The sequence below is a fragment of the Eleutherodactylus coqui genome, chromosome 2 (assembly GCF_035609145.1).
Source record: "Eleutherodactylus coqui strain aEleCoq1 chromosome 2, aEleCoq1.hap1, whole genome shotgun sequence".
Classification (NCBI taxonomy): Eukaryota; Metazoa; Chordata; class Amphibia; order Anura; family Eleutherodactylidae; genus Eleutherodactylus; species Eleutherodactylus coqui.
The window spans coordinates 64884123-64956211 of NC_089838.1; positions in this window are offsets into that span (position 1 = coordinate 64884123).

The window sequence follows — 72089 nt, forward strand, 5'->3', positions numbered from 1 at the left end:
CTTATACCTTGACTTAAACATTCTGGTACTTCATGATCTGATTAGATGTCTTCTCCACATTACCATAGACTTCTACTGCAGGAACAAAGGTTTGGTTGCATTTAACCTGGATCAACATTCATCTTGTACTGAGGAGGGTCATTAAGTAACAAAGAAAAACACACTAAGTTTGATCTTTAAATAGATGACAGAGACAAATATTGGAAAGCCTCTCCTATAAATTTCACATCTGACTATATAACTTGGATGCATACATATTATTTTCCCACACATTCCCTTCCATAAGATAGACATCCTCTTCTAGAATAATGTTGAACATTTCTTTGTCTCCTGATTTAGCTTTGATTTTCCTGTTCAAATATTGTAAAGGACAACTTCAAGCATCCCATGATTTATGCTTCAAGCCTTATTGGATAAAATATAACTATTTGATCTGCTTCACGCCTACCTGAACTCTCATAAGCACATCTCAGGAAACATCAAGTTGCATTTGGCTATGAGTTTTACTTTACAACACATCAGATGACAGCATACTTATCAGGCACAGTACATAAGGCAAAGCTAAGGATGAATTTCAAATAGTGGGAGGTGTGTATTTTGTATACTTTTCATTTACCGGTTGTAAAAAAAGAATGCTCTGGAAAAGAATGTTAGGAAATTTTCCACCATGGTGGTATTATCGATCACAGACAACGAATGTAGAAGGATTGGGAATATCTTTTTTGACATAATTGTGCAGTTTACCTCACTTTTATAACTAGGTGAATATACACGATTATGGTGACTGTGATTGTGTACCACATTTTTTTATTTTTTGAGCTAGCATTCTGCCTCCCTTAATCAGGGATATGAGTAGGTGGATTTTCCTTGAAATCTGTGTTAAATTTCTTAAAGGGACCTACATTATATATACAAATGTAAGGTGGTTTCACACGAGCTTGTGCGTACATAGGTGCGTATATATGTGCGCACCCCTGTACGTGCAAAAACACATGTGTATGTAGGTCCGCGCATTGTCTTCAATGGAGCCGCGGCTGCTGCCGGCGGCTCTGTTGAAGGCAATGGTCTGCCAGCACCCTGTAATTGTTTTTCAGGGAAGAGCTTTAAATTTAAGCTCTTCATTGAAAAACAAACATTTTAGTGTAAAAAAAAAATAAAAATATACTTAACTGTCGGCCGCTGCCATGTCCTGGTGGGAAAAAAGATTTCCCTGATCCACCTGCCAGATCTGTGACAGATGCAGCAAAGGAATTCTAAATCCCTGCAGGGAATAAAGAATTCCCTACCACAGCTGTCACAGATGACAGCTGCGATAGGGAATCCAGCTGCCAGCACCCAGTAATTGTTTTTCAGGGAAGGGCTTTAGGTATAAGCCCTACCCTGAAAAACAAGGCAAAGTAGTGTAAAAATTCCCCGCCTGCTCAGAGAACTGCATTACAGAGCCGAGGACAGCGCAAAGAAGACGTGGCTGAGCCCCGGCAGTTGAAGGTGAGTATGTGGTGTTTATTATTTTTTACACTACTTTGCCTTGTTTTTAAGGGAAGGGCTTATACCTAAAGCCCTTCCCTGAAAAACAATTACTGGGTCCTGGCAGCTGGATAGGCTATCGCAGCTGTCATCTGTGACAGCTGTGGTAGGGAATTCTTTATTCTCCGCAGGGACTTAGTTTTCATGTCCATGGGCAAATTATGATTTTAAATCTGCAGCGGATCACCTGCATGCAGATCCGCATCCCATAGGGATGCATTGACCACCCGTGGGTAAATAAATACCCGCAGATGGTCAATAAAAGTGAATAAAAAAAAAATGGAGCATGAAAAAAAACGTGACATGCTCCATTTTCGTGCGGGTCTCCCGTGGGGACGGCTCCCGCATGCTTCTATTGAAGCCTATGGAAGCCGTCCGGGAGACCTAAAATAAGAATAACTTAACCGCGCGGACCGGGCAGGTCTTCTCTTCTTCACGGCCGGATCTTCTTTCTTCGACCCCGCGGATGTGCCCCGCGCATGCACGCGGCACGCTGCCGGCATGCCGAGTACATCCGCCGGCCGAAGAAAGAAGATCCGGCCGTGAAGAAGAGAAGACCTGCCCGGTCCGCTGCGGGTAAGTTCATTCTTATTTTCAGCGCTCATGTCCGCTGGGCAGGAGGGACCCGCTACGGATTCTCCATGGAGAATCCGTAGCGGGCCTGATTTTCCCTGTGGACATGAGGCCTTAGAATTCCTTTGCCGCATCTGTCACAGATGTGACATGTGCAGCAGGGAATTCTTTTTCCCCGCAGGGATGAAGAAAACATCTGCCACATGCAGCAGATGTGTTCTTCATTCCCATGGGGACACGGCGCATGCCTTTAAAACACGGACATGTGAACACACCATAGGCAGTGCATTGCTTGTAATAGATGCGTGTTTTTGTGCGCAAGTATGCATGCACAAAAACATGCTTGTGTGAAGCCACCCGTAGTGTTAATGTACTTCTGAGATATTGAGGCTTAGTGTGGCTACTTTATTTGTTTTTCACTGAAACAGAGGGGTCACAAACTAACTCACATTAGCCCTGTCACAGATGGTAATGAACCCTAAAATCAAATTTTATTAGGATCATTTAAGATAATGGGCTACATAAGACAGACAGACATAAAGGACTAACAGATACAAAATAGAGTCTGATCCTCAAGCGAAAAAGGACTAACTCTACCCTGCTCAAATATTGGACACTCGAGTAGGGTCAAGCATGGGTTCCAGTCCCCACTCTGAGTCAAATTGATAAATCCTATTATAGAGCACAACAACCATTCAACCTGCTCATGTCCCTGATTAAGGGAGGCAGAATGATAGCTCAAAGAATGTTCTCCTGATAGAATAGTTCATGTCTAACTCAATGTTCAATCTTCTAGGAGTCAATGCATCAATTTATGTAAATGTATTCAGTTTCCAACTGTGATGAGAACCTATCTGTAGCGCCACTGATTATATTACCATTTTCTGTCTCATACTTCCATTCACTCAGATGGGCTATACTTAGGTCCATCTCTGGAGCTGTCAATGTGTTAAGTAAGCAGCTTCCACTGTTCACTGTCAATAAGTGATGTGTGACTTGATTGACAGTCTAACATCACTCATTGACAACGAGTGGTGGGGATTGCCCATTTGACACATTGTGAATGCCAGGAGCTTAGAAGAGCATATCTGGGAAAACAGAGGTGAGTAAGAAAAAAAGCGGGGTTAGAGTCAGCAGGGCCAAAGTTGCCTTTACACCATGACAGGTCCTCTTTATAACAAGCACTAGTAATTATTAGGAATTTATAGTAGCAGTGTTTCTGGTGGCACATTACAACACAGTAGCTTGATTACCACACAGGACAAACACAGCTTGGCTCCTCCCACAGCAGTGACATCACCACAGGTTCTTCAGCTCACGGGATCTCTGTGGTTGTAGTATGTCAGTGTGTTCTGTGAGGAGTGCTGAGTTGTGTCTGACATAATAGCTGTTTAGTTGTATTCTCATTTTATTTGTGTCCTCCCCTTTTCAAGAGCCCTAACTGTGCTGTTCTTCTGTCGGTCAGACTCTGTGTTTTATATATGTTGTAGGACCTTCAATGATGTCACCAGGGGGCAAAGCAATGACATCACCAGGGGTGGAGCATAAGAATCACTCACACACATACATACGACAAGTGGTAACCGGCCATGGGATATTTATATATGGATACTAATACAGTAGATCTTCTCAAACTTGCCCAGATACAGCATCATACTGGTCTGCAATATATTTACTATTGCAGTTTTACTTGAATGGGTCTGAGTTGCATTACCACATATATCCTAGGAGAGGCACAGCTTTTTTTTAATCTTTTCCAACAAATTTCTTACTATTCTGTGACATTCATAATGTATTTTTGCCCCTCAGCCAACCAAAAAAGAAATTTTCCCGTATCCAGATCCAGTCCAGTGGAGTTATTTTCCTAATGGTCTTTTTCTAGCTGTATCACTCACTTCTTATTACATTTGCAATGAATAAAATAAATTACATTTAAGGAACACAATTCAAATGTAACGTTATCAAATTAACAAGTTATCTCAAGCTATCTCACATTCTAGTTGTAACATGAAAGCATTCCTTTTGCTAATGAGATCTCAGTATTCATAGGGATTTGTTGAAAAGAAACAAACATATCATTATGTGCTGTATTACTTGTAATATTTGAAGAAAATAGACAACATAATAAGTGTTTTAGAATAAAAGAAAAAAATATTACAATTTCCTTTTATCGCTAAAGTTTTACCTGTTCCAAATGCACAATATTCAGAAACTCTATTGTTCAGGCTGAGATAGGATTGTGTCGAGCGGCTGGTGAAATGGACAGCCTTGGTTGTCTAGCTCTAGCCCCACCAGATAGACCAACAGGGTTATGCATTAATTACAATAGCAATCATATAACATTTTTGTGTTAACTGTGGTGCCCCAAATCTTCAACATGAACCTGTCATAGGACAATTTGTAGATTTGTTACAAGCAGAACTGAAGGAAATTATTTGCTACTGTTCATGTAACATTTCCGCTCTATTCATACCACTTCTGATGGACTTTCCTTTGTATTTACCTTTTTTAGACTTTTTTTTTACAAGATGCTTTTATATTGGATAATCTTATCAATTATGCTACAGTATAGTGATGTAAACTCCAATGGTGTATACCAAAAGGACATTCTTTAGGCATATGTTCTGTCTATAGAAGTCTGTAGATACATTTGACTTGTATGCCGGTAACAGTGTCAGCATAGCCCTACGTATAGCAATAGCTGAGTATCGCCCCTATTCTTAATACAACTTTAGGAAAATGCAACACAAACATACTGTATATCATGTAATCCAACCCAGGTATAAAGTTGTGGAGATATTCACCAGCCACTTGGACTTGCTAGTGGGAGTAGTTGGGTACAGTAGGTCAAGAGAGTTTTTCTTAGGGCTCTTTCACACGATTGCTGTGGGTGCGCTGGTTAGCAGTGCACAGAAAGTGCATCTATAGGAAACAATTGCTTCCTATAGAAGCGTTCAGATGCAGGAATTGTAGCTGCGCAAAGCACTCGCATGTCTCAGAGATAGGACATGCGAGTGCTATGCCCACACCCGCAGCTCACACGACGGATCGTGTAAGCAGGCTACTTTAAGCAACTTGAATGAACCCATTCTTACAATCTTTAAAGCAGTGTAGTCGCGAGCTATGCACACGGCTACACTGAGGGCTGACCTCACCTGTGTGAAAGAGCCCTTACATAGTATTTGAATACTGAGACATGCAGATAAAAGACTTTAATACACTATTTTATGAACTATTTTTCAATGAATAAAAGAGCAGTGTAGGGCCGGGTTCACATGAGTCCGACACGAGTTTGAAGCGGCTTTGCCGCCTGTATTCTGCTGCAGGGATCTCTCCCCATAGAGAGGAGAGAGCCCACAGCGTAAACTGCGAAACATTTGACATACCATGGCTTTGAATTCTATGCGGCATGTCAGTTTCAGCGCGGCTTGGCTGCAGCGGACTGTCCGCAGTGTTTGGATGACATTTTTGGAAATCTCGTCCACTTTGCTGCTTAGTCTTGGGCTTTAGATTGCAGGCGACAATTCCGCCCTGTGTGAACCCAGCCTAAGAGAAAGTACATGTTCTAAAAGTTAAGTTTAAAAATAAACATATATGTATGTATGTATGTAGTATGCAAATTCAACACAAATCGGTACCACAAATGCACATCTTTAATGGCAGCAAAAGCTACTACACAGACAGCTATGTGCTGTAACCTGGAAGCAGAAACCGCAGGTGCGACAAAGGAAACAAAGTTTTTGACAATAGGAAAGGACAATTAACTTTTATGCATTCTACAATGAAATCTGCAGCAATTCTGTGGCAAATTAATGACAAAACCAACATGAAAGACATGCGGATAGCGGTGCATATTTTCTGTGATGGACTTATAAGAAGCAGTTCTGAGTACTACAGGCTTGTCCTATTCACTTCAATCGGACAAATCAGTAGTACTCAGAATACTGTTATCAATAATGCTGCATTCTGCAGTACAAGCACAGTCATGCTCAGATGAAAACATTGAAGAGGCCACAGCCTTTGTGCAACCGCCAGCTGATTAGCGGGAATCCTGAGAGCCCGAAACCCTCCACTGATCAGTTATAGATGGCTTATCCTGGAAATATGTAGTGGCCCAGAGTTTGGGGTCCCTCCAGCACTTTATAATGCATGCTTTGTGTATGTCTTGTGTCATTATCATGAGTGTTGTATGAGTCAATGTTATGTGTATTATTGACTTCAGGCCTGAAAGGGTTAATGTCTAGTAATGTTTGTTGATGTCTGCAAAATGTATCAGTTTTGTCTAGTTATGGATTGAGTTCTGGGTCAGGTGTCAGGAGAGGAGGTTGTGAGCTGGAGTTTGAGGAGAGAGGATGTCTATTGATATAGATGTAGGAGAGATGGGCTGCTGCTCCTGCCGGAGCTCAGCCATGTTGGAGTCTCTCCTTATAAGACACTTGTCCTTTCGGGGTTTTGGAACCCAGGACATGCTGAGAACGCATGGCTGTCAGAGTGCAAGAACCGCATGTTCCTATAACAGAACTGCAAGTAGTGCGAGAGCAGTGAGTAAGCACCTGATGATAGCCACAAGTGTGAAAGTGTTTTGGAGTCTGTCCAGTTGAGAGAGTTTCATCCAAGAGAGAGAGAGCCAACAGATAACTGTGACTGTGGCTACCTGTGCCTTTGGAAACCCGAAGTGCACAAGAGTAAGAAAAAAGGCGAGAGATGGAAGCCTACTAATAATAATCTACTACTGTTAAAGTGACTATGTATTAGTTGTTTTCTTGTTATATAAAAAGGAGAAGTTGAAGTGAAAGAACCAGAGCACACGTTCCCGATTCTTGTTGAAAAAGTACTTTCTGTGTGTGGACTACTCTTTATTCAAGCTGGGTAATCCGCCGCTGATTAAGGAACGTTGATATCACGGTGACAAAACAGGAACTTAAGGTAAACCAGGTTACTAAATGTGATCTCCCCCGGTTACTAACAAGGTCAGGTCATTAGCCAGCCTTTTGGAGGAGACAGGTTGCTATTTTTTTTACCCTGCTGTCTCCTCGTTGAGGGTCTGCTCTTCGGATGCTACAGATAGGCCATCAATTTTTAAGGGTGGAAAAACCCTTTAAGTGCTCTGTAAGGAGACTGGAACTATTAGGCGTCATTCACACGGGCGACGCGTTTATACACCCACTGCATTGTGACCAAAAAACACATGAACGGCAAATAGCCGTGATCAAGCTGGAGACAAAATTTGCATTTTTGCCCACTCATGTGGGTGGCATATATGCACTGATTTCTTGTCGGCATAAATCCTCAGAATTACTTCTAATGCCTAAATAGAGGCACCTGTCATGTTTTCGCAGCTTTAGCCACTGCGAAATTCCCTCCCCTTCCTTTTTTTTCGTCAGCCTCCGCAGAAGCCTGTGGGAGCTGCCAGCGTATATAGGCTGAAACATAGGGCAAGACCTATCTTTTCCAGCTGTGTATAAAATTGGCCGCCGTATTTGGTCGCCAATGTTCTATCTTTTCAGCCACAATGTTTTTACTCGGCTAAAAACCAGTCATCTGAATGAATGCATTGGAATCCAATGCTTCAGATGGTCGCATTTTTTATGGGGGGTTAAACGGTCATGTGAATGAGGCCTTAGTCAAACGGGCGTTTTTAGCCGCGATTTGCGCATGCGCATGCGTCCGGTGATTTTATAAAACCATTGCTTTGCAATGGTATCGGACACATGAGCGCTTTTTATGCGCTCGTCCGATAAATTATAGAACAAAAAATCGCAGATCGCACCTATCTGCGATTCCTGTTCTCTTCTGTATATGCGCTCAATGGGGCCGGCGGCAGCAGCGCCGACCCCATTGAGAACATATAGAAGACAAATCATTCTTCTCTGCCACAGCTGTAACAGCTGTGGCAGAGAAGAACGATGTTTGCCCATTGAATTCAATGGAGCGGCAATACAGCCGCTCCATTGAAAGCAATGGGCTGCCGGCGTGCGCGGGGTGAATTGTCTAGAAGGGGTTAAATATATAAGCCCTTCCCTGCAATTCATCCTAAAATGTGTTAAAATAAAAAAAAATTGTATGCTCACCTTTCCGCTGCAGCCGGAGTCCAGCCGCGGCCGCTGTCAGTTCTCCTGAACTGCTTCTGGGCACTATTCAGCCGGCGGGGCTTTAAAATCCCCGCCTGCTGAATGATCTGCCTCTGATTGGTCACAGCCCTGACCAATCAGAGGCCGGTTTCACTCACACACCCATTCATGAATTCATGAATGGGTGAGTGACTGCTGCCTCTCAGCGCTGAGCCAATCAGGGGCAGGTCTGACTCACATCCATTCATGAATTCATGAATGGGTGTGAGTGAGGCATGCCTCTGATTGGCTCAGCGCTGAGCCAATCAGGGGGCAGGTCTGACTCACACCCCCTTCACACCCACTGCAGGACGGCCGCGTGAAGCTCCGGCTGCCGGGAGAAGGTGAGTATACAATTTTTTTTTATTTTAACACATTTTAGGATGAATTGCAGGGAGGGCTTATATATTTAAGCCCTTCCTGACAATTCATCCCGGGCTCGCCCGCAGCGCATTGCTTTAAATGGAGACGGCTCTATTGCCGTCTCCATTGAATGCAATGCGCTGGACAGCTCCGGCCCGTTTCTAATGAAACGCGGCTAGGAGCAGATTTTCGGGCGATTTGCGGGCGACTTGTGCGCACCGGTCACGCGATTTGTGGATGCGCATCCGTCATGCGATCCACAAATTGCGCGAAAAAACGCCCGTCTGACTAAGGCCTTAAGCTGTGTCCTTTGCGAAAGACTGTCACTTGTTATTTGCAGCCACCAAGCTAAGAGACCTAATAGAGAAACTGTAACCACCAAGTAGTGTTCTATTTCTAGAACCGCCAAGCTCTGTGCCCCGTATTTACTCTACAACCAACAATCTTGTACCCATTGTTTCTTTGTGCCTCCTATGGAGGAAAGTATTTTTATGTTTACCACTGTTATCCACCCAACTTTGCCATCTTCAAATGGAGTCTCACAAATGAGTCATGGGCCACACATAGAACTGAATTTCTTATAAACACACTTGTGACTTTTAAAGGGGTTGTCCCGCGCCGAAACGGGTTTTTTTTTTTTTTCAACCCCCCCCCCCGTTCGGCGCGAGACAACCCCGATGCAGGGACGTAAAAAAAAAAACCGCTCAGCGCTTACCTTAATCCCCGCGCTCCGGTGACTTCTATACTTACCGGTGTAGATGGCCGCCGGGATCCTCTTCCTCCGTGGACCGCAGCTCTTCTGTGCGGTCCATTGCCGATTCCAGCCTCCTGATTGGCTGGAATCGGCACGTGACGGGGCGGAGCTACACGGAGCTACACGGAGCCCCATTGAAGAAAGCAGAAGACCCGGACTGCGCAAGCGCGTCTAATTTGGCCATTCGACCATTTTAGACGGCGAAAATTAGGCGGGCTCCATGGAGACGAGGACGCCAGCAGCGGAGCAGGTAAGTAAAAAACTTTTTATAACTTCTGTATGGCTCATAATTAATGCACAATGTACATTACAAAGTGCATTATTATGGCCATACAGAAGTGTATAGACCCACTTGCTGCCGCGGGACAACCCCTTTAAGTTAAAGGCCTTTATTATGGTGTGTACTTTATATATAATTCCACCATACACTATCATTGCTGTGTTTAAAATGTTTCTGCCCCTTGCATGGGTAGACTTTTGCAATGTTATGTAGTATGTCCAACTAAAAGTGGTCAAAGAGGAATCTATAGGCAATTATCATAACTTCTTAATTTCCTCACTTGTTGCTGATTAAAGTGTATTATTGGCTTCCTATTCCAGGCTTTGCTATGGGAACCCAATGACATTCTAGTCCTGATGGGCACAACAAACGGATGAACAGTAAAAGTAAAGAAAACCGGTAGAAAGAAAGTAGATAATAGTAAAGAAACCGGATTAGATTTTTCACTATACCAGTGAACGACTGAACGATCGTGTTTAAACTGAATGATTAGCGAATGAGCCAACAATGATTTTCATGCTTGCATGAAATGAACGATAAGCAAATGAATTATTCCTCATTGTTCAATCTTTGGTTGTTTTTACACTGAACAATTATAGCTCAATCTTGAACGATCCAAAGATTTCTTTTAAACGATAATTCAATGTAAAAGCACCTTTATTGTTACTTTTTTTTATTGTATCGCTTTTGTTGCTGTCCGGCTATATATATATATATATATTTTTTTTTTTACTCACTTCAACCCCTTTAACTACATGAGTTATAGTGCAATTGTCAAATACATTATATAGCAATAAATTAAGTTTTATCATGTAATTAGAGGCTCCGGTGACATTTTTAATTTATGACAGCTTCTGAATTTTTTTCCATAAGCAACTGACTTATTCCAGTCACAATAACTATTAAGAGTAATGGTGCAGAAGAAGGTTGGCAAAGAATTAAAACACCATATGTCTTTATAGCAGTTGTATTATTGTCCTAGTCAGCATAATGTGGTTAATGTCCTGCTCTTGATTTACTTCTGTACGATAATTTGATGTATAATGTAGACGAATGAGCACACTGATATGATCAAAAAATATCATTTCTATGAAATAAATATTAGGAATCAGTGGTATGTGTAGATGGCATTGTAAATATTCTCTGAACACATCAGAGGGATTTAACTCCCAATTGGAAGAAACTTGAAATTTGGATTCTTCTGTACACAAGCAGAGACAGACTGGCCTACCACAATACCATGAATCCTTTGGTGGGCCCAAACTATGACATAAAACTGGACCTGGAAAGTTCATCAGAAGACATGCCCATTTGGATCTGACATGTGTCACTTTAAGGCTACCTTTAATTTATTGCCAGCGTGCGTTTTCACGCTGATCGAGGCGTTTTTCTGTCAAAAATTCCTCCCATCACCTCGGTACAGGTGCGATCTTCTGGCGCGGCTGTCAGCCGTGTTGGAGAATCAGCAAGTGTTTTCCATTGTTCTCAATGGAAAACCCTGGATTGCGGTCACGTGTATGTTGCATGGTGTGAGATGATTTTTACTGCCCGATTGAAAACAATGGCCGATGCATTCCGAGGAACACACAAAAAAAGAACATGCAGTGATTTTTACATTGCTCGTTCATATGTTCAAAAAAATGGGGCTCATATTCATGCAAGATTTGTTCATCTCGCTTGAGTCTCTCGAACGTGTTAAAGTGGCCTAACAGAGAATAGCTCTGTAAAGGTTTTAAACCCTTAAAGCTACAGGAGATACAGTCGTGTTCTGTGCATTCAGTTTATGTATGGAGGGGAATAAGAGGTCAATGCAAGTGCCAGCTGTTTTTTATAGCCAACACACATCTGCAACAGCTCTGATCAGCTGTGCAACTGATCGGAGCTGTTAACCCTTTAAATGCCACCATCAATTCTGACAGCAGCATTCAATTGGGGTTCTCGAATGGCTGCCCACGGTGAGGTCTGTGCTTAAAGTAACCTGGATTTGTCACTGAAGACAACCTGGTTACACTCTGTATCAGTCTAGTTTCATTGTTCCCAATGCCATTGCAAACGAAGGTGACTGTGGTTGGGTGTGGATGGCAGTACACACAGTGGGTGCCGTGGGACCAAATGCACTTAAGCCAAGAGCCTCTAGATTGTTCTGACAGACACAGGGGCCTATAATGATGGTGCCACATGTCTCTAGATGGCAGACAATGAAACAATTGGAGCTGTTCATGCTTGTCTCAAGATCAGACAATTCACTCTACTGGTGGTTTGTCAAGTATGTCCTAGTCGGGGCTCCCATGTGTGCGTGCCCTCATGGATCTACTGGTCCCAACACCTTCTAAGAGTCTGATTGAAATTGCTCAGATGGTGGGCAATTTGTTGATACAATGAACTGTAGTGGCCTGAAGTCTATATTTCTGGCCCCTCCATAAATGTGATACACGTCATGTCTTTTATGTGGATGAACTGTGCAAAGTGTCTTGGCTGCTGTTATATATATAGCTGTAGCATATGAAAGTCGCTGGGATATGTCTGGGAAAGTATCAAAATTTATCTAGTCATGTGATGTCTGTACCCTATAAATGTGAGTGATTGGGGTGTGGTGCGGTAGTGCATGATCTTCAATGGTAGTGAGAGGAGTGAGAGTGCCGGCCACATGCGGATACTTTTAACCCTCATGGGGTGAATAGATTGGAGGCTGAGGAAAGGTATTCTGATATCCCTATCCATGGAACCTTCATCTAAGAGTGAGAGCTGAGTGGAGAAAAGAGTCTGCTGTGTAGTGATCCAACTTCTGAATCAAGTGAGTGTCTGTGGAGTGATCCTACCCCCATCCTCCTCCAGAGTGTTCCCCTTCCAGGAGCGGTACCTTATAGACACCATGGACTGTAGGACCGGTCTTATCCTGTGTCTCCTCCCTCACCTCAAGTCTACTGTCCTGCCTGCACTGGTGTGTATTAAGCTGCATGCTGTCAAGCTTCAAGTAAAGTTTTTCCAGTCTCTGTCTGTTCCCAGAGACTGAGGTACTTAAAGGGGTTCTGACACGAATAACGTTTTTATGTTTTAACATCCACTGTTCCCTGGTCTGCCTAATGGACACAAAGAACCCACGATTTTTGGCTTGCTTTAGCCTAAAAATCTAATGCTTACCTTTGTTATCAGCATGTGCTGTTGTTGTGCAGCTGGGGGTCATCTCCCAGCAGGCTTTAAGCTTGAACACAGCTTCCTCCTTCCACGGTTGCTGTGGAGAGAACAGCCAGCCTGCCTGCCCACAGATAGTCATGTGATGCTGGTGGGAGGCAGCTAACAATGTGCAGCTGGGGACAGTTCTATTGCTGGTAGCAGACAGAGTGTAACTGCAGAAATAGCAGGAAAAAGGGAGAGCGCTTACTGCCCCCTGTAGTACATAATCAGTCACATGCTGTCCCCTGTAGTAGACACTGCCCATGTAAATGCAGTTCATTTTATACATATTCACTTTTCCTTTAATGTGATTGGCCATTAGCAATGCCATTCAATACATTGCTATGGCACAGATTGCTCTAATGCCCCCCCCCCCCCTATTAGGGGTAGCATCGCACAAGCGCAGTCCACAAGCCCTCTGATGAGCCAGGACGGGCCACCCCCCCCTCCGGGATTGTGCGCAGAAGACCTTCCTGCTCAGCCAGGACGGACGGGCCGCCCACAGCAAGCACTGCTTGTGACGTGGCGCCCGTCCAGTGACCTCGGAAATGGCTCACAGACAGAGCAGAGCAGGAAGCGGTCATTTTGACCAGTTCTGCTTCAAGAAGCTACAGAGGAAGATGCCAGATGGAGGGGACATGCTTGATGATCGGTAATGGCCAGGCAAGGTAAGTACATTTTTTTTTGTCATGTCAGAGCCGCTTTAAGTTAACTGTGTGTGTGGACTTTCTTCATTTATCCGCCGGGCACAAGCTATGGTGAGAAGGAACGGTAGCGTCACATGTGACATATTTACAGTCAACCACACATTTATAGCCCATCCCTGTCCCAGCATTGCCTGGAAGAGGCCTAGCAATGCTTAGGCCGAGGTTGCGTGCATCCCTCCGTGGAGGAGTCAGGTAAGAGTCACCGCGACAAGTGCCAACTCTACCCTCCTAGCTCCTCAGCGCAGGCTTCGTGTCTGGGTGGCCACTGGGGCACCACAGCCCTAGCTTCTCTTATTCCAATAATGTACCATTCTCAAACTCTGTCAACTGGGCAAAATCTCTTTGTTTGCGCTTAGAGGCATCTGGTGGTCAACAAACTTTACACAAGAGGACTAAGAGCACAAGTAGCTTCTAAGAACCTTTTTATAGGCTAAGACTGTTTATCAAAACACGCCACAACACTATTTGTATATCTGCCTGAGATGTACCTGCGTGCCGAGCTCTGCAGCAAAACAACAACTCCCTCTAGGTGCTTGACTATTTTTTTTACAAAGAGCGTATATACATGGTATTTATAATTACATTAATTGATGTAATGAATTAATGTAAGGGTAGGTTTACACATAACAGAATTTGTGCGGATTTGCAATTGTGTAAAATCAACAACAAAATCTGCATCCCAATCCACATTACATAACGGGTGCAGATTTTGACATACATTGTGATATGGATCCATAACCAACTTCACGCCTAAATTTGAAAGGGGGAAATCAGCTATAGATCTGTGTCAAAAACTGAGTGAAAATCCACACAAGTGGTACGGATTTTGATGTAGATTTTGGTGTAAATACATACTTAAAAATGTAACTTATTTATGGATAAATTATTAAAAATAAACCCTGCATTATATAATCACTAGAGATGAGCGAACGTGTTCGTCCGAGCTTGATATTCGTGCGAATATTAGGGTGTTCGGGATGTTCGTTATTCGTAACGAACACCATGCGGTATTCGGGTTACTTTCACTTCCTTCCCTGAGACGTTAGCGCGCTTTTCTGGCCAATTGAAAGACAGGGAAGGCATTACAACTTCCCCCTGTGACGTTCAAGCCCTATACCACCCCCCTGCTGTGAGTGGCTGGGAAGATCAGATGTCACCCGAATATAAAAGTCGGCCCCTCCCGCGGCTCGCCTCAGATGCCTTGTGAGTTAGATGAGGGACAGTGCTGCTGGTACCGGAGCTGCTGTAGGGAGAGAAATAGCAGTTAGTGTAGGCTTCAAGAACCCCAAAGGTCCTTATTAGGGCCAGTAATACCTGTGTGTTGGCTGCTGTTAGCAGTGCCTTTTTTTTTTTTCCTCAAAATCGCCTCTGCAGAGCGTTGCACCCAGCATTAGGGACAGAAGTGTTGGATAGGCAGGGAGAGTGTTAGGAGTGAGTGTAGCCTTCAAGAACCTCAACGGTCCTTTCTAGGGCCATATTTAACCGTGTGCAGTACTGTCCAGGCTGCTGTTAGCTGTGCTGCATATTTTTTTTTTTTTATTAAAATCGCCTCTGCAGAGCATTGCACCCTCCATTGATACTGCAGGGAAAGAATTGTGTAGGCAGGGCCACAACACAGTTATTATTCATTGAATATACGCAGTGGGTCCTTTTGGTGTAAAAAAAGGGAAACAAAATCTATTTGTCCTGCCTCTGTCCGTCCTAAGGGCTGTGGACACGTGTGAGCTGCGTGTACAACGTTAAAAAATCAGACGCACCCAGCTACGGTTTACTGCTGGCTTTGCCATTTGCTTTCCTTAATTGGGAAAAAAATACCTGCTCTGCCAGAGTTAATAACTCTGCTACCCTCAAGTTCTGTGACACATTAGCAGGGACACAGCACAGTTATTAAACTTAGATTATTCATTGAATATACGCAGTGGGTCCTTTTGGTGTAAAAAAAGGGAAACAAAATCTATTTGTCCTGCCTCTGTCCGTCCTAAGGGCTGTGGACACGTGTGCAGCTCTTGATGGCGGTGGCACAGGATTATATTTCTCATTGCTTCTGTACAGCATTGTGGGCTATCGCCCCGCCCCTTTTAAAGAGGGTCGCTGCCTAGCCGTGCCAACCCTCTGCAGTGTGTGCCTGCGGTTCCTCCTCATGGCAGACGCACTTCTAAATAGACATGAGGGTGGTGTGGCATTAGGGCAGCTGAAGGCTGCGCAGGGACACTTTGGTGTGCGCTGTGGGGGGGAGGGGGGGCGGTTGATCAGCATGTAACCCAGGAGAAGTGGCAGAGGAGTGTCATCCAGGCAGTGATTGTGCTTTGTTGTAGCTAGTGTGGTGCTTAGCAAAGGTATGCCATGCTAATGAGGGCTTTTCAGAAGTAAAAGTTTTTGGGAGGGGGGGGGGCCCACTCTTGCCGCTATTGTGGCTTAATAGTGGGACCTGTGAACTTGAGATGCAGCCCAACACGTAGCCCCTCGCCTGCCCTATCCGTTGCTGTGTCGTTCCCATCACTTTGTTGAATTGCCCAGATTTTCACACATGAAAACCTTAGCGAGCATCGGCGAAATACAAAAATGCTCTGGTCGCCCATTGACTTCAATGGGGTTCGTTATTCGAAACGAACCCTCGAACATCGCGGGAAGTTCGTTTCGAATAACGAACACCCGAGCATTTTGGTGTTCGCTCATCTTTAATAATCACCTAAAACTAAAGAGTATAGATGATTGTAACAGAAGGGGTTAATTTGAAGTTAATGCGAGGAAGGGGTTAATTTGAGGTTAATGTGTGGCTCTCCTTGTCTTGTTGCCACCCAACCAGGGCTGTGATTATCTGCCACTAATAACGTCTTCGGGACCTCAACTAATCACTGTTTAGACGCAGTGAGAAGTGAGCAAACCAGCAATGGTTTTTCTGCTGGTTGAAACTGAGCAACAAACAAAAAGTAAGTGAACAGTGCATGATGGCTTTGAATGTAGATGTAAGATTATCACGCATTTTTGGTTGTTTGAAAATACTTTGCGCAACTATCGTTATGTTTAAATAGCCCTTAACCCCTTAGTGAGCAAACCTGTTTGTGCCCTAATGACCAGGCCAAATTTTGGAAATCTGACATGTGTCACTTTAACATGGAATAAAGCTCCATTTAAACGGGATGAGTGTTGGGCAAGCGATGCCCGACACTCGTCCCCACACGTACTAGCTCCCATGCTGCTGCACAGGAGCTAGTATAGCTGGCCCACAGCCGGGTGGCAGGAGGAGATTTCTCCTCTTGCGCTCCCCCACCCCCCTCCATTCACATAACATAGCGGCCATTCAATACTGAATGGCTGCTCTTTACACTGAGCGATCAACTCATCGCTAGAGATGAGCGAGTACCCAAATGCTCGAGTCCTAGTTATTTGAGTCGAGCTTTTCGTGACATTCGAGAGCTCTACTCGAGTAATGAACCCCGTTGACTACAATGGGAGACTCGAGCATTTTTGTATGTGGGACGCCAGGTGCTGAGCTTTTTTCCCCCTAGGTTTGTCTCTCTCTCTCTGTCTCTGTCTGTCTCTCTCTCTCCCTCTCGCAGGCCTTAGGTAAGCAATTTCACCTCCCCTCAGGATTTGGATCCGTGACAGGAGGTGAAACTTTAGCTTATTTTTACTTTTATGTGGTTGCCGTTATCCATTGGATAACGGTGATCACGTGACCAATAAACACATACTGCAGCCCCCCCCCCCCCCCCCCCGTGAGATCTCCAGGCTCTTAGCTACATTTAGTAGCCAGCTGTGGGGAGATTTTAAATTATCCCGGCAATCTGTGGCTTTTGCGCATGTGTCCACCATTCTGGTTACGGGCGTGTGCGCAGAAGCCAGAGTAAGGTCCACTGATAAATCCGGGGGCCTTAGGTACCTAATTTCATCTCCCCTCATGGATATGATTCATGACGTGAGATGACACAAACTTTTTTTTTTACACTATTTTAAGCTTTTTTTTAACTTTTACATGATTGCTGTTATCCATTAGATAGCAGCGATCATCTGACCGGGAACCGCATACAGCATCTCCCGGTGACAGCTCCCTGCTCTCGGCTACTCATACTAGCCGAAAGCAGAGAGTCTTCAAATTTCCTGGGCCTCCCGCGTGTGCATGTGACGTAATGACATCTGGCGCGCATGCGCAGACGCCAACGTCAGGCCCTGCAGGACATTACGGAGGACGGGGGTGAGTATCCTCAGCTCCCTTTAACCGAGAGCATGGAGCTGTCACGTCCAGAGCCTGCAGGGTTTTAATCCGCAGAGGAGGCATGTTTTTACGTCCTCGGGGATTAAAGCCCAGCAGGCCAGGATGTAAAAACACTATGGGGTGGTCATTAGGGGGTTAAAATGCAATTAAAAGTGTATCTTCACAAGTTTTGTATAAAGGGAAGAATCCTTTCCTCTGGTGGGCCCAAGGGGTATTTGTATAGAGATTTGATGAACTGTTTATATATGGTCTACATTACAAAAGTGTGTTGTGATGAAAGTCTAGACCTACTAAGAAAATAAATAGAACTTCAAAAAGTACAGATAATTATCAACTCCACAGACTGTGGAGCTAGTGAATGCCAGGAATAGCATTCCCCAGTCTTCGAGCAAATTCTTTTATTCCTTACAAAGTCTGGATTAATTTCCATAATGTACTTTTAGTTTTTAAATATAGTCAAAGTGCTTTCTTCTTCTTGCCCTAAGTTAACAGCTACCATTCCTCTGAATAACTACTGGAGATGCCCTTAGGAAAAGTTTAACAGCAATGCTGCAATATACAGTTTTATACTAACAATGCCCTCTGGTAACTATCACTAATGACTTAGCGTATTTTAAATTCCTGGCATGTCTGACCTGCACAGCTCATAGGATATTTATACCATAAATATATTATATCAACGAGGTTCCCACATAAAAGAACAGCACCCTGTCACAAACCATTAGGGTCCTGACCTGCCTACAGTACCCTCTGTATAACAGAGCATACTCATGAAACATTTTCTACTAAACTTATTTTAGCAAACCATTATTTGAATAATACATTTTGGGAGAAGTTTTAAAGTCGAATCTACACTAACTTACATACAATATATTATTATAATACGATGTATACAAAATACACAGGGGTTTATTTACTAATATTGTCTAAAAGTAAAGCCTGGTTTGGACACAATGATTAGCGACTTTTGAACGATAATCGTTGTGTGCTTTTATGCTGAATGACAGCTGAGATCTGCCCCTGATTGGTCCCTGCGCTGAGCCAATCAGAGGCAGCACTCACTCACCCATTCATGAATTCATGAATGGGTGAGTGAGAGCTGTCTCTGATTGGTGAGGCTGTGACCAATCAGAGGCAGCTCATTCAGCAGGTGGGGATTTTAAATCCCCGGCTGCTGAATGCTACTCACAGCAGTTCAGGAGAACTGCCAGCCGGCCGCGGCTGAACTTCGTCTGCTGGGACAAGGTGAGTATATATATTTTTTTAAATTTTTACACAGTTTTGGATGATTTTCAGGGAAGGGCTTATATTTTTAAGCCCTTCCCGAAAATTCATCTCGCGCTCGCCGGCAGCTCATTGCTTTCAATGGAGCCGGCTGCATTGCCGGCTCCATTGAATTCAATGGTCAGTGCTCGTTTAATCGAGACGAGTACCGCGTGGTGCTTGTCTCGAGTAACGAGCATCTCAAGCACCCTAATACTCGAACGAGCATCAAGCTCGGACGAGTATGCTCGCTCATCTCTAATTCTTAGCAACAAAAGTATGTTATTCGTCACAATCAAGTCTGAATAGCAGCACACAACATTGAGCAATTAAAAGCAATGGGAATAAAGATGACATTCTCTAATTTGGCCACCAAAATGTCTCTTGACCAACAGTGTAGGTGGTGGTGGTGTTAGTGGCACAGTGGTTAGCCCTGCTGCCTCGCTATGGTGGGGTCCAGATTTAAACTCCCACCAAGGTCAGATGCAAACCAAATACTCCAGCAGTGTTAAGCCAATACATCAATCCTTTCTGTTCCAAGCAGAAAGCTGATATGTTTGATGATTTTTGCTAAAAATCGGCACGGCATGATTTGACCCAATTTAGCAAAAATTGGCCCGATTTCATCGCCCAGCAGATCAAGACGAGCAACACTACTGGAGAGTCTATACATTGTAGCCTAGCACTCTTCTGTTTAGTAGATGCAGGTGTGTGGAACTGTGTTATTTTCTTGATTGATTACAGCATGTTAATGATGGTAATGTAGCACAGCTCATAGGAACTGATCAGTGCCCACACCTGTAGAATATCTACAGAATAGATACAATGCAGACGTCATTTGGGCTGTGTTCCCACAAGGCATTGGAATGGCGGTTTTACAGCATTTCCAGTGGGCTTCTACTGCTTTTTTGAAGTGCATAGTAATTGGCAGGCTGGTTTTCTGCTATCGCTGCTACAAGTGAAAAACATTGTTTTAATGTGGTTCAATTGTGGAAGTCGATTGGCTGCAAATTCCATTGCAATACTGTGTTTTTTTGCGGTAAAATGCATGCAGTTTTTAGTGAGCATTTTTGATGTGCAATTAGTATGCATATCAAAAACGCAGTAGAAAAGTCACAGAGTATACATTTTGTAAACTGGGGATCCAAGCATAAAATAAAAATAAAAAAATATTATTTTTTTCAGTTTTGCCCTACATCTTATGATCAGGTACATCTTCAGAAAAATATGGTGTACTAAAATAACAATTTCTTGTGACATGGGTTCATTCACACCATTCAACAGTTGTGAAGTGGGTTTTTACCCATAAATGAACTTGCACCAATTTATAGAAGGATATTTAGAGGGTCTCAATTAAAGATAAATGTTTTTCTTTCAGCAAATATTTTCTAGTTGTGTAATTAAAAGAACATTATTTCTCAGAATACTGCCATGATTTGAAAATGTATGCCCTAAATGACCCATTGATGAGGCACATCACACCAATGGAATTTTATGGTCTCTTTCAATGCTAAAGAAAATGTTGACTGTATAACCTAAGCTAGCTAATTGTGACTGGCAGTGAAAGTGATTAACCCCCTACCTTTATATAGAGTGCTAGACATCAGAGATTTTTGATTGCCAGTCACCTGAGGTCACATCATTTTTTATGGATGGATAGAAAAGTGGAACGGACAGCACAGCCTTTCAAAGTCACACGTTAACTTTATTTTGGCTCTCCAATGTTGCACGGGTGCCAGAAACACACAGGTGTCGTTGACAGCTGCACCGAGATGCTGATTTCATTTCTCCCCCCACAGATGCTAACTTCTGCATATCACTCTTGAGGATTCATTTTTGGCCGGAGAACTAGCAAACATAAGGTGTAATTGAATAGAATTGATCCATAAACAATACATCAATTGAAATAAATAGTAGATATATTCCTCAATGAAGCATCATGCATCCTTCCTGCTGTGTAGTCAGACTTTTAATGGGTTGTGCTACAAATATTAAATTATGCGGTCACCTTAACAGACCAGTTACCTTAATTGTCAGACTAAGGGCGCTATTACTCACAGGCGAAACTGTACTGCAAAACGCAGGAGGAGCTACACTGATTATAGCCGGCACCTGGACGACTCTGTAATCAGTGTAGCTCCTCCTGTGTTTTGCAGTGCAGCAATGCGTGTGTGTAATAGCACCTTAAAGGTTCCTAAATGTTGTAATTAAAAAAAAAATCTGTATAACGTGTTCAGTCCATAAAAAAACCCAAAAACCTAAACTAAGTTCTAGTGCCCAAACAAGTTAACAGTTAACTTGTCCTGCTAATTTAGGTATATCTCCAAGGTATATCTCCTATTGGAAGTTGACAGTCCTGCTCTCAGTTCAGATCATTATAGAGGGAAAGTAGCTGCTCCTGGTTGAGCCTCCTTAGCTACAAAAACTTTAAACAAATAGTCACTATTTGGAATTGGTCTGTAAGACATAGTTGAGGAATTGCAGTCGGCTCTTTAACAAACTACTGCATTAATTCAGACATGAAAAGGTTTTTACGCACAAACTTTTCTTTTTATTCGCTACCATAATTAGGTTGATCCAAATGTTACGTTTGTGCATTGTGCAACTGCGATGCCCTTGACGGATGTCACCAAAACATTTAAGACATAAGAAGTCTAAAATGACCCAAGGTATACACGTACTTATCGCAAACACAAGGAAAAGACAAAATACAGGAAAGGGAGTTCTTTCCTTAATCAACTACGGCATGGTGGACCCTGCCTAAAAGCACGGTAATCGTCCCAATAGAGAGCCCCATGTCTCTAACATAGGGGATCTAGCCTGTTCCTAGATGGAAGATAAGAATAGAAATGTAGCAGATGGTAATACCAACAGAGCTAGGAAAAGGTAGACAATCTGACAGGAGTCTACTGCTACACCAAAACCACAAACAGCACACGGTACAGGTGTCCAACAACTATCGGGATGAAGAAAAAAAATACAGAACATTGTTCATGTGTCCAACAACTATTCAAATGTAGGGGACTCTGACCATGAACAGACAGGTGGAATGAACAAAATTTAGGCGTCTGATAACCATTTGGATGGGTGCCATGCGGGTAAACTAACAGGACTCAGGTGTCTGACCACCCTTAGACAGAGGCGACAAACAAGACACGACTCAGGCATCCCCCCACAAACAGATGGGTAGATCAAACAGGGCTCAGAACAAACATGGTTAACACTAGACAAAAAGACAAAGCACAACATGCATGCATACAAATGAATAACTGGCACTCATGTCCAGGTGGAACTTGAATAAATACAACTTCAACAGACAACTCCAAAGGAACCCCCTCAGCAACCAAAAACACAGAATGACAGGGGAATGCACCAAACACGTGATCCCATGGACTGTGACCAATGTTATGATGCCACATCCTCATTGTTCCCGGCAAGCCGGATCTATTGTTGACCTTTTGGTTTTTGTGCTCTGAATCAGAACTTTGAGAAGTAACTCAATTACTCTTCAGCATCATTTGACAAATAACTGGGCGTTATTCTATAAAATTTTCTGGTATAAAGCTGAATTTGTAATTACTTCAAAAATAGCATTTTTTCAAGATCATGAGAGAGCACATACCCAATAGTAGTGTGATATTCTTTCTATTGAATGTGGTATTTGTTTTACACTAGACATAATGCCACCTGTGTATCTTAAAAAGTTACAGTTTCTCCCATAAAAGTTTCCCAAAAACAGTTTGGAGTCTGTTGTTACTCTTATATAGCTGTGGCTTTTACTTTGGTTCTCTCCCATGAATTTAATGTTTGCCTAGTCTCTTTTATATTGTAGTGTCATAAACATTGAGTATATCTGAAATTAGAGCGACCTGTCAGACAGCTGTGGTCAAATAGATCGTTCTTTAGACTATGGTTTGGCTCACTTGTATTCTGGTTGACTCATGTCTTCACTAACAGTTTTCCTCCAGGTTTATTACGTGAATCAGCTAAGACTATAGACTATGGATATCTGGACAAAGTGAAGCAAAAGTTTGGTCATTGCAATTAGAGATCATGATGAATAGTTGTGCATGTCGTGTCATCAACTTGCAGGGACATTCTGTACAGAATTAGAGGACAAAAGACATTGATATAAACCAGGTAAAGTTCATTAACGGCAATTGGAATTGTACAAAAGTTGGCAGACGGAGATACAACTAGATTTTAGTCAGCAATAAGCACCAGGGCAAGGAAGGCTGTGTCAGGATCAAAGAATAATGGAAAGCTACTGGGATTCTAAATGACGCCATTAATTTAATACAAAAAGCAGTGAAATTGTTGGGTGATAATTAAACCTTATCTCTCACCCTATAAGTAGCCTTTAATCAATGTCCACAGCCACTTTCTGGATAAAGGATGTTCTGTATAAGTTGGCTTGGACTTTAGATTATAAGTTCTGAAACAATACCACCAATCATTTAGCTTTAGTGGCATTTTCCTCTGTTTTATTGAAAATATAGTATGTTGTCTAAAAACAAAAATACATAGCAACTACTGGAAGGAGACATACCCAATCACAGAGAGTGATGTAACTGCTTCCTTAGTCTTTTGGTTTGGGTGAAGAAAATGACAAACTAGTCCCAATTTTTTAATGAAAGGATCTTTAACATTTGCATTTTAGCTATGTACCGCTTTCAGACACAATGGGGCAGATTTATGAATACTGTACTTAATTTAGACATCATAAAGCTTTTCGAGACAGGCAGAAACTGTGCCAAATGAAGAATAGTGGCACATGCTGTAATAAATCTGGCTCATCTTGCTAGACATGTGTAAGAGGGTGTTATCACATTTTTGGTTTTTGTTTTATTTTAAAAGAATGCCTTATGTTATGCATACGAAAAGTTGGTAATATTTTTGTAGTAACCTGACGTAATAGATATCTAGAAGTGTATGAAGAATAACTGTTCTTTAAGATAAAGGCCTGCTGGTACAGAGCGAGGTGACGCAAAAAGGATGCAAGGTGGAGTTTTCAGTTGCTTTGCAATGAGGGCCTATAAAAAGGGTAGTTCTATAGAGTCATGGTGTGTGATGCAGAAGATGAAACAAGGCTGTGGGAGTGGGTTGTTGGCTCCCTATGAAGAGTTGATCAGCACTGTACCTACTGATAAGCACAGGTTTCAGTCTACAGAAGATATAATTGTAGACTGCTACACTGGACAGTGTATATAGGAGCATTGAAGTTGCTGAGAAATGACCTCTATAAGCCAAAAGGTTGCTGTTTCTTTCCCTGTCTTTGGTATTAGCGTAGTATGTCTCCACCGGAAGTATGGGTCGGCCGGGCTTAGCTACAGGTTACGTCCAGATTACACCTAAAGCTCCCAATTGACTCCTGAACACACACCTTCACAGCTCCGGAATTGGCTCACGCACTCACATCTTCACAGCTTCACAAACAGATTCCTGAGCTCCGAGCTGAGCTGCTGAGTGAGATCGGCCTCTAGTCTACAGCCAGGGCAACTCGAAAATCTGTGAAGGTGTGTGCGCGGTAGTTTCAGCAGCAAAGAAAACCTATGCTAGCCGATTGGAAGCTCGAAGGTGGCCATAGCTGTAGTCTCAGGGCTGATCGCTCATCGCTTGTCAGCTCTGACAAAGTTTGTGTGGGCATGGCTGTACCATCTGTGAAGGTGTGTATGCGGGAGCTAATCGGGAGATTTTGGGAGCTTTTGGCATGACCTGGCGCTATCTGTAGCTGAACCTGGCCAACACATACTTCTGGTGGAGACATACTACACTGCCTTCATACTACAGACATACTACAATGCCTCCATCTTCTACCCTCTGTGCCAGAGACCAGAAATTCCATTTATGTTGCCATCAAAAATTGTTGAAAGCATCAAGTCAAGTGATGTGGCCTGTGCATCATGAAGTCCTGTTGCATTGTCTGATCCCTAGAAAACCTCATGACCAGGCCTTCACCCACTACTTCTTCAGAAATGTTTCCTACATAATGGAGGGACTCAGAAGACCTCCCTGAGGTCTTACCTGCCGTGCTGCCTTCTTCACCTGTTAGACAATTTTCCATATGCCAGCTATCAGCTGGCTTACCTTATGCCAGTATTTTTTGCTATAATAATGGTATATGCCATTAAAATGTGTTAAGTTGGGAAGGGTATAGTTTCTTCTTGTGAAGAGCACCTAGTAGGTGTGATGAAACTTGTAAGTCTATACATGCTTCTCTGGGAAATATGTTGATATGATATAATTGATGGTCTTAGGGTACTTCTGCACAGCACATATTTTCCAGAATTTAAAATACGCAATGCCAAAATCCACTTGTTACTTGCAGGTTTCTCACAAATTTTGGTGCAGATTTGCAACAGATTTTGCTCTGCTAATTTTAATGGGTGAAATCTACAGCTTGACAAAGTGAATGAGGGAGTGAATGAGATTTCTTTCATTCTCATCCATTTTGCTTGTGATCCACTGTACATTTTTTGCATGCAATTCAGCGAATAAAAGTATGGACTGTATAGCTTTATGCGTGAACATACACTTTATCTAACATGTCGGAGAGCAATTGTAAGTTTGCAAGTCCTCTGGCTTGTATTTTTCTCATGTTACATTACTTCTCTTGTTTAAGCTATTTTCTTGTTCGTTTAGCAAAATGATGTTCTTATATTTACTGGCCTTAAAATATGTGCATGAATATAAGGCTTTTAGTGCCACCTACTAAGATAATGACCATTCTAGCAGCTACAAGAGAAATACCTATTTAGAGCACAGGCAAGGCGGACAAGGTATCATTTTATCTTCAAGCAGGAAAGGATGATGGATAAATATATATTTTTTAAGACATATGCCCACTCCATATATATATATATATATATATATATATATATATATATATATATATATATATATATATATATATATATATATATACATATATATATATATATATATATATATATATATACACACAAGTAAAGGAAAAATGCCCATATTGCACATTATTCAAATGTTAAGAATGTCATGGCTCCCTGTAAGTATATCGTTACAGAAACACTACATTTTAACATCCTGCCCTGTGTAATATATGTATTGTATGGAAATGTATCGTGTGCATTATTAAGTATTTCTATAACAATTACACATGTATTAACTTGCTAAAACCTTGCTGCAACTTTCTTGTAGCATTATTAAAGAAAGAAAATGGATCATTTGCCCTCATTTTTTAAAAAATATACCCTGTTTCACCCAAAATAAGACAGGGTCTTATATTAACCTGTGCTCCAAAAGATGCGCTAGGGCTCATTTTTAGGGGATGTCTTATTTTGACGACAGCGGGACTACCTGATCTGTGTGAAAGAGCTCAGCACTTCCAACCCTTATTGTCGCTCAAATGAGCGCTCAGACCAAATAAGGGGAGAAAAGAACGTTTGTCTGAGTGTGGTTTCTCATGGACAAGAAAATCACGCGATTTTCGCACAGTACAGAAGTCAGTAGAAAAGCAGATTAAAAAAACAATGATTTACAATGGTTTTCTTCCCATTAGGCCAAATGCCCATGAGCAAATTTAATTTGCAGACTCCGCACGAGGCACCCACACGGAAGATCCGCAAATCAAGCGTCCATAAAGATTCATGGGCGTCCGCAAATAGATTAAAGCATGCAGATTTGATTTGCAGACCTTTTGGTCCAGAAAACAAATGGCAGCATGCTCCTTTTGTGTGCGGTTCTCACATTAACGGCTTCCATTGATCGCTGACACAGCGGGCGTGCCACGGATCCGCGGGAAAGCAGGAGATTAAAAAAAAAAAACGAAACTGTACTGGGCATGTCTGACGGCGAGCCAGTACAGCGAAAGTGGAGGGATCCGCGCGGACCCTGCTGCCGGGGAAATGCAGGTAGGCAGGGCTCACTGGTCGTGGGTTGTGCTGTATTCCGTGCGGAATTCCCTGCACGGAATCTGCGCGGACAGAGGCCTTAGTGCTGTGGACATGTGGACATGAGGCCTTAGTGCTATTTTCATTTATGCAATGTTGTGAGAGCAAAAAATCGCGGCATGCTCTATCTTTCTGCAATTTGCAATTTTTTTTATCTCCCATGTTTCCCAAAATCGTACGATTTTGTAGCAATGTAAAATCACTACAAAACACATGTATGTGAAGCTCATGGTTTCCAAGGGGTTATTTCACATGAGAGATGTTTTGTAATAATAATATTCTTTATTTTGTATAGCGCCAATTTATTCCGCAGGGCTTACAAGCACAGAAGAACAATTACATGTCATATACAATAAGGTTAAAACGAATGGGGTAGGGTGATACAGGAAGTACAGTGGGGGGGGGGGGGAGATAAGGCATGGGGGAGCACAGGCAGTACAGGAATTACATGTGGAAATCAGTTATTTAGAAGCAAATGGGGTGGGGCGGTAAAGGGGTGCAGGGGTAGAGGTCGTATGCAATAAGCAGGATGGAAGGTGTGGGGAACCATAGAGAGGGGCAAGGAGACTAGGTCAGGAGATTTGGTATACCTCCCTGAAGGGGTGTGTTTTTAAAGACTGAAAGAACCTATAGAAAACCATGAGCTTCACGTACATTGGTTTTGTAGCGATGTCACATCACTACAAAATTGTGCAATTTTGTAATCTGTGTAAAACGGGCCTATGGAGCCTCCTTTTTATCACAACGCAACAAACGTGCATTGCAATGCAATTTTAACATTAAAAAAGTCCTAATTAACTTATTTTTGTAACAATTTTTTTTTACATCCAAGACCCCCATAACATCATATTAGACCTCTCAGGGTCATTCACATTTTTTTTTTAATTTCACACTTTTCCAATGTAGCTGGAGCATCCATAGGAGCCTCAGTTACAGGGAAAAACATCCCCTGTAGTAACAATAGTCACTAGGAAAGCTGATCAGCTCTGCTGTGCCAGGGGCACCCAGTGGTAGCCTGGAAAGGAAAAGGCAGAAGTGGTTAAAAATCTCTTCTACTTTCTCCTTCGGACGTGAATAACATTGGTAGACTCGACCTGCTTCTGCTTTATTGCTATTGGCCAGGATTAGAGGCTAGGATGAAGCACCGTAAATTTACCGTGTTCGGGCCTTAAGGGTTAAAAAGCAAGGGATGAAGCAGGCATAGATAACAATGTGCAAGAAACAGAAGACTCAGAGATTTACACCAAAATATTGAATAAACGAAGATTAGCCACGACCAAGTCACGGCTATTATTCTTGATTTTTTTTCCCATGAATCCACACGGCCTGCTGTGGTGTAATGCAGGGAAATTACGCCCAAATCCCTTGGTTAGCAGACCTACTAGTAATGCCTCACTTTTAAATGCCTCACTAGATGCACCTGTCAGTGTTTAGCAGCACTAGCCGCAGCTAAACTCCCTCCTCCTCCCTTTTCTGATGGCTCTCATAGACTCAAACTCGCTCCAAAGACCTGTATTCTTCTGCAGTCGCTGAAATAACGCACTTATGTGCTACATCTTTCACTCCAATAATTTTTGCGTGCCAATAAAATCATTAGTCTGAATGAATACATTGGAAACCAATGCTTCAGATTCCCCTCCCAGTGTGCATGCGCACTTGCCGTTGACTCCGGCGGTTAGACGCGGCCGGCGGTATAGGAGTGACGCGTCGCATGCCCAGTGTCAGTTGCCAATCACTGACCAGGGCGTAAGTACTTGCTGCCCAGCAGTGTTCAAGGCAGTTGCCGAAGCTGGAACTTTGCCAGCTTCTGCACTGCCTTATACAGCCTGCAGGACGGACATGGGAAGACGAGGAGGTGTCTAGTGAAAGGCCCAGTGAGGTACAGGTAAGTATAGAATTTTTTTTTTGCTGACAGAACCCCTTTAAGCAATCCGATTTGCACACAACTATAAGGACATAATTTGTGTTGCTTCCTAACATAATATTTATAAGTACATAATGTAGTGGTGGTAATAAATCCAATGAAGCTGCTACAAGCTGCTTTGACCAATTTTACACTAATAATGTTAACACAATCTTTACTTTCAGTATTTCCCTATGTACTACTTTGATGTGGAACAGAAGGGTGAATTAGCTTTGAAAATGAATTCATGTTATTCTAAGCGGCAGGTGTTGTCTTGTGTGCCGTTTATGTTTTAGGCATATAATCTGGTTAGGTTCGGTGAATTCTATGTGTAGTGTGCAATGCTCTCCTAAACATATTACCATGACTTGACCAGATGGGTTATGTTTTCTTGTTATTACAGTACATTTTTCCATAGGCCATGGAATAAAGTGAACCTGCTTTAAACTGTATTTCCAGGTTATAATTTAAAAAAAATATTTTAATATTATACATTTTTTAAACTATAAAGACAAACTTTTAGCGAGCAAAAATATCTTGATTTAAAGTGTGCAGCTTATAGTCTCCAGTTATGGAGGCATGGTGGCACTAGACCTCCCTGACCAATTGTTTTCAGGCACTCTACTCATGATGCTGATCTTAGAGGAAACTATGCAGCTGTTCATTCCCCTCTTTTCCTGCCTGCACCAAATTGGGGGAAGCTGAACATCATAGGCACATTCAGTTCATCTTGCTGTCAGAGCAACAAGATATCACTAGAGCCTGGAGAGGTGAATAAATAAAAAAAAAACACTAGGGAAGTGTATATTAACCCCACCACTACCTTAGAACTCCAGGGAAGCAAATATTAATTTCCCTTACAGTTTAGCACAAGCAAGAGCTCCTTCTACAGGAAAATGACATTACAATTTTAGATAAACCAAGCTTGTTCTAGTTCAAACAGCTGTAGCTTTGGTTCTATCAGTGCTTTAAAGCTATACCAAAAGAATATGGCTAGCACTGATAGAACCACAGCTACAGCTGTTTGAAGTGGGGTCGGGAATAAAAATATTACAGCTATAATGTCTGTTTTGAGCAGGGGGCAGCAAAAGACAGGCAAGCAGAGAGATATGTGATGTTCTCCTATGTGTCTCAATATCCTAGGGGAGGGGAGGACATCAACTTTTGTTTATGTTTGCACCCCCTTTTCAATCAGATAGCATATTTGCACTGTAATTGTCACATATAATGGTCTTTTTGTTTCCAGAAAAGGGGTGAAAACATGAGAATCTGCTTATCTAACCACTTCTCCATGGAGATACTGCAACCATTATTGACCATGGCAGCTAAAGGTTTTTCAAAGGTTTTCCCCCTTATGTGATGCTTTAAATATTTAAAAAATTAAAAGAACAAATAAGCAAAAAAACTACAGAGAATTGGTATTATCCCTTCGTAACAATCAGCACCAGGGGCACCACTAGCTCTTCATATTTGGGGCCTCAGCTTTGGATCATAAGTGCAATGTCCCGGATCTCTGGTCAGCGTGTCTACTGCATCTTCCTCACTGATACCTTTGGCAGATTTCAAGAGGCTTCTTTGACAGCTGCTGTAAGCGTTGAAGGGGTTAAAGTTAGATGTTTCATGTTGTCATGCTGGTCCTGGATCTTCTGTGCAGAGCAAAACTCAGTGTTTGCTAAGCCTCCTTCTCTTGATGCTGCCTTTCTGTGTCCTCCTACACCTTTTGAAGGTAGCATCAAGAGAAGAAGGCTGAGCAAACACTGAGTTTTGCTTTGCACAGAATGTCCAGGAACTAGGTAAAGTCATGGAAGGTCCTTAACCCCTTCAATGCTTACAGCAGCTCCACACACTACTAGATGTAGTGATTGATTTTTTTTTCTCTGAAAAGAACTTTGATTATTTCACTTGATTAATAAAAACTGCTTGCATAGCAGCCGAAGCAAGAGTTAGGAAGGTCAGGGGATGTCACAATTAAAGGTGCCTTCTCTGGATGTAGTTTAAACTCCTACAAAGAGTTTTCATTATTCATTCACTTATCTCCTAGTAGCTGTAATCCTACTGACTGCTCTATTCTGCAGACTGTATGAACACCAGGCTTTATTCACGCGGGCGTTACGATCTTAGTCTACCTGCATCGCGGCTGAAAATTGCATGAACAAGAGAAAGCCACAACCACACAACCAAGGCATCAGTAAATCTCACATTTGTGGCATATATATGCCATAGCCCAGAATTACGTTGGCCGGGGGGAGAGAGTTTAGTGATGCTAAGCTTCTCCTCTCATTCCCCCTCCCTCTCCCTACCTTCACTGGCTGATCGTGATAATAGAATTGTTCCAGTCATTGTTACAAGGCTTGTATAAAGAGTCTAACTATGACTTAAGGAATGCTGCCTTCCAATAGGTGGCACCGCAGAGGTATTATTTCATCTCTCTTATTTGCATTTCTGACTATTAAGATGTATCTGCGTCACATCTTTAATAGATAGCTTGTTAAAACACCATTGTGGTAAAAGCTATAGTAATGCTTTAAACTGTATAAGCGTTCAAATGATCGCACGTTCCAGTCCCTATGGGGACTATTAAAAAAAAGTACAAAAAAAAAATAAAATAAAGATTTGTTGAGTTATTCTGAAAATAAATAAGATTAAAATGTATCAAAATTCAAAAGGTAATACTCAAGTAGGATTACAAATCACACATGTGGTTTGAAGTAGTCTGAGTTTACTATCCATAACACAGGTCTGCAAAAAAAAAATATTAAAGGGGTTGTCCCGCGCCGAAACGGGTTTTTTTTTTTTTCAACCCCCCCCCCCGTTCGGCGCGAGACAACCCCGATGCAGGGAAGTAAAGAAAGTTTACCGGAGCGCTTACCTTAATCCCCGCGCTCCGGTGACTTCAATACTTACCGCTGAAGATGGCCGCCGGGATCCTCTGTCTTCGTGGACCGCAGCTCTTCTGTGCGGTCCATTGCCGATTCCAGCCTCCTGATTGGCTGGAATCGGCACGTGACGGGGCGGAGCTACACGGAGCCGCTCTCTGGCACGAGCGGCTCCATAGAAGACTGCAGAAGACCCGGACTGCGCAAGCGCGGCTAATTTGGCCATCGGAGGGTGAAAATTAGTCGGCTCCATGGGAACGAGGACGCTAGCAACGGAGCAGGTAAGTAAAAAACTTTTTATAACTTCTGTATGGCTCATAATTAATGCACAATGTATATTACAAAGTGCATTATTATGGCCATGCAGAAGTGTATAGACCCACTTGCTGCCTCGGGACAACCCCTTTAAGATCTGTGTTTGGTATTCCACATAATCTTTATATTTTTCGGTACGCTGAATCCGAAAATGACCTTCGTTTTGTCATAGAACATCACATTACCTGACAATTCAGTTATCTATCTTAAATATGGCAATAAATGAAAATAGACTTATAAAATTTATTTTTAATTACAAATTTAAATAAAAATCATTTTTGAGCTGAAGTGAACTCACTAAAACACACTAAAATCGTTTCTTCTTCCCTGTGAGGCTCCTATTGGTACATTTACGCTTGTGAGTAGCATCTGGAATGTCTCTCTGAAGCATCCAAAAGTAGTCTGCCATCATTGTAATGCTCCATTTTCCCTGTATCTTTTTTCTATCTCTTTAATGTCCTGGTGGAATCGTTCACCTTGTTCTTGACTCACAGCGCCCAAATTTTCAGGAAAGTAGTCAACGTGGGATTGGAGGAAATGCACTTTGATGATGGTTTCCTTCAGCTCACTCTGGTTGATGATGGTTTCCATTAGCTCACTTTGGAAGTTCTTTTCTTTGAAAGTTACATTTTTTTGGCATTGTATGTCTTAAATGCACTGATGTGAATTATTTATTAGTAATTTTGACTTTAAGCTTAGTTAAAAACCCTAAAGTAAAAAAAAAATTGAGAAAGATTTGCTAAATTTGAAAAGAATTTTGCATTTTGTGGTAAATCCTGAAGTCTAGGATTTTTTTCAATTTATTTTTTGTTTGTTTTCAGCACACCAAAATAAATGGAAATTAGTTGAAAATAATCAAACACCTTTTTAGTCGCAGATCTGTGTAATCACTCATATTTATAACATGCACACAAAGACATTCCAACCAAAGTGACAGTATGGTCATAAGAGTTGATGACGCATGGTGACCTGTCTCTGGGCACAATTCATCTGTATGGCGACCTTGAGAACATGGCTTTTCCTGGCACAATGAATTAGATTTTTCGTAGTTATACCTAAAACTCCATTAGTTAAGGCACTGAATAATTAAAAAACAGGTTATTATTAGAGATGAGCGAGCACCAAAATGCTCGGGTGCTCGTTACTCGGGACGAAATTTTCGCAATGCTCGAGGGTTCGTTTCGAGTAACGAACCCCATTGAAGTCAATGGGCGACCCGAGCATTTTTGCATATCGCCGATGCTCGCTAGGGTTTTCGTTTGTGAAAATCTGGGCAATTCTACAAAGTGATGGGAACGACACAGCAACGGATAGGGCAGGCGAGGGGCTACATGGTGGGCTGCATCTCAAGTTCCCAGGTCCCACTATTAAGCCACAATAGCGGCAAGAGTGCCCCCCCCCCCGCACTGTCAGCGTAAAGATCGTTCTCCTCTGCCATAGCTGTAACAGCTGTGGCAGAGAAGAACGATGTTTGCCCATTGAATTCAATGGAGCCAGCAATACAGCAGGTTCCACTGAAAGCAATGGGCTGCCGGCGATCGCAGGATGAATTGTCAGGAAGGGGTTAAATATATAACCCCTTCCCTGCAATTCATCCAGAAATGTGTTACAATAAAAATATATACGGGCGTATAAGGCGACGGGGCGTATAAGACGACCCCCCAACTGTCACCTTATACGCTGGCAATACAGTGGAGCAAAGAATAAAAATCATTACTTACTTCTTCTGAGGTTCTGCGGCGCTCCTGCAGGCTGTTGCTCCCTCCTGGTCCACGGCAGAGTATTGCTTTCTGGAGGCAGGGCTTGAAATCCCTGCCTCCAGAAACAGCCAATCACAGCCATTCAATGACATCATTGTCATTGGCTGTGATTGGCTGAAGGCACGTGTGTTTCTGGAGGCAGGGATTTAAAGCCCTTCGTAGAGAAATCAATGCTCTGCCGGGAACCAGGAGGGAGCAACAGCCTGCAGGAGCACCGCAGAACACCAGGAGGGAGTGACAGCCTGCAGGAGCGCCGCAGAACGTCAGAAGAAGTAAGTAATGATTTTTATTCTTTGCTCCACTGTATTGCCGGCGTATAAGGTGACAGTTGGGGGGTCGTCTTATACGCCCCGTCGCCTTATACGCCGGTATATATTTTTATTGTAACACATTTCTGGATGAATTGCAGGGAAGGGGTTATATATTTAACCCCTTCCCGACAATTCATCCCGCGATCGCCGGCAGCCCATTGCTTTCAGTGGAACCTGCTGTATTGCCGGCTCCATTGAATTCAATAGGCAAACATCGTTCTTCTCTGCACAGCTGTTACAGCTGTGGCAGAGAAGAAGGATTTGTCTTCTATATGTTCTCAATGGGGTCGGCGCTGCTGCCGCCGGCCCCATTGAGCGCATATAGAGAAGATTTATGGCCTTAAGAAGGACTGTTGGGGTTCTTGAAACCTAAAATACTCCTAACACTCTCCCTATAGCAGCTCCAACACGATAGCACTTTCCCTGAACTAATGTCAGAATGCATCCGTAGCGAGCCGCGGGAGGGGCAGATTTCAATACTCGGGTGACACCTAATCTCGCCAGCCACTCACTGCAGGGGGGTGGTATAGGGCTTGAACGTTGCAGGGGGAAGTTGTAATGCCTTCCCTGTCTTTCTATTGGCCAGAAAAGCGCGCAAATTTCTCAGGGAAGAAAGTGAAAGTAACTCGAACATCACGTGGTGCTCGTTACGAGTAACGAGCATCTTGAACACCCTAATACTCGAACGAGTATCAAGCTCGGACGAGTATGCTCGCTCATCTCTAGTTATTATTAATCTATGAGTACACCTGTGCTCTATTAATAAAAGGTGCATATATACATATATGTGTGTATATATATATATATATATATATATATATATACACACACACACATGAAAATTACATATATGCAGCTGAAAACACACATAAGAAAATAGAAGAAATCTTATTTACTCTCACAGTTAACTTCATAAAAAAAAATAACAAAATGCCACAATTATCCTTTTTGGACCACCATCTCCAAGAAAAAATTTAATAAGGAGCAATCAAAAAGTCATATGTTCCCCAACACAAACTACAGATCAACCTGCAATAAACGAACCCTCACGCAGCCCTATTGATGTAAAACTAAAAAGATTATGGAGGTCAAAATATGGCAACAGAAAGCAATTCCTTTTTTTTAAGTATTTTTATTTTTAAATATTACTATATAAAAAAAACTATTTAAATTTATTATCACTACAATTGTACGAATCCACATAATAAAGACAACGTGTCATTTTTATGGGACCATGAATGCTGTAAAAACACCCCCCATGGTGCAACTGCGTTTATTTCCCCATTTTGCCTCACTTAGAAGTTTTTAAAAGTTCTCTGACACATAATATGATACATTAAATGGCAGCATTTAGAAACTGCTACTCATCCCTCAAAAAAAAACAAGCCCTCATGCAGATATGAAACCTGAAAAATAAAAAAAAACTTTTTTGAAACTGCGAAATGTGACCTGGATGATCAATGCTCCTTGGTCATGAAAGGATTAATCTGCTACTGTGGATTTCTGCTCCATAACCTGCTTCATGCATACAGATTTTGATGGAAATTTTTCTGCATCTTTAGATGCATCCTGTTTAAATGTTCTATACTAAACATTTGTGTGAAAGGACCTTCAGAAGCCACATTTGACTTTAGCTTCAGATGCTGAAAAACAAATGACCGATTTTGCCACTTTGACGGCATGAAGAACCCCCTATGAATGTGATATGGTACGAATGGGTTACAGAGGTGAACTGCAGTCATTCCAGAATTTCCGAATTGTGAGTGAAGTATCAATTTAATTGCTATATTTTTTCTATATTATATACACTAAAATCTCACAGTCCTGGTACTCCAGCAAAATGACAGTGGATTCAATTTTCCTGACACAATTAAAAAAGTGAGTCTGTAGCTATTTCTATTTAGATGAGTCAGCTCTATATTTCCTAAGAAATTTGGTTTGTTTAAATTATCTCTCTCTGCCAGGCTTCTTTCATACTATACTGACTTCTACTAAATTAATTTTCTCATCATTTGCAGTTCAGCTACTAATATTCAACTCTCTCATCTATTCTTTATTCTGTCTCTTTCTATGTGCTTGGTGTATAATTGTATTCAATGTAATTCAAACACTCGCTCTATCAGACTTTGATACGCAATATAAAAAATATAGCGCTATGAGATTTGATTAGACTTATCTTATTACCGTACATAAAAGCTTCTGCAACAAATTAATTTAGTTTAAGAAATAGAAGTGACTGTGAGAGTGAAAGCAGCATTGTTCTTTATGTTGTTTTAGCAAACTTTTGTAACTCTTTATTCAAACACCTATGTTCTACTGATCTATTAAAGATTTGCCATGGTACAAAGGCTTGTAGAAGGCATTGACTATTCACACAATTATTAAGCATTATTCTATACTTTGATATGTTAGTTAATTTTATTGCATAGCTCCTCAATTAAATTGTAGCAAACCAGAGCACATAATATCGACAAGTAATTCATTGAATTAAATATGTTTTTCTGACTATGATAAAATCTTGCTGAAAAGTATATGTTCCTTGTTGGTCAGAGTCAGGGAGGTCTGATAGTTCCAGACACCCCTGACAGCTGTCTTAATGATCCGGCAGTCCGCTGATCATTTGGAGAACCATATATAGATGTACAGTATATAGCAAAGCTTTATGTGTGTGTGAACGCCACAGAACTGTGTTTGTATGTAGAAGAGTTGTGTATGTTGCAGTTCTGTGTGTGTTATGCACATGCGCAATGTGCGTGCAGCAGGTCTGTGTATGTGTATAATGTGAACTTATGTGTTTGCACAATTTTTTAAATTGTAAAGACTAGGTTCAATAGGAGCTGACTGCATACTGTTAACTCACTTTTCTATATTAGAACACCAAAGTTAATGACAGTAGCACCTCTACTTTGTTAGGTGCTTAAATTAGTATGAAATATGGTATATTTTGATTTCTTTCATTGTTTTTGGCAGATCACAAAGTGTTCTCAGGAACCCCAGGAAATATTTTTTAGCTCAAAGGGAAACAGCTGACATTCTAACCTCTTTGTCCTATTGTTTTGTCTTAAAGTCACATAATACAATTCATAAACTAGATAATGGTTAACATAGTAACTTAGAATGTAAGAGCATTACAAATCCCATTACAAAGGTGAATATTTAAAAATAATTATACAGCATTTAAAGAGAAATTTCTTTTCTGCAAGAAGGATATTTAAAGTTAAGAGAAATGTAAACAATTAAAAACTCAACAGTGATGCGGCTTGCTGACTGCAAACAGGAACTGGAACCAGGGTCACGTCACAACGTTAGCCGCAGTCCATGGGACTGTGTCTTCAGTGCATGCCCTTTGCCATTATGTGCCTCCTGTCACTGCAGAAGTTCCCTAAGGAGTCATCTTTTGGAAACCCCTGGGTGTTTCCAGTCACTGTAGACGTACCCTTTGAAGTTGTCCGTTGGGAGTCCCATACATATTTTATATTCTCTTCTTTGTTTCACTATCTTTTTGGTGTGTGGACTGATTGACCAACTGGGAGGTGTTTTCCCTAGCTAACCAATTTATTTATTCTGTTCCCACTCTCAAATGGGTGCTGATTGTTCTGCTCCATGGCCCTTTGTCTGTTTGTCTGGTATCATCCATGCTTGTTTAAGTCATATCCTGCTTGTGTCACCCATCCCAATGGTTGTCGGATGCCTGAGTTCTGTTTGCTCCACCCGTATAGTGGTCAGATGTGCGAGTCATGTTTTGTTTGTTCCGTCTTTATGAATGGTGGCTAGATGCCTGACTCTTGTTTGTTCCACCTATCCATTGTTGGTTGGTTGCCTGAGTCATGTTCTGTTTTCCTAGTCTGTTGATTGGCGGAAGTCAGAGTTTCCTCCTGATTAGCTGTTGGATGCCTGTAACCTGTGTTGTCGTCAGTATTTGGTGTGGCTGTGGACTCCTGTCAGCTATGAGCCTTTTCTTATCCATGTTAGCTTTTTCATTTGCTATATATCCTTCCTTATCTTCCATCAAGAGACAGGCTAGGACCCCTAGGTTCGAGACGTCAGGCTGTACTAATCAGGACAATTGACTTGGTTTTAGATAGGGTCTACCAAGCCAAAGTTAGTTAGGGAGAGCATTCCATCTACTATATTGGTGTTTCCCTTGTGTTGGTGATAAAATACATGTGTATATTTGTCCATTGTAGACATTATTACTTCTTGGTGTGACGTTTTGGTGACGTCCGTGAAGGGCATTGTAGTTGCACCCTACATGAGCATAGCAGGTAGGAGAAGTAATCAGTAATGGTACATAACATAAGAGTGATCATGCTTATTTTTATTAAAAACTTGAGGTATGAAATAAAATCCAAAGAAGTTGATCACATCAGATTAGTCAATGGCTCTCCAATCAGTGGTACTGAGATTTCTTGTGCTGCTGCTGATTGCAGAAGGACAGTTGAATGACAAGATTCCCCTGCAGAGATTTAACTTTTAGCTCTTTGATCCAAATGCAAAATCCGTAACAGGCCTCTCAACTATCATATGTCATTCATACTGCTGGTTTTCTTATATGGGGCAGAAGATAATATTGGGAACCTCAATCTTTAGAGTCTTGTGTAACCACAACCCTCTGCAAACCCTATATACACCCCTGCTCTTCTCTTCAAGTGCCATGCATGTCCTTTTCAACAGAGAGTGTTAACATGGGAGTTCTGGGAGGCTTTACATCAGTTCCTAGTGTTCTTATTTCTGGTTGCCACTGTCTTATGAAGTAAAGAAAAAAATCTTTCAAATTAATTTATATATTTGGGAATTGCATCACTATGAAAGCAGGAGGAATCTGACACTGTGGTTGGAGAGCGTTATAAATATCAAATGATTCACTGTTGTATTCAGCAGGCACAGGCTGTCACAAAATAGTCTGGATTGCAACAGGAGAAGCTTGCAACCTGAATTCTCAGAAGCTGCCTTGCTTCATATCTGGTAGTTTCAGCAGGTCTTGAGGATATTTTTGATAGCAGGTATACTGTATATTATTCCATTACTATTTATACTTTTCCCTAAAAAGTATACATGCATAAGGCCCCATTCACATGAAAATATTTAGACAGCATTTTGCATCAGTAATTGAAAGCCAAACCCAAAAGTGGATCCAATATACAGAATAGACGTAAATTTTCCATTATACTTTCATTCTGTAGGTTCCACTCTTGGTTTTGGCCCACAAATACACACGCCTAGAAAAACTGCTTAACTACTCAATACTAAAGAATCTATCTATCTATCTATCTATCTATCTATCTATCTATCTATCTATCTATCTATCTATCTATCTATCTATCTATCTATCTATCTATCTATCTATCTATCTAATCTATCTATCTATGCAGAGAGGGTTAACACCTGGTGGTGGGCATGGCAGGAACAGGATAAAAGGAGCAGATCCTGACAGACTCAGGGGAAGAGACAGCTTAGCAAAGCTAAGAAGTTATGGTTTTTTGAAAGTGGGAAGAAAAAAACAAAGAATGGTCAATTTCTTAAAGGGTTAAGCTTTTACTGTTAAACCAAGCAAAAACTGAGAGACGGGCAAAGGAGGAAAAGTATACTAAAGGCAGACTCAAACTCAGCATTGCATCTCCTATGTATTGCAGTCCCATTAAAAAAAAAAACATGCAAAGCAAAATTCATACATAATGTTTATTATTTATTAACTAAAAGTCCCAGTATAGCACTAATATCTGATGCATTTGTTATTTGGAATGTGTTGTTGTTTTTTTCTATAGGATTGCATGTAATGTAAATTACATTTTATGAACTCAATAAGATATTATGGAGTAGACAAAAGAAGCGCTTGAAAGATAAACAGCTCTGCTACATCTGTACACTGATAAATGGAGGTACACAATCTCTGTCTCCAGCTATAACTCTGAGTGGGATTCGGAAAAAAATGTCTATTCGAAGAGCAGAATAGAATATATTAGTTACAGAAGTAATACAAGGCCATCTGGTTGGCAACTGTATATTTTCTGAGCTCACTGCTGTGTTGTACCGACATCATCATTTTTATTGGTGAACTATCTGTGGTGGCTTCTGGAAATTAGCATATCTCTGGGAAGAACTTGTCAATATCCATTTGTTCTCTCTTCTTAGTGAGAAGGACTGCTTTAGGGTTAAGAAAACACAGTAATAACATCACAGGAGTCAATTGTCAGTGGGTCTGAAATAAAAAGTTCAACCGCTATGCCCCTCATGACATGAATGCGTCTACATGCTGCGATATCGAGCAATCAAAGATTTTGCTTTGAGCTAAAAAGATTAAATAATTGAAACTCCCTATGAGCTTCATTATTCTTCCATTACACAATGGAATAAATAGAGTTTCCTAAAGTAAAATATTAATTTTCACCTAGTTAGTGTATAGTCAGCTCGACAGGAAGCTGAAATATTGCAGAGAAAATGATATTCAGTTCTTTGTGGAATGTCGAACTAGAAGGAAATATTGCTTGATTTGACTGGGAGTCCTGCAAATTCTGTGACTACAGGCCTTAACACTGTAATATTTCAGTAGAACATAAACTGGTTTAAGAAGGAAAGTAAGTTTGTGGGGCTATAGTGACTTGATTTACGGTAATTCGCATGGGCATTTTCATATTTTTCAGTTAACTTTAACCTTTTGTTTGACAAAATAGTGCAAGAATCTTGCATCAGAGGTTGTTCTTATTTTATGATTCCTTACTTTCCTTAATTGTGGGGGTATCACAGAAAGGAAAATATCAAATCAAACAATCACATAGAATAGCCAGATACTTACTGATGCGAAAGGACAGATAGCTGCATCCCCTCAACATGCAGGCGCCTAAACTGCCAAATGAGGGAGTCAATTACACCTGTGCTGGACACCGATGAGACAGCCACTCATGCAACCTCTTAATATAGAGGGAGGTGGCTGCTTAGTGTATACTCCTGCACAGAGTAGATACAAAGTGGTAGACCTTCTGATACATGTAGTCCACCATGCAGACTAGCAAACTATTAATGATGCCATAATAGTTCGACGGGCTGCTCTGCAACTCAAAAAGTGGACCACATTTGTACTGCCACCCTGGGCTCCCCCGACATTTAAGCCGCACTGCATGTGAATAATACATAATAAATGCGAGGTTTTAGTTGGATTTTGGCCAAAAACCTTAGCTCACAAGCTGAACGACAAGGCTCCTCACTTCTTGTGAGTACCTGCACTAATATAATTGTATCACAGAAAGAAAAATATAAAATCAAACAATCACAAAGAACGGCCAAATATTTACTTTTGTAAATCAAATTTTATTTGGATTTTTTCACATAAACAAGTAGACAACAGTTTCGAGTACAAGGTGTTGTAACAGATGGTAGTCATGGGAGTCCAACAAACGAAAAGGACAGCATACAAAATGGGCATAATGGATATATGTTAATGAAAAATGAGAATGAGCTGCTCAGCATCTCAAGAGCTCTAAAATGCTATCGCCGTTGGGACTGTGCTGGAGTAAACTTTTTAGCAGAATGTAGAAATATATCTCTATAATCTAAGCAGCAGAGAGATCGAACATTCACGGCTAGCGTCGGAGTAGGAGTACCATCAATAAAAGTAAACAAGACACTGTGGGGTGGAAAAAAGAGAGGGAAGTGGGGGAAGGGAAATGGGGGTACGGGGGAAACGGCGCAATATACCATAGTTACCATCTCATTCGTTCCAGATTGGTGAGGTTCTCACTGTCCACCATATGGACCAAGTTTGGCTGAATTTTTCATGTGTGTTTTTGGACCAGCTGTATAGTTCTTCTATATTGTAAAGGTTGTCTACTCTCTCTCTCCACTGTCCCATAGTGGGTGCCGCCTTCTGTTTCCACAGGGATGGGATTAAGGATTTGGCTGTGTCTAGTATCATAGCTATCATTCTTTTTCTCTGCAGGTGAAAGTATCTGGAGGGCTTCCAGAGAAATATTAGTTCCGGTGTTACTTTTAAGTTCGGTGAGATTTGTTGTATTATTTTTTCTACTCCCTTCCAGAAGGGTGCCAGAGTCGGGCATGACCACCAGAGGTGTAGGTACGAGCCTAAGTGAGATCCGCATCTCCAGCAAGAGCCATCAGCAGTGAGGTTATGGTCAAGAAGCCACTGGGGGGTCCGATACCATCGGGATAGCAATTTATAGTGTGTTTCTTGTGCGAGGACACAGGGGGATAGGCCGAAGGAGGTTTTTAGGATCATTCTCACCTCACTTGTAGATAGTGAGATACCTAGATCCTTCTCCCAAGAGTTCAAGAAAGCTGGTTTATAAGGGAGGAGAGGAGCGACAACATTCTTCCGTAAGTAGGAGGGACGACTTATTATCCTGTAATGCTTTCTCAAATGGGGTATGTGGTCTGGTAGATTTATGTTTTTTAAGGAATATCTTTTTTTTTTTTAAATTCTTTATTTAACATTTTCATTATGGTTTACATACACTCGATTAACCGTTAAGTAGTTCCATCTGGATACTAAAATATTTAGGTAACTTTGACAGGTATTTCAGTAACAGCTTGTGATTACTCTAGCTGGTCCGAATTGTATTTCTGTTAGGTATTGAGTCTTGTTTTCCTGGACCGAGTCTGTCTAAACTTTTAGTTTTCCAATAAACTCTGCTGTATAACTACTAAGGGTAACACCTTAATGAGAACTCACATTTATTGGGGAGGGAGGTGGGGTGGAAAGGTTCGGGAGGAGCAGGTGGGGTACACAAACGTCTATGAGTAATCTCAAAGTTGAGCGAACTCTGTCGTGTTCTGAAATTCTATCCAATGGTACCAGGTCTTCCTAAATTTGTTTTGCGTACCTCTCAGTGTGGCCGTAAGGTCCTCCATCTCCATCGTCCAGTTTACTGCGTTTAACCACATCCTTACAGTAGGGGGTTCTGTCTGTCTCCACATTCTGGGGACACAGGATCTCGCTGCGTTAATCAGGTGACGAAGCATTGAGTTCTTGTATGTAGAAACGGGCACCTCGCAGTGGTGCAGGAGGAAGAGGGCCGGTGTTTTGCTTAAGGTGTATGTGGTGAATTTGGATGTGATTCTCCACACCTCCGCCCAGTAACTCGTCAACAACGGGCAGTCCCAGAATATATGCAGTAGCGTCCCCTGTTCTGCTCCGCATCTCCAGCATAATGGGGAGACCGAGCGGAACATCTTATGTAGGTGGGAGGGCACCCTGTACCAGCGGGACAGGATCTTGTATCCTGATTCTTGTATTTGACTTGATAGGGAAGTTGTGTGCGTCAATGTGTATATTCTCTCCCTTTCCTCTGGACTGAATGTTGTATTTAGGTCCTCCTCCCACTGCAGCATGTATCTCGGGGGTGGGTTTTCTTCTTGTGTGTTTAACATATTATACATCCTTGACAGTGTGTGCCTAGAGGGACCTTCTTCGCTACATGCTGTTTCAAATTGTGTCTTAGGGCGCGTGTACAGGTTGGCGTGGGGGAGGGATCGAAGAAAATGTCTTAGCTGAACACTTTGCCAGAATGTTAGCCCAGCTAGGTCCCTCTCACTTCCCGGGTCCTCATCCGTACACCACTTGCCCTCTCTTAGGAAATGGCTTGCCCTGAAATTCCCTCTCGCAAGCCTCTCTTGGTATATTTTGCCCTCATTACCCAGTGGGAAGTCCGGGTTGCCCAGTATCGGGTACATGGGGGAGGGTCTAGGAGACACTCCCGCATCCTCCGTGATCCTTGCGAGACTTGTTAGTGTGGGGCCGATGGTTGGGTGGTTTGTCAGTTCTGCTGTGGTCAGGTTATTCCTCCATGGGAGTACTACTAGGGGTACCGATGTCGCCATCTGTTCTAGGTCTATCCACTGTTTGGCTCCCCTGTGTCTGTGCCTGTCTATTATGCTTGCAAGATGCACTGCCTGGTAGTACCGGGGGAAGTTCGGTAGGCCCTTCCTCCCTCCTTTTTTGATCTAGTCAAGATGTTACGAGATACCCGGGTAGGTTTAGATGCCCAGATGAAATTAGACATGAGGGAGAGTAGTTGCCGGAAGAATTGCCTGGGTACGTGTATCGGTAGTGCCTGAAGTAGGTAAAGCACTCTCGGTAAGATGTTCATCTTAAATATGGCCCCCCTCCCGAACCATGAGAAGAGCCCCTTTGTCCAAGAATTTAGGTCTATGCGGATCTTGTTTATTAGGTTTGGGTAATTTGCGGGAAATAACTCTGTCACCTTGGGCATCAAGTAGATCCCTAGGTATAGGATTTTGTCTCTCCTCCAGGGGAATGAAAATGCGTCTTTGAGCTCTTCCGCGAGGGTCTGTGAGAGTGAGATGTTCATTGCCGCGGATTTCTGGTAATTGATCTTAAAGTTTGATAAATTAGTGTATCTATCGATTTCTGCTACTAGGTTGGGTAATGATATTCGCGGTTTAGTAATAAAAAATAGGAGGTCGTCCGCGTAGGCCGCAATTTTATTCTCTGTGTCTTTAAGGGCTAGCCCCCCTATGTCTTGATTGGACCGGATATGGTTTAGGAGAGGTTCGAGGCATATGACGAAAATCAGTGGCGATAACGGGCAGCCCTGTCTTGTCCCGTTTGTGATGGGAAAGGAGGACGAGAGCAGGCCATTTACTCTGATTTCTGCAGTTGGGTTGGAGTACAGACTCGCTAGCCACTGTGTCATGTGGGGTCCCGTCCCGAGTTGTGACAGGGTAGCGAATAGAAAGTCCCAGTCCACCCTGTCGAATGCTTTTTCTGCATCCGTTGACAGTATACACATGGGGGTGGATAATTTTTCCGCGAGATGGATCAGGTTTATGGCTTTTATCGTATTATCTCGGGCTTCTCTCTGTGGGACGAAGCCCACTTGGTCTTTGTGTATCAGTTGCTGTAGGTAAGGGGATATTCGGTTTGCTAGTATCTTGGAGAAAATTTTTTAATCTGCATTCAACAGAGAGATGGGCCTATAACTCTGGCACTGCGCCGGGTCTTTCCCCTCCTTTGGGATCACAGTTATGTGGGCTCTCAGTGAGTCTCTGGGCATTTCGTGCCCCATTGTCAGTGAGTTGTATGCCCTTAAGAACTGGGGTGTTAGGATTCCTATGAATTTTTTGTAGTATGGTAAGGTTAGGCCGTCTGGGCCTGGTGCTTTCCCCGAGGGGGCTTCTGACAGAACTTTGGATAATTCATTCTTCGTTATTGGGGCGTCCATTACTTCTATTGCTCCTTGCATAAATTTACCTAGTTTTGCTTGTTGGATGTACTCCTTGATCCGATTTTTGCGTGATTCTCTGTCCTGCTCTGATTGGGGGGGGGGGGGAGGTTGTATAGTCTCTGATAATATTCCCTAAATGCCTCCGAGATCTGTTTAGGTATGTGCAGAGTCTTCCCTTTAGAGTTTGTGACTTGTGGGACATATGTTCTCTCCCTGGCGTTGCGTAATGCCCGCGCCAGTGTCCGGCTAGGCTTGTTGCCGAATTCAAAGAAGTTCCTTCTGTACTTTAACAGATTAGTCTTCGCCTGGTCTAGACTTATTTTACGTACTTTATCCCTCAATTGTGCTAGTTCCTCTCCTTGCGTCCTATTTAGTGATGATTTGTGGGCCAGTTCTAGGTTTTGTATGCGTTTTAATAGCTCTTGTAGCTGCGCTCCTTTTTGTTTTTTGATGTGGGCCCCCAAGCTAATGAGAGACCCCCGTATAACGCACTTATGTGCTTCCCATACCGTCATGGGGTTTATTTCTGGGGTGTTGTTTTGTTCGAAGTAGTTTTGCAGAGTAAGGCTTAGTTTCTCTGCAGCTGTCGGGTCTCTAAGTAGGGATTCGTTTAGTCTCCAATTCCATTCTCTTTTGTGTATAGTGGGGAGTGATAGTGTGAGGGTGACTAGGGCATGGTCCGAGAATGTGATGCTATCTATTTCAGCTGATATGAGCTGGGCCAAGGAGGAGTGGTGTACCAGAAAGTAATCGATTCTGGAGTACACGTTATGTGGTGGGGAGAAGAAGGTATAATCCTTAGTGGTCGGGTGTAAGATCCTCCAAGCATCAATCAGCTGGTGTTTGTGTAGGATCTTTTTGAACCTGCGGTGCGTAGATGTCGGGAGGGAGCTGCTTCCTCTTGATGTATCTACTTGTGGGTCTAGTGGCATGTTGAAATCCCCCCGAGTATCAGGGTGCCCTCCTTGAATTCACCCAGGTCCTCCAGGGCCCTTTCCAAGAAGGACGCCTGGTTGGAGTTGGGAAGATACAAGGTTGCCAGTGTGACTTGTGTATTTGCGAGCTTACCCTTGACGTATAGGAATCTTCCTCCCGGATCACCGCGCGTCTCCCCATGCTCCCACGGGATGGTGTTGGAAATTAGGATTGACACCCCCTTTGTTTTGGCCTCTGCGTTTGTGCTGTGGTACGCTTTCGGGAATCTCGCGCTCTCGAACCTCGGGACGGCGTCTGTGCGGAAGTGGGTTTCTTGTACAAAGGCTATCTTTGCCCTTTTCTTCCAGAGGAGATGGAGGATGGAGGACCTTTTTTTCAGGAATGTTGAGCCCCTGCGCGTTAATAGAAATCACCGAGAGGTTAGCGTGGTCTGTGGAATATCTTTTTTTTAACTCTATCTGTGCTTGCTGTAAGAAGGACAGTTTTTACTTTGGAAGAAGCCTCTGAAGTATTGTAGACGGAGGGAGATGTGCTAAGGGGGAAAGGGTCAGACAGCTTAAGGCCTGAGAACTTTTTCCATACTGAGGATGAGCTCGGATCTAAAGGCAGATCAAGTGCTTTAGTGATAGCGCGCAGCGGGAGCATGGGGGAGGGGGCCGGAGACAGGTCCTTTCTGAGTTCATCCCAAACTGCGCATGGGCCCTTAAGCAGTGGATTAAAAAGCTTAGCTTTGTACCTGTTTTTAGAGGGGAGCCACAGATCTTCAGTTAATTGGTCACTATTGTGGCCTTCCACTAATGTGGTCAGCAGTTTGTCTCTATGTGGTTGGGTTAGGTCCACCCAGTATCGAAGCTGGGCAGCACGGTAAAAGTCATATATATTTGGGAGGTCAATGCCTCCCTCGGATCTCCTTCTGGTCATCAGGCAGTAGGCCAATCTTGGCCTCCTCCGCCTCCAGACAAATCCTGCAAACGCAGTGCGTAGCGCCTTAAAGAAGCCGGCCGGCAAGTGAATAGGAAGCATTCTAATTTTATACAGAATAGTAGGCAGGATGTATGATTTGATAATGTTTTTTCTGCCGAACCAGGACACGAATGGGATGTCATAGTTCTTTAGGAGATGTTTGACCTGATCCAACAGAGGGATAAAATTTACGCTGTATAAGGCTTCCGCTTGCCGGGACAGTTTGATGCCTAGGTATTCAATTGAAGAGTTTGACCAAGTGAAGGGTGAGTTGGCTCTCAATGCATCTGTCTGAGCCTTCGGGATGGAGATATTCAAGATAGTCGATTTTGTATAATTGATCTTGAAATTGGAAGCAAGGCCGAATCCTTCAAGCACCTCCGTTAGTCTGGACAGACTCTTTTGGGGATCTGTTATTAAGAAGACTATATTGTCTGCAAACGCTGCTACTGAGAGCACTTGACCACTGATATGGAGACCTCTGATTCCCGGGTCTTGCCTGACCTTTAGGAGTAGAGGCTCCAAGGCCAGAACAAAAAGAGAGGGTGATAGGGGACACCCCTGCCGAGTACCATTTCTTATGTCGAAGGGAGGGGAGAGAGTATCGTTGATTTTAAGTCTTGCGTAAGGACATGTGTATAGGGAAAAGATCGCCCTGATGAACTCCAATGGGAAACCAAAGGAGTGCAGGACCCTTTCCATATAGCGCCAATCCACCCTATCGAATGCCTTTTCTGCATCCGTGCTTACTAAGGCTAAGGGTATTCTATGGTGCTATGCGTAGCGTGCCGCATGGAGCAATCTGATGCAGTTATCTCTCCCCTCCCTTCCACTCACGAAGCCCGCTTGTTCCCTGTCTATTAGGGTAGTCATGAAAGGCTCTAACATTTTTGCTAGGAGCTTAGCCCATAGTTTCATATCTAAATTTATAAGAGATATCGGGCGGTAACTTCCACACAACTCCGGATCCTTGTTATCTTTATGAATCAGAGTGATGTGGACCTCCTGGGACTGTCTCGGCAGAGAGCACCCCCCCCCCCCCATCAAGTTGCTAAATAGCTCTGTTAGTTTAGGTTTTAGAATGGGAAGAAAGGATTTGTAGTACTGAATAGATAAGCCATCAGGGCCTGGGCTTTTGTTGGGAGGGCATGACGCTATCAGCTCCTCCACTTCTGACTGAGTGACCTGGGCAGTAAGTGTAGGGGCGTCTGTGGGATTAATTTTAGGGATGTCAAGCTGACCTAAGAAGTTATCTATCACGGCTGCGGGGTCAGCGAGCAAATTGGATGTGGAGGAATCTTTCAGGTTATAGAGGCCAGAATAGTAACGCTGAAACTCCCTTGCTATCTCGGTGGTCGAGGTGCAAGTTCCGCCAGCGGGGTTTTTTATAGAGCCAATATGATTTTTTGCCCGTGCATTTTTAATTAACGAGGTCATAAGCTTACTACCTCTATTGCCCTGAGTGTAGACCAGGTGCTTCAGATGTAGTTGTTTTTTATTGAATTTGGATTCTAGCAAGCGCTTCAGGTCTGACCTCAAAGCGGTAAGGTTATCTAAATTTTGTTTTGACTGGGAAAGCTTTGCAGCTAGTTCCACTATTGCTATCTGCGAAAGTTATTCGTCGATTTCTTTTTGTGAGCGTTTTTTAACGCGAGAACCTAAGGCTATCAGAAGTCCTCGGATGAAGGCCTTGTGTGCTTCCCACACAATCGGGATTTTAGATTCGCCAGAGGAGTTAACACTGAAGTATTCCTCTAATGCTTTAGATAATTGTTCCCTCTCTTCCTTTGAGTCCAGAAGTGACGCATTGAGAGACCACCTCCACTCCCGGGAAATTGGGTGTGGGTCCCTTATGGTCGTGTGGGTCGGGTCATGGTCAGAGATTGTCATAGAATCGATCTCTGCTCGAATTATGGATGTGAGGAGGTCGGAGGAGACCAAGACGTAGTCCAGTCTTTGATACGAAGAGTGGACTGCCAAGAAGTGAGAGTAGTCCCTAGTAGAGGGATTAAAAGTATGACAGGAATCCACCAAACCTAGTTCCTGTAGGCCTTTGCTAAGTTTTCTCAGCCCCCTTTGAGAGGTTTGAGAACGACCAGAGGAGGAGTCCAAGGAAGGGTTGAACGTGACGTTGAAATCTCCTGCCATAACTATTTGACCCACTGCAAAATGTTTTAAGATTTCTAGTTGTTGGAGTAGCCAAGGTATCTCGTCTACATTAGGAGCATAAATGTTTGCGAAGGTCATTTTGACATTATTTATAGTGCCTCTTACATAAAGAACTCTACCCTCACCGTCCCTGTATTGGGCCTCTTCAACCAAATTAATTGCTTTGTGGAAAAGGGTCGAGACCCCCTTTGAGGCCGACGAGGGGTGAGTGCTGTGAAATGCTTTGGGAAAGTGTTTGCCCGGGAGGGAGAAAAATTTGGTTCCTTTAAAGTGTGTTTCCTGAAGGAAGAGTATTTTAGTGTCATACCTTTTAAGGAGGAGGGCGAGGTTATGTCTCTTGAAGGGAGAGTTAAGTCCTCTGATGTTAAAGGATGTGATGCGAAGTCCAACCATGGTGACGGTCCTGAGCTATGGTGAGAGAGAGCAGACAAGTGAGACAGATAGACAGGTAACTAGAGCAGGCACCAAAAGGGAGTTGTATTGTCAATTGGTTCAAGCTATTGGATGACGCCGTTAATCTGGATGTCCGAGGTTCTAGGGGGATAGGGAGTACTGAGGTTGACACAAGAGGAATGGGAGGGCCGGGAGGTAAAGGGGAGATTAGGGACGAAAACAACACACAACGGTAAAAGTATTATACGTGTAACACGGTATACAATCAAACTTAGCTTGCACAACTAGCTTAATGCTTTTAGGCAGGCGAGGAGGAGGGGGTCCGGGTGGCCCCAAATCTCCGGCCCACGGTTGGGTGGGCTACTGAAGTCTCGCGGAGTCACAGACCCCAGCGAGAGGTCAGAGTACTTGTAACAGCCTGGGCGGACCGGCAGCCCCGCGACCCCTAGGGAAGAAAAAAAAAAGAACAAGCATAGCTGGGCCAAAAGCCCAGAATGTAATAAACTGTAGCAGTCCATGCTCGACGGAACTTTAAACTTCAAATGAACATATCATTACTGTAAGCATACTTAATGGGAAACCAACAATAAAAGAGAGGTAGTGGGAACACTTGATCTGGCAGGGAACGAGGACTCAACCTCTTAACTGTCCTCCTCACAACTTACGGCCCCCGAGTCGAGAGTCCAGGAAGTAGGCCAAAACTCTTTTAGTCTTGGAGGTCACGGGCGAGGGTAGTCGATGTTAGTGTTCGGTCGTCCGGTTGCCAGACGTAAATCTGAGTCCCTTGGTTTCTTCTTTTTCCCCTTGGGGGATTTAGAATTACCCGCTACAAGCCATCTTTCTGGATTCTCCATTTGGTGAAATTGGGGTGGATCCGGGAGAGGTTGCCAGTTAGGTAGCTCAATAGGGTCGATCTCAAGGATTTTCCAAAGATTCTGTAGGTCTTCGTTGGTGCGGATGTTGATTCTTTTGCCCTTAAGGAAGCAGCTCAGACCAAACGGGAAAAGCCATGAATATTTTATATCCATTGATTTGAGTGTTTCAAAGAGTGGTCGTAGGATGCGGCGCTTTGCCAAGGTAGAGGTGGCAAGGTCCTGGAAGATCTGTATCGGGGACTCGGCATAACTCAAATCTCTGTTGAATCTTGCAGCTCTCAATATGGCGGCAGCGTCAGGGAATGCAAGAACCCTACAGATGATGTCATGGGGAGGATCTGATACATTCGGTGGAGGTATGAGCACTCTATGAACTCTCTCAATACATATGGAGCTGGCTCTATCTGCCCCCAGAAGTAACTCGAAAATTTCTTTTGCGATTTTCGGCAGACTTTCGCCAGAGTGGGATTCGGGCAGCCCTTTGATGCGCACGTTATTGCGCCGGTTTCTGTTTTCAAGATCCTCCTTCATCAGGAGGGTCTTGTTGAGGTGATCGTGCTGCTCCGTCAAAGCCCGCTCTAACTGCAGGGAGTGGGTAGTGATGGCTGTCGCTGCAGTCTCAAGCTCCTCCACCCTGTGCCCCATCTGTCTAAAGTCCTCCTTGATCTCAGCTAAATCAGCGCTTATGGGGCGCAGGGCGTGGGAGATCAAATCTCTCATGAAGGATTTAGAGACCGTCTCCCCCTCCTCACCTTCGGAGCACGTCTCCTCCTCCTCCCCCTTGTTGGAAGCAGATATGAGTTCCCTCGCTGGCGCCATCTTGCCAGGGGGGAGGGGGGGCGCGGGGACCTGGCAGACCAATCCCTGAAGAATCGCTGCATGTCTACTTGCCCTTTTGTCGCTCGAGGTGTTCCTTGAAGGTCAGGGTTCCTTTCCTTTGTCAGTTTGCCAATTGTTTCGTCAGTTAACTGCTGCTAGGGGTCAGCGTGGGTGCTCGGTCTGAGGAGTGCTTCTCTCAAGCAGCCATCACGCTCGGCGTCCAGGCTCCGCCCCTGGCCAAATATTTACTGACACAAGAGGGCACAGGTGTAATGTGCCCTCTCTCATTTGGCAGTTTATCAGCCTGCATGTTGAGGGAATGCAGCTATCTGCCCTCTTGTATAAGTAAGTATCCGGCCATTCTCTGTGATTGCCTAAATTGTGGGAGTCTCAGAAAACCCCTTTAAGGCCCAAGTTCCAGGCCCTTTAAACCCCTTTAACTCTTTCCCTAACCACAAAAAATACAACAGACATGGGGGAAAAAAATCATCTGAGCACCCAAACAATAGAAGTAGTGGCTGAATAGACTGCTGACTTTTTTTTCTCTTATTTTCTTCATTTTTAGTGCACTCAGCAACACAATGACCATCTGACATGTCCTTAAAGTCCTCACTCAGCCAGGTTAAACTTGCCTTCCCCTCCCACCTTAATTTATCTTCAAGGCTGGCTTCAGCACTCTGGTCCTGAAGCGTTGAATGAGTGATCAAACTCCACGCCATGAAGCCTCTTTTCTTGTTCGAGAAACATTGGTGGAAACTATGGGATTAAGGTGCAGGAAGCCCCGCTGACACCACAGTCAAAAGATTGTAGGATCAGGAGGCGGAGCCACAGAACTGGAGAGGTTGGCTATTAACATCAGAAAATTGGGTTGACCAATAAGCAGAATACAGTATTTCTCTGCTTATTGTCGAGCTGAATCTTGTGTCATTTTTGGCCATGAGTCGATTGTCCTAAAGTAAGTCATGGGTAAGATGACAGGGCACAGTGGGGTTGGTAACATTGGTTAAATTAATTATATAATATGACACCTGTTGTTCTTAGCCTGGATCTGGTGCTGTAACTCTGTTATCAGCTTGGTTCTGGTGCTGTATCTATGTTATGAGCTTTGCTCTGGTGCTGTATTTATGTACTGAGTTTGGTTCTGGAACTATATTTTGGTTATGAGCTTTGTTCTGGTGTTGTATCTATGCTTTGAGCTTAGTTCTGGTGCCATATTTATGAATTAACTTTGTCCCACTAGTAATGATGAGGTTAACATATAATTTTGAATTATTTTTTTTTGTATATGTGGTAATTTTCAGCTAAGTAGGGAACCTGTTAAAAATGTTGGATCCCACCCAAGCAGGAAGCTTTTACATTCTATGCAGGCTGGTGAGGATTGAGTAAAAAAAAATCTAAGAAGTTTTTATCTGTTGGATTCACCTACAATATAACAGCGACTAATAATTTCAGCTCACAAAGTAAAGCAAAATTAATCTTGGCATGCCACAATTTTTCTAAAAAGGGAGAGGGGGTAACATTGTATGTGGTCTAGTAGGGTTTGTGTGCCGAGGTTGGTTTTTAATCCCAGTCTGGTTCTGCTATATAATGTATCATGCCATGCTAAAATCTTGATTGGGCTTTCCCACAATATTGCATAGACATAAGATTTTTCCCTTGTTATTATGGGAAGTCATCTGGTGAAAGCTGTCACTCCATATGATGCATGGAGGGTCGAAGCCAATGATAAGATTTATCTACTTGTGTTGGGCAGACAGCTATGAAAAAGATAATAGGAGTAGATGAGGAATGGAAGCTGAGCAAAAGAAGCAGGACTGCATATGCCCCCAAGGGTAACATTCCCTTAGCTGTATATCAAGTATGCAAGCTGTATACTCATACAGGTCATACAACCCTAAGGCTAACCCTGGTACTATTGCTAGTTCACTTAACAAATATGACACGTGTAAAGAATTTTCTTGGCTACCACCCAGTTGTTAGGCATAATAGTCAACATGGCACAAATGTACTTGATACCTTTAAATGAAACCTGTCATCGCATTTGAGCCCCCTAAACTATGTTATGGAGCTAAACATGAGAGAATAGGGAGTCTGGGGTGCTGTGTTTTAAACTCCCCAGGAGCACTATTCCTGCACTTTGTCCTTGAAAAGTTGCCGCATGCACACCACATGACCCTTATCAATCAGTTGTGTGTATGCGCTTTCCCATTCATCTCTATTGCACAGCGCGCACACACACACAGTTGGCTGAAAAGATTCACACTGTGTGTGTCCCAACTTTGCGGAACACAGTGCAGGAATGGTGCGCCCAGTGAGTATGACACACCGCCCCACGTCAAACATCGTAACTGGTAACCCTTTAACCCCTTAATGACTGCCCCATCGGGAAACTACATCCTCAGCAAGTGGGCTTTAATCCTAGAGGATGTAGTTTTATGCATCCTCCATGCTGTCGGTGCCCGCAGGTAGCCGACAGCATGGAGCTGTCATCCCAGGTTGCGGGCAGTCACCCCCGGCATTGCGATCGGTGCTATCCAATGGATAGAGGAGATGAAACTTTTACCAGAGGCCTCCGTATTTCACCCTGACGCGATCTTCCTCCGTGAACTTTCCCGGATTCTGCACATGCGACCGCCGGCAAAACAACGGACACATGCGCAGGAGTCGGGGAGCCCAGGAAATATAAAATCTCCTTGCTCCCAGGCGACCAATGGTCGCCGAGAGCCTGGAGCAGTGACGGGTGGCCTCGTTGAGCGGTCCCCGGTCACATGATAAAAAGGTAGCGATCTACCTTAGGCCGGTCTCACATGACCGGATAGGAATTACGGATTCCGCAAGCGTCTGATCTGCGGTAATAGGCAGATCAATCGCATTGGATTACACAATTCTGCTCACATTAGCGGGTCGGAATTGTGTAATCCACTCGCAGAAAAGAGAACGCAGCATGTTCTATTTTACCGCGGATATCCGCAACATAGAGCCCATTGTGCTCCATGGTCGCGAATATGCCCGCTGCCCATACGCAACTACGTTGTATACGGGCTGCAGGTACCCGCGTCATCGCTAAGCGACGGTGCAGGAAATGCAAACAAAAAAACGTACTGCGCATGACCGCCCGTGTGAGTAGGCAGTTATGCGCAGTACATTACGCGGCCGTACGCAGGGTCACAGCCGGGCTCACAGATGGGATCCGCTGCAGGCCTCTGCAAGTGGATTCCGCCTACGGCTCCGTGAGCCCGGCGTTATTCAGACCGCTACCTGTAATCCGTAATTTACAAGAAGCCCCGGGAACGCTCGCCTTCATGCAATTCCAGGAGCAGCTTGTTGAGCGCCTTCTGTGTGAGACCGCCGCACCTCGGCAAGCTTACAGAGACTCACGGAACACCACTTTTTACACCCCATACCTGCTACTGAGGTCACAAAATACCCCCAAAAAGCATGAGAGGAGGGGGGATACCCGGTTTTATTACCCCATGTACCCATCCCAACCAGCCTCCGTAATTACCCCTGTCTTTGGAAATACTACACAGTTCACATCATTACTTTTATCTAAGATTTAGGGAACGCCGAAAAGGGTGCGGAGTGTGTGGGGGAGGGGATATTTTTTTAAGGTGTCAATTTTTATTCCATACAAGTGGACAATGGGACCTGTAATTTATTCAGTTGTGCCCTGAAATCCAACAGGTTTTCCCTCCATTATGGGCCTAGCCATGTGTCCTGTAAGTAGATTAGGGCCACAATAGGTATGTTTTTGAACACGGGACAAACGGGGGTATCCATTTTGGGGTGAATGTCTTCATTTCTATGTACACTGTACAAAAAAAACAGTTTTTAAATTGACGAAATTTCCAAAAAAATGAAAATCGTAATTTTTTCCTTCTGCTTTGCTTAGATTTATTCAAATACTGTGGGGTCAAAATACGCAGTACACCCCTAGATGAATCGTTAAGGGGTCTAGTTTTTAAAATGGGGTCATTTGTGGGGGTTCTCTATCGTTTTGGCCGCTCAATGGCTCTATAAGTGGGCAATGGGGCATGGAATTTATTCCGTTGTACCCTGAAATCCAACGGGTGCTCCTTCTATAATAGGCCTAGCCATGTGTCCTTTAAGTAGATTAGGGCCACAAGGGTTATGGTTCTGAACACGGGACAAACAGGGGTATCCATTTTGGGGTGAAAGTCTTCATCCCTATGTGTGCTGTACAAAAAAAACTGTTTTTAAACTGATACAACCAAAAAAATGAAAATTGTAATTTTTTCCTACTGCTTTGCTTAGATTTATTCAAAAATTGTAGTGTAAAAATACACAGTACACCCCTAGATAAATTCGTTAAGGGGTCTAGTTTTCAAAATGGGTTCATTTGTTGGGGTTCTCTGTCGTTGTGGCCGCTCAAGGGCTCTAAAAGTGTGCCATGGGGCCTAAATCACCTTCATGCTAAATTTCTGTTCTGAAAGCCACCGACTACTCCTTTCATTTTGGGCCCCGTTGTGTATCCAGACAAAAGATTAGGGCCATAATGGGTATGTTTCTGAACACGGGACAAACAGGGATATCTATTTTGGGGTGCAAGTCTTCATTCATGTGTGTGCTGTACAAAAAAAGCAGTTTTTTTTTTAAATGACAGAATTGCCAAAAAACCGAAAATCACATTTTTTCCTTTTGCTTTGCTTGAATTCATTCAAAAACTGTGGCATCAAAATGGACAGTACACCCCTAGATAAATTCGTTAAGGGGTGTGGTTTTCAAAATGGGGTCACTTGTGGGGGTTCTCTTTGGTTTTGGCCGCTCAAGAGCTCTTCAAATGTGCCATGGGGCCTAAAACGCCTTCAAGCAAAATTTATGTTCTGAAAGGCACCGACTACTCTTTTAGTTTTGGGCCCCGTTGTGCATCCAGACATAAGATTAGGGCCACAATGGGTATATTTCTGAACACAGGGGTATCCATTTTGGGGTGTAAATCCTCATTTTTATGGGCACTATAGGAAAAAAATATGCCTTAAAATGACATATTTGCAAAAAAAAGAAATTTTATTTTTTCTCCTCTAAATTTAATTAATTCCTGAAAAAAACTGTGGGGTCAAAATACTCATGACACCCCTCAGTGGATACATTAAGGGGTGTAGTTTTTAAAATGGGGTCATTTGGGGGAATATCTATTATTCTGACACTAATGAGCCTTTGCAAACTTGGCTTGGTGCAGGAAAACAAAGTGTTCCGCAAAATGCTGAAAAGTAATGTTAAATTTGTATGTTCTCTAAATGGTTAAAAAAACACAAAAGTTTTTCAAATGTGCATTCAGAATAAAGTAAACAGATGGAAATATATATCTTATAAAAAATTTGTACAGTATGTTTGGACATATTTGAGATATTACAGTTGAAAATGTGAAAAAATGACAATTTTTTCAAAATTTTCCCAATTTTGGCGCTTTTAATAAGTATACATTAAATTATATCGGTCTCTTTTTATAACCAAAATGAAGTACAGCATGTGGCGAAAAAACAGTGTCAGAATCACTTGCATATGTAAAGCCTTTACGGAGTTATGCTACGTTGAACGACGCATGTCAGATTTCCAAAATTTGGCTCCGTCACTAAGGCACAAACAGGCTTCGTCACTAAGGGGTTAACCATTCTGCTATTTGATGTACATGTACCGTACTGGGAACCCATACTTAGAACCCACTCCGGTACATTTTCGACATTGTGATTCTTGAGGAACAGTGATTGACAGTCACCATTCATGAAATATGAATAGATAGATCAGCACTTCTGGGTTTTCTTAAAAGGAGACATCTTTATTCCTCAGACAAGAAATCATTGCGACATTTCGATCCTACGATTGGGTCAGGAACCAGCAGCACAGCAGATAATAATAGTAGTGAGAAGGAGGAAGAACAAGGCTAAATAAGACACCTGTAGAAAGTTAAAAATCTCATACCGCTCGCTGTACGCTGCTGTATCCGGCTTCCTATCCATGTCTCTGCGCACGCGCAAGGGCACAGCCAATAGTGGTTATGCCCATACCCATTCTCGATCTAATATTCAAACTGCGCATGCGCTAGGCACGTCACCGGACCACGTCAGTAGCTAGGACCGCCTCTTTCTTACAATAGGGAATTTGCCCATACCCGCGCTTGGCACCCGCTCACAAGGGCGCATGCGCAGACAAACCCCCGTCCTGTCATCAATAAAAAGTGATATTTAGATACCATTCCACCAGGAAGTACTTTCATCCTGCACAAATTAAACTTTATCCTATTAGTTATGGACGGACCTCTATAATAGTAGGTACATTATAAATAGGGATGAGCGAACGTGTCCGTTACGGACACATCCGCACCCGGACACCGGCTTTGCCGAACACTGCAGTGTTCGCGCGTAAGTGTCCGGGTGCCGCCGGGGGGCGGGGAGATGCGCGGCGGCGCGGGCGGCAGTAGCGGGGAACAGGGGGGAGCCCTCTCTCTCTCCCTCTCCCCCCCACTCCCCGCCGCACCCCCCCGCGCTGCCACGGCGGCCCCCGAACTTTTTCGCCCGAACACTGAAGTGTTCGCAAAGTTCGGTGTTCGGGCGAAAAAGGGGCGGAGCCGAACGTGTTCGCTCATCTCTAATTATAAACCCTAACTTCAGCCAGGTATATATGCAAATCATTCCAAAGGGGAGATGTATATAAGTAATTATGCATCCAAAGCAATGACCCGCACAGCCAGATTTATTGACCCCATATATGAGGAGAATCAACTTTGTATATTAATGAGGGACCCAGTTGGAAGAGGATATTTAAATAATTGACACTGCTTAAAGGGGTTGTCCCGCGGCAGCAAGTGGGGTTATACACTTCTGTATGGCCATATTAATGCACTTTGTAATATACATCGTGCATTAAATATGAGCTATACAGAAGTTATATACTCACCTTCCCTGCGCTGGCGTCCCCGTCTCCATGGTGCCGTCTAATTTCAGCGTCTAATCGCCCGATTAGACGCACTTGCGCAGAAGGGTCTTCTCCCTTCTGGTCGGTCAGGGCACGAGCGGCGTTCTGGCTCCGCCCCCTTCTACGCGTCATCGCGTAGACCCACCCCGTCACGTGTGCCGATTCCAGCCACACTTTGTAATATACATCGTGCATTAAATATGAGCCATACAGAAGTGTATAACCCCACTTGCTGCCGCGGGACAACCCCTTTAATTACTAAATTTTATTTACACATTCAAATAACATATTTCATATGTAATATTTGCAGAATTACACATATATAGCGCGAGAGACTGCTGCATGGTCCTATCCCAACGCACCACCTGTGGATCAATAAAAACACGAAATACAATTAAAAACATGATCCAAAGAATATAACTGTGCACAAATATACAAATAGTCAGAGAATGTCAAAACATATCAAAGAAAATGTGAGCATAATGACATTGAATAACCGCATATCCCAAAACAAGAAATGAAATAAATGATGTAACATTATAATTAGAGATGAGCGAGCATACTCGTCTGAGCTTGATGCTCGTTCGAGTATTAGGGTGCTCGAGATGCTCGTTACTCGAGACGAGCACCACGCGGTACTCGTCTCGATTAAACAAGCTCTGACCATTGAATTCAATGGAGCCGGCTGTCCGGCTCCATTGAAAGCAATGGGCTGCCGGCGAGCGTGGGATGAATTTTCGGGAAGGGCTTAAAAATATAACTCCGGCTGCAGCGGAAAGATGAGTATACATTTTTTTTTATTTTTACACATTTTAGGATGATTTTCAGGTAAGGGCTTATATTTTTAAGCCCTTCCCGAAAATTCATTCCGTGCTCGCCGGCAGCCCATTGCTTTTTTAATGGAGCTGGCTGTATTGCCGCCTCCATTGAATTCAATGGGCTAACATCGTTCTTCTCTGCCACAGCTGTTACAGCTGTGGCAGAGGAGAACGATCTTAATGCTGACAGTGCGGGAGGGGGGGGGGGGGTGGTCTCACTCTTGCCACTATTGTGCCTTAATAGTGAGACCTCGGAGCCCGAAATGCAGCCCTGCATGTTGCTCCTCGCCTGCCCTATCCATTTCTGTGTTTTTTACATGACTTTGGTGATTTGATAAGATTTTCACAAATGAAAACCTTAGCGGAGCACCAGTCATATACAAAAATGCTCGAGTCGCCCATTGACTTCAATGGGGTTTGTTACTCGAAACGAACTCTCGAGCATCACTGAAAGTTCGACTCGAGTAACGAGCATTCGAGCATTTTGGTGCTCGCTCATCTCTAATTATAATCCAAGTTGAGCCCCTCTGCTGTCAATGTGTTGAGCTCATGTATCTATTTCAACTCTAGGAATTTTAATTTTCCCTCTTGGTTACCTCCTCTCAGAGACTCATGCACCTCATCAATTATTCGGAAACGTAGCTGACTTATAGAATGGCCAGCCTCTACTTGCACTGGTGGCCAAGGTGTGACTGACAAACTGCTGGACGTGCTGTTATCTACCTACTCTCTTTACCATTCATGAAATATGTCTTAACTACTGCCTAATAATGTATAATGTAATGCAAAAATGTATACAATTTAACCCCTTCCCTGAAATGGTTGTACCATTACAATCTTTTTGTTCTCACCACCACAGGACAGCACTGCAAGTCAACTGTGCTATCCATTGAGTAGAGGAGGACCTCTATGGTTCTTAAACAGTGTTATACACCAGTTTTATGGGTATTGGTGAAGTCCTGGTTCGGTTTTAACTAATTCAGCTCAAATAGAAATTCGGCAAATCAACCAAAGTTTTCAAAAGTTCACTTAGCACTTATCCTGTCCCATGTGAAAAGGAACGAGAATAGAACATGAAGCTATATATTTTGCAAGATTCATCCGTATGAATTATTGTTCATTTAAATAGCCTCATAGACTATAATGGGTCCATGTGCTGTACTAGCAGTACAAGGCTTAAAAAATATAGCAATGTGAATTGCCTCTAAGGCACACAAACATATCAGAACTCATCTGTGATTTATTTTCATCTGAGAGCAAGGGCATACATACCATTGAAATCATACCATGTGACTGCTATGGGGCCCATGGAGAGAGTTGGTCCCACTTGTGATTGCACCTTTCCCTTTTCTACTGTATAGCAAGATCATATACAGGACCTTCTTTCAAAGAGGAACTGCATTGTCAGCAAACAAAGAGATGGAGAATTTGCTCAAGAGTCAATTGAAGGGCATGGAATGGGAAACAAACATTAGGTCCTGATCTAGGTGATAAAACTAGACGCCATAATGAGGGGCCCATTTAGGTTTTTACTATGGGGCCCCATCACTTCTATATATTCCACTGTCTGAGAATAGTTCTGTATGCTATCTGTATACATTTTGTGTGTACAGATTTTTGCTTCAGTGTATCATCCACTTTTCATGTCTGCAAAAAAAATATCTTTTTTCTACATTCTTAGCAGTGGACTCATGAAATACAAACATCACATGGATAGCCAACAGACGGTATCTGAATGCTGTCTTTTTTTCTTTGATCCCTATTGACAGGAATAGGCAAGTTTCATCTGCACATTGAATCAAAATACTACATGCTACCTTTTTTTCAAGTGATACATGTACCCATGGGAAAAAAAAACTGATCTGGCACATTGACTACTGTGTGTCTATGTGCTGTCTGAGTCTAGTCAGTTGCAGACTTGGACAGCACACAGAGTAAAAATATGCTTATTTGACCTTAAGCCTTATGTTTATCCCCCATACCTGTGCTATGTTGAGTTACAAGTACTGTGTTCTGTGTTTGTTATATACACTAACTAGAGATACCTTTACATGAATGACAGTCCTATGGACTACCGCCCAACTATGACTCCTCCAGTATACATAGTGTGATAGTCGATCTGTGAATGGATGCAGATTGTCCAAGGATCGTTTCAGCCTTCATTCATAGTAAGCAGAAGTCACTCATAGATGAAATGGCTTCTGTCTACACAGCTCAATAGTCGTTTGGTTTTTAGTTCTACTTATAACGAAACAACTCCGACAAGCGAGCGATTTGTTTCTCACTGCCCTGTTGGCAGCCGCGAGTACATGGAACGATTATTGCCCAATTTCTCTGTTCCAGCAAGAATTCGGGCAATAATTGCCCTGTGTAAAGGTACCTTTACTCTCTTTGTACCTTTATATCAAAGCTTGAAAAAGGACTTGCATGTCCGAAACATCACTGTATACCATTATGGTGACTTTGGAGATCTTAAACGTTTGACATTGTTTACATCAGATTGTGTGCCCTATATACCTGAATATGTGGTATTAGCTACAATAAACAGTACATGATAGATAATGCATGAACCATTGTTCCCAGAGCTGTCTAAGGACACAATCTGATGTATTGTTGAAAGCTTTATTATGTCTTTCTTATATATAAAAGAGATGAAATGTGTCAAGTTTGAAAAGTGCGATCTTGCTAAGCGAACAATGGATGTTTTTTAAGGCTCAGTTGAAAGTACTTTTGCCCTTGTCTCACTTTTTTACAATAGGTTCAAAACATAAATGCATTGTAATATGAGCACATCGTTAGGCTGACGTCAGTTTTTTTTTTTGCAAAACAAGCAAGAAAACAGTGTATGACCTAAAAAAAGGCTACCAAAGAAACCCCATCAGTATAACCCAGGCATCAGCAAAGAACACGTGTAATTTTTTGGCTGTGTCTTTTTTTCTTTATAAGGAAAGGACCAGAAATAAATACTATGTGGGGAATTTATAAACTGACTTGCAGGTGGATTCTGGCATCAAAAAGTTGCAATATTGGTACAAGTGCATTTGTGCACAAAAAAAGTGAGTTTTGGTATGTTGTTGTTAGCCGTTTAGTTGTTCACGACCCTCGACGACCCTAAAGACTCTCTCCCTACATGCTCTGGAGCGGTATTTGAATTGTCGGTGAGGGAGAAGAAATCTTCCTCATTCAGGCATAGCTATGTTCTGTGCTACCAAGCATAGTTGCACCCACAGCAGTATGAATCCACTCTGAGAGCGCGTTCACATGGGATTGCGGTATTGTCACAGTTTATTATCCACATCTATATCCTGCAAGTAATACACAGTGAATGGAGTCAATGAAAGTTGATGGACTTTCATTGTTCTATGCACACCGGCGTGTGGACATTGCATATTGATATGCAAGAGAAATTAATTGGAGCATGCTCAATTTCTCTGTGTTTATATGCAGCATGAGCCCTATATGAAAAGAGCATGGAATAAAAAAAAAAGGTGTGCTGCGCATATCCGTGTGCAAGTAGTACACGGCCATTTGCACTGCACTCACAGCCTATACGTGGTCTCTGCCAGCAGAGCGTGTGGCTGCTAATGTGTAAAACGCTGCAGATAGACCAATTGGATTTCCCAATTTTCCCAATTTTCATTTTTCAGAGGCCACTTGGAAAATGAAAGCAGTAGCCTTATTGATTTCTTATTTTCTGGCTTTGATGAATCATCCCCTAAGGGCAGGACTGTATTTACAGCTAGTAATGAGTCTGAATGCCCCCCATATAAGGCCGGGTTTACACTGTGATGTACTGTGTGCCCAGCCTTTCCATTCAGGGATTCTCTCTGCATAACTGAAAACAGCATTTGGAGCCCTGGATGGAACTGTAGATTTTAAGTTAGATGGAGTCCAAAGGTGTCTCCATTTGATATGGATTCCATTCTTTTCCATTTATTTCTGAAAGACAGAATAGCACAGTCAACTACAATATTCTTTTCTCCCAAAATACCTTGTTAAAGTCTGAGGTTCTATTTGACTCATTAAAGTCTACACTTCCACTTGAGGTTCCATCTGAATACGATTTTCAGTGAATTATATTGAATCCCGGGATGGAAATCACAGCATAGGGAATCATGCTGTGTGAGAGAACCATAAATAACACTTTTGAGAATGGATATCAGAGACATTCTGAAACTTTGCATGACATTCCATACCTTATGCTCCACCCATTTATATACATTAGGCACCCACAGACTAGGGTATTAGACCACACCCCATAATCAAATACAGACCCAACCCTCTAAATACAGACCCTAGACCACACCTTCTAAACAAATTGTCAGGACTCAAACCCAGGTGCTCTTCTACTCCAGGTGGCAGCTCTACCTATTGAGCTATCAGCCCTTTGGACAGCTCCCCTGCATGACCTTAGTCTTGTTCCCCTTTCCTGCAATCCAGTCCCCGTCTTAGCTCTGCCCTGTTCCTGATTAGACATGCTATAAAAGCCTGACCCTTCCACTTCCCTTTTGAGTGATTATTGTGCTTGCTGCCTTTAGTCTAGCCTGCTACTACTGCTCCTCTCTACTGAATTGCTGTTACCTGTTAACTGCCTGCTCCGTTTGTACTGCAAACCATGATCTACTGTTCACGACCCTTGGCTAATCCTGACTACTCTATCTGTCTGCTCGGGTTACAACACGAGGCTCTGAACCGCTTCAGGTCATTACAGAAATACTGATACTAGACAGCATAAATACAGACCCTCACACTTGACTCCCCCTTAGTATAGACCCCACATCGGAGTCCTCCTCAAAATTACCTCTATACCAGATGTACTAATTCTCACATTTCTCTGTTCCTTCAATCTTCTTTACAACCGGAACACAGCACCTTGGAGATTTCCTGGCTTTTTGGGGAGTCCAGGAGATCTCTCCCTCTTACAGAAGTTTTCCAGGCATTCCAAAGAAATTGGCAAGTATGTCATCCACAGTGCACACAATGTAGATGCAGATTTACTCACAGAAGCAAATGCATATGCACACATACTCTACACCCATACAGTAACATACTGGACACACAAACTATATTGCAGTACGCTTCAATTCCTTTCTGCCCTGACACCTCACATTTTCCTGTTTCTTGAAGGCTAGATCCCTGTACATCTGGGAACTTCTCCTCCTTACACCTTTGCTATGAAGAGGGGGTGGAGGGTTGGGGGTGTTAATTCCTGCAGTGCTGACTAGAGAAGCCAGAGAATCAGGAGGTGATGAACTCTTCTGTGTTAGGTTCTGGATGATATCAGCACCAGACAGCTGTGTGCTGATTTTATTGCTGCTAATCTTCCTTAGAACTGGATGGTCAGCAACACCTCGGTTACACAAACATAATAAACTATTAATTGTAGCAGTAAAATGATGACCCCCTTTTTCTAGATGCCCTAGGCATGTGCTCTCAAGTACCTTGTTATAAATATGACCCTGCCTAAGGGTACAGCCACACAGGATGTAATCTGCAGTGGAAGATTCACAGTTTGTCTGCTGGAAATCCACAGTGGCAAAAACCATACCAACTGGTTTGAATTTTGTTGCAGAAATGCACTGCAAAGGGTAAAATCTGCTGTGAAAATGAACTAGATAAACCGGCATGCTGTGGATTTAGAATTCACATGAATTTCATGATTTTTTTTCCCTGTAGCATGTGAATGAAATTTGTTTAAATTTCATCCACTTTGATATTACTTGAAATACTATGAGAATTCTGCTTGGAAACTCGGCAGCACACTAACTTCATGCGGCCAAACTCTAAAATTGTAGGAAGGACATGTGCAGACAATCTCTATTCTTTCACTTACTGTATATAGAACAGTTGAGAGCAATTACTTGCCAATCCCTATAGCTTTCATAGACTTTTATGCTGATCCGTGCACATTCTCTGTTCCATTTCTCCCATCTTGTGTTTGTAACCAGGGTTTGCTGAGAATATGATGTGGACACACAAAACAGCTTTATCTCTTGTTTTATTTGACTACTTTTGCGAACCTCCAGGTACTTCAACTGAGAAAGCCACATATAACTAGGATCAGCTATTCACACACTACAAAGAGCCAAGAACCATAATGCTACTAGAAAAAAAGCTATTTTACTCTGGCATCTACCTCTTACTTTGTCACCAGGAGCTCTTTATCACTCAAAAATGGCTACTCAGCAAATGTAATTGTCTTCTCAGGGCTCCCCCTTCAAACTTCCCCGAACACCACTAAAAGCTAGTTCATATCTGCGGTGTTTCCATTTTCCTGCTCTGTTATGGAAGAAAAAAAACAGCACCCACTGACTAAATGGATCCATCCTATGACTGAACCAAATGGTGCCAAATGGACCTCATTAACTTTAGGGGGTCTATTCAGTTGCTGTCAAGCCAGCCATCATTTTGCAGGACAGAATAGCGCTGCTTGTAGTAGTGGAATTCAACGATGGACGTTCCAAATGTGAATTCAGACACTGATATGAACAAACTCTATAACAGACCGAAAGGACAGACATCCATTGAGAAACAGGGGAAACAGATTGGAGAATGCAAACCAACAGTGCTACAGACAGCTGACATACAGGGTCACATTTACAAATGATATGGCACACAACTAAGAGGTGAGTGGTAGGGCACATCCATAATATGCAATAGGCAAATAATAAAGTTCTATATTCTTTTCTTCACTAAGTATGGACGTACCCTACTACACCCTCACCTTTTGGATAAGGTGGGGGCCATTACAGTGTTCACGTCAGGCAATAGGAAGGCCAGGTACACCTCTGTTTAGCAACCAACAAAGTCATGAAGTATGTGCCATGTTTTAGTGGGTCAAACTACACAATTAATTGGAGCAAACATGCAGTAGATAGTTACATAGTCACATGCTTTAGGTTGATAAAAGACACAGGTCCATCAAGTTCAACCTTTTAAATCCATTATACATCAATATTTACTAGATTAGGTACAATCCTCAAGGCCATTAGTTATTAGATAAACATTTTTATATAGTACCCACCATTATTCCTTCTTGGTGTAAGGTATTACACAGTTCTTAACAAGCAATAACATTTTCCTATGCACAGCGGTACCTGAAAGTGTGGGAAGCCTTCAGAATTTCAATATTTCTGCTTATATTTGACCTAAAACTACATCAGATTTCCACACAAGTCCTAAGAGTTAATAAAGAGAATCAAATAAAACAAATGCGTTTTTTATTGAGGAAAATGATCCAATATCACGTCTGTGAGTGAACATTTGTTTTCATATTGGCTTGTAGGAATTTCACTTGGCCATCCAAAACTTTACTCTGCTTTAACCCATTTAGGACCAAGCACTGTAAATATATGGCACCTGGTCTCGGGTTTAATGCCCAGCCGTATGTAAAATTACTGCTTCTGTAATCAAGCAAGGGCAGGACGGGTTGTCAGCTGTTAGTCTCAGACGATAACCTGGAGGAAGAGGGAGAAGTGGGTTTTAACTAGAGATGAGCGAGCATGCTCGGATACAGCAGTTACTCAAGCGAGCATCGCTCTTGCTTACTCGTCCAAACGTGCTTGGGGGGGCGAGGGTCAGAGGTGGGGGAAGACGGGGGGGGGGGGAGAGAGATAGATCTCTCTCACTACCCCCTGCTACCTCCTGCTGCCCGCCGCTCACCCCCGCCACCCCCCAAGCACGCCCCCCCCAAGCTCATTGCTAGTTTTAGCTCTTTCTGCCTCCTCCTTTCTTTAGTACACATCGTTTAATGAGAGCAGGGGTCACATGACCACCGGGATTCCCTGCTACAGCAGAGATGCAGGGTCATAATAGACCCTGATCAGCTCTGCCAGTGACTAATGTCACTGCAGGGGCTGTTTTCGCCTGTAACTGCAGCTCCTATGGATGCCCCAGTTACAGTGGGAAAGTATCAAATAAAAAAAAAAAAAAATGTGAATGTCCCCCAGAGGTCTTATATGATGTCACGGGGAACATAGATAGTGAAAAACATAATTACCATATTTTTCGCTCTATAAGAAGCACTTTTTTCCCCTCCACAGTGGGTGGAAAAAGTCAGTACGGCCTATAGAGCGAACATGCTGAGATCGGACCTGACCGGTAGCTGAAACAGATAGTAAATCTTTCTCACTGAGCTGCCGGCCCTTTGTATACAAACAGGAGAGCAGAGCGGCCGACAACAGCTGATTGCTGGGGGCGGGGGAACAGCAGGAGAGCAGAGCGGCCGACAACAGCTGATTGCTGGGGGCGGGGGAGTAGCTGGGAAGCTGTTGTATGGGCAGACGGCTCCTGCTATGGAGCTGACAGTCTGATAAACATTGCAGGTACGATCCGTAGCAGCGCCCGATGCTCGTAGAAACAGCTCATTAATGAGAGGGAACTTCTGCTCCCCCTCATCAGTCAGCTGTAGCGGGATCATGCCATCTCAGTCCATGGTTGCACCCCTTATAGGCTGGTACTTTCCTGAGCTCTCTGGTGAGGTTGGGAAGGACATAAAGCAGAGATCAGAGGACCATGACATCTGAGCAAATGGACAACACTTATCTGTTGGCTACATAGCAGAGATGGGAAAGAGCTGCATGTATGGTGTATATATTTGTGCCTTGTTATGCACACATTTATACACCATACATAACCAGAATGAGAAATGCCATGCAGGATCCTGGAAAGTTGAGTGACAACTAATGGAATCATCATTACATTGTCACTCAGCTCTTGCAGAATCCTGAATGCCAACTGCTGAGTTATGCAAGCATGTATACAACATGCATTGCTATAACTAGTCAAACATGACATTCAGGGCTCCGGAAAGCTGAGTGATAAGTAAAAGATCACCATTACATTTACACTCAGCTTTCCTGGATTCTGAATGGCAGGTTGACAAGTTTTATATACTTCATTCTGAGTTGGTACTACTGCTCTTTATTCCTTATGTATTACCTGACTAACTGCCTGGTCTGGGACAGTTCCAAATATTTTTTTTTCTTATTTTCCTCCTCTAAAACCTAGGTGCGTCTTATCATCAGGTGCATCTTATAAAGCGAAAAATACAGTACATACATAAGTAAAAAAAATGACAGAATAAAATAACAATATATACATAAGAAAGAAAATAACCTAAAGCCGACGCCAATCAAAACGTCGCTATATGCGCCCTGTAATCCAAAACTATACATATTATATATCAAAACATCTAATACAAAATGAGGAACGCGGTCCCATACTTTATTTTAGCGTAAATATACTAATTTAAAAAAACAAACTAGAAATGTTAAAAAAAAAAAAACGGAAAAAAATGTCAGTAAAAAAGATTAGCCACTCCTGGGGAGAGTAAAGGCCCATTTACACCAGCAGATGATTGCTCAAAGATCGCTTTGAGTGACGGCTTTGAGCAATCATTTAGCATAAGGTATTAAGTAGCTACTCAGCTACTTAAGTACCAATTAGGCGTGCAAATGAAGCCTTCACTGAAAGCAGTTAATAGCCCAAGGCTATTATCTGTGCTCATATCTTTTGTTCTCCATGGGGCAACAATGCTATCAGCACTCCCCATGGAGAACTACTGATAAAAGTGAAGGCCAATTTTTAGGTTAGCTTGAATTTAATGATCAGCTAACAGTGCCCAAAAAGCAGGCGATGTGCGCACATTTACATGCACCGATTATCGCTAAAACGATCGCTGATTAGCGTTTTGTTAAAGATCATCGGCTGGTGTAAATAGGCCTTTATAGTGGTCTTGAATTTTCCCTATTTGTACGCAATCTGTCTGTGGTTTGGTGGAGTCCAAACTTTAGAGATGATTTTATAACCTTTTCAAGCCTGATGAGTATCATCAACTCTTCTTCTGAGAAGAAATCTCAGAAATCTCCTTTGTTCCTGCCATGATGCCTTTCCACAAACATGTGCTATGAAAATCAGACTTTAGTAAATCCCTGTTCTTTAAATAAAAAAGGTCACCCACTCACACCGATTATCATCCCATTGATTGAAAACACCTGACTCTATTTTCACCTTCATTTGGTTTTCTTCATCTACTTTTACAACTCGGGTAAAAATCTGATGTAGTTTTAGGTCAAATATAAGCAGAAATATGGAAAATTCTGAAGGGTTCACAAACTTTTATGCAGCATTGTAGATGCCAAAATCACCTTTCCTGTCTCTTTATTCACACAAGCACTTTTACGTGGCTATTAAGCTGCATTTTTATGCTGGCCAAATTTCGCGACCATCTGAGGCATGGGGTTCCAATGCATTCGCTCACATGGGTGATTTTGCGCATGGAAAAATAGCACATACACTGCTGATTCCTGCGGGCGCTTTCATGCGTGGCCCAGAAAAGATAGTTCTGGTTCTATCTTGTGGCCGGAATACGCTGGCAGCTCCTATAGACTTCTATGAGAGCTGGACAAAGAAAGGGAGGGGGAGGCAGTTAAGCAGCGTCCAACGCTGGGAAAAGCTTACAGGTGCCTCTATTTAGGCATTTGAAACCATTTTGAGGATTTATGCCGAGCGAGGGATTTCCGGGCTGCGGTGTATTTTTTTGCTAATACGTCGCACTGGGCTGTTTGAATGGTCGAGAAAACTCTAATTAAGCTTAGGACGTGATTGCGTAATTTCTTCATTTACACGATTTCACGGTGCATGCAGGCGACCGCAAAAATGCATACATTCATGTGAAGGAGTCCTTATGATTGTCTGAATGTTCCCTGCTCTTTTGTATATCCCTTGGATTGTCAGGAAGCAAATCCAGTATTTGAAAAATCTTTTTAAAGTGTTGGGTAGACTTTGAAGAAATAAAGTTGTTTTTCAGCCAGATTTTCAGTGGGAGAAATTACCATTTTCACTATACGAGTAAAGAAAGTCATTATTTTGAGTGCTGCTGCATGGGTGTGTTGCTATGTATTGTAGTTTACTGTGATGTTTGCCTTTTCTGAATTTGTTATGTAACGTTAACTGGCAGTAATTTACTGGCATATTTAAAACTTGACTGATATTAAAAAGTCCAAGTAGAGTGGAAGATGGCTTTGTAAATATGTAATTAAGAATATTGCTGCTACAACTTACTATTTATGATGTCATTAAAAAGTAGAAAACCTTAATTAACTCCTAAGGAACCAAAGCGTTTTGTTCTCAAGACCACACAAATATTTTATTTTTCCATCTTGGCATTTCAGAAATGTTTTACATTTTGCAGGGTAAGGGTGAAGTCACACGAACGTATATCGGCTCGCTTTTCACGCCGAGCCGATATACGTCGTCCTCGTGTGCAAGGGGGGAGGATGGAAGAGCCAGAAGCAGGAACTGAGCTCCCGCCCCCTCTCTGCCTCCTCTCCGCCCCTCTGCACTATTTGCAAAGGTGAAAGGTGGGACGGGGCGGGGCTAATTCGCATGACTTAGCCCCGCCCCTGCCCCGCCTCCTTTCATTGCAAATAGTGCAGAGGGGGTGGGGAGGAGGCAGAGAGGGGGCAGAAGCTCAGTTCCTGCTCCTGGCTCTTCCATCCTCCCCCCTGCAGATGAGGACGGCATATATCGGCTCGGCGTGAAAACCGAGCCGATATACGTTCGTGTGAATGCACCCTTCAAATATTTTCAGGCGAGTATATTCTAATCCTGTAATTGGTCCATGTTTTGTGGACCGTAATATAGAATCATAGACTGGTAGAGTAAGAAGAGAGCTCCAGGGTCATCTGGTCCAACCCCCTGCTTAGTGCAGGATTCACTAAATCATCCCAGACAGATATTTGTCCAAATGTTGTTTGAACACTTCCATTGAAGGAGAACTCACCACCTCCCATGGTAACCTGTTCCACTCATTGATCACCCTCACTGTCAGAAAGTTTTTTCTAATGTCTAATCTGTGTCTCCTCCCTTTCAGTTTCATCCCATTGCTTCTAGTCTTTCCTTGTGCAAATGAAAATCGGGCTGTTCCCTCTGCACTCTGACAACCCTTCAGATATTTGTAGACAGCTATTAAGTCTCCTCTCAGTCTTCTTTTTTGCAAGCTAAACATTCCCAGATCCTTTTTACCATTCTTCATAGGACATGATTTGCAGACCGCTCACCATCTTGGTAACTCTTCTCTAAATTTGCTCCAGTTTGTCTATGTATTTTTTAAAGTAGAGTGTCCAGAACCGGATACAGTATTCCAGATGAGGTCTGACTAAGGAAGAGTAGAGGGGGATAATTAGCTCACATGATCTAGACTCTATGCTTCACTTAATACATCCCAGAATTGTGTTTGCCTTTTTGGCTCCTGCATCACATTGTTGACTCATGTTCAGTCTATGATCTATTGATGTACCCGTCTTTTTCACATGTGCTGCTGCTTAGCCTTCCAATTCTTCCCGTTCTGTATGTACTTTCTTTATTTTTCTTGCCCAGATGTAGGATTTTGCATTTCTCCTTGTTAAATACCATTCTGTTAGTCGCTGCCCACTGTGCAAGCTATTCTAGATCTTTTTGAATACTCTCTCTCTCTCTTACCTAGTGTTGGCTATCCCTCCTAGCTTTGTGTCATCACCAAATTTGATCAGTTTCCCTTCAATTCCTTCCTCCAGATCATTTATAAAAATGTTGAACAACACTGGGCAGAGCCTTGTGGTACCCCACTTGATACATTCTTCAACTTGGATGTGCAGCCATTTATGACCACTGTTTGAGTACGATCACTCAGCCAGTTGTGAATCTACCCAACAGTTGCCTGTCAATCCCAGATTTGGTCATTTTTAATAAGTATGGTATGAGATACTTTGTCAAATGCTTTACTAAGGTCAAGATATACTATATCCACCACATTTCCCTGATCAACCCAGTTGGTGATCCTGTCATAGAAGAAAATTATATGGAGCTAATATAAATCTATGTATCTATTCACATGGCCGTATTTTCACAGCCATGTTTTAAAAATGCAACATGACCTATTTTT